The sequence below is a fragment of the Globicephala melas genome, unplaced genomic scaffold (genome assembly GCF_963455315.2).
Source record: "Globicephala melas unplaced genomic scaffold, mGloMel1.2 SCAFFOLD_75, whole genome shotgun sequence".
NCBI lineage: Eukaryota > Metazoa > Chordata > Mammalia > Artiodactyla > Delphinidae > Globicephala > Globicephala melas.
Genome location: NW_027207251.1, coordinates 160,401 through 232,489, shown reverse-complemented (window position 1 = coordinate 232,489; position 72,089 = coordinate 160,401). Strand labels below are relative to the sequence as shown.

General features: G+C 41.8%; 1 pseudogene; it reads left to right on the top strand.

Moving 5' to 3' along the window:
• Positions 1–31,471: 31,471 nt before the first annotated feature.
• On the top strand, positions 31,472–54,634 carry LOC132595323 (NOP protein chaperone 1 pseudogene; annotated as a pseudogene).
• Positions 54,635–72,089: the final 17,455 nt, after the last annotated feature.

The following is a 72,089-nucleotide window of genomic DNA, read 5'->3' as shown; positions in this document are numbered from 1 at the left end:
AGTTACCCAGCACCACCGGAAACCTCAAAGACCAGGACAGTCAATGTGCCCATGAGCAATGGTGGCCGGTGCTCAGTCATTGGCAGCAGAGGGTCTACGGGTCTCAGTGGGGTTTCCTGATGCCCACACCCTGCTGATGAGGGATGATTTCTCTCCACGACGATTCTCATCCCCCATCAGTAACCCAGCCAGGTTCCCTCATCCTTGAAGCCACAAACCCTCCAAGAGCAGCCCTCTGTCCACCCTATTTTCCTCTCTCAGCCAGAATGAATCTTGTCTCCTCTCCTGAGACAGGGTGTTCTGTGTCATTCTCTTCCTCTTTCCTCCTATTGCTGGGCAGGTTATCACTGTGCTGCTCTTCTATCAGAGTGTCCTCATTCTTATTTTCTAGGGCCTTGTCTTCATTCAGTGAATTTACCTCTTCCAAATGAAAGGGATTACTTTTCAAAACAACTATTTCCAGTCTGGACTTAAATAGCTTACTTTGAAAATAGAAAAGCGGAACATCGGACCATTCTTTCTCTTTGCATTCTTGTGATAAAAACCTAATCGTTTTTGAGGCAACATAGGTACCTCTTACTAACTAAAGAGAGGGTTATATTGAAGAAAATAATAAAAGGAAAAATAGAGAAAATTATTTCATGATATCTCTCTATGTCTGTTTAAAATCCAATATACAAAAAGTCAAAGGAGTCCCCACAAAGGGTAATCTACAAATGCAGCATTTTACTTTGGGAGAATAGGATCAAACGCTCTAGGAAGTTTCCAGTGTGCAGCTCTTTGTAACTCATGCATTAAGCCAACAATGCAGGCAAACATGGTAATTCAGAAATGAGTAATGACTAAAGCTTGCTCAGATACTGTCAGCAAGGCTGACTTTTTGTATCGTGTGATGTTTGACTGAGTTCCTATAATCCTAAGTGTTATGGAGCTAGACACTATCAACCTTCCATTTTTCCTGGACGTAATACTGAAACCATGTCCCTTTCTGGGTTAACAGAAAGTAGTGACTAAGAGAAATCCTTGAGCTTGTGTTACAGAGCAACAGATAAGGGAATAGCGTGTTGAAGAACTGCCTCAGCTTATTGAACTCACTTTAGTTATTTTTTTCCCTGTCTTTCTTTAATTCCATACACTCCAAGCTTCACGTAACCTAGGTAATATACAACAAAACACTTTAACCACCGCTGTAGATAACGTCTCCAACTATGGGTCATTATAGTAACTGGGAGGTTTAAGTTGTTTTCCAGGAATTTCGAGTTGGTTCCTGTTCAGTGCAATCCAAAATAGATTGGTTGGGACCCACCATCCCTAAAACTGGGTCTGCTCAGGGGTCTGATGAGTGACCATTTGATGTCAGAGGCCCTAACCTTGCAATCTCAGATTATGCTGACTGCCTCCGTTTATGAACATGCATCTCATAGAAGCCTGGGATCCAGGTATACCTGGGGAGAACACTGATGACCTCACGTTTTCCCCACCGCCAATCACCTTTCCTCATGCCTAAAGTCGCCCTGCTTCTTTATCCTGTAAATATCCTGAGCCCTCACCTTCGGGGAGGTGGATCTGAGATTTGTTCTATCTCCTCACTTGGCTGCTTCATGAATAAACCCTTCCCTGCTGCAAACTTGGCGTCTCAGTGTTTGGCTTGCTGTGCATCAGGCAAGTGAACCTGGTTCGGCAACAATACCTGTTTTAAAATTTCAGATTTAGGGCTTGCCTTATGGCGCAATGGTTGAGAGTCCGCCTGCCGATGCAGGGGACGCGGACTCGTGCTCTGGTCCGGGAAGATCCCACATGCCGCGGAGCGGCTGGGCCCGTGAGCCATGGCCGCTGAGCCTGCGCGTCCGGAGCCTGTACTCCGCAATGGGAGAGGTCACAGCAGTGAGAGACCCGTGTACCGCAAAAAAATAAATAAATAAAATAAAATAAAATAAAATTCAGATTTATTGAGGTAGAATTGACATAAAATTGTAAGATATTCAAACTGCAAGATATTCAAACTGTAAGATATTCAAACTGTACTTTAGTTAAACTGTATTTATCTAAAATATGTATAAATGTGAAAAGATGTCCGCCCCCCCACCCCCCCGCCTAGTGAATTAACACATCCGTCTCCTCACATATTTATTTTTGTGTGTGTGTCAGAGAACATTTAGGTTTCAACCTCTTGAAATTTCACTTCCAAAAACAGTGTTATTGACCATAGTCACCGTGGTTTACATTAGATCCTCAGACCTTAGCCATCTTATGGTTGAATGCTTGTTCCCTTTTACCACTCCCTCCCTCTTTACCCTAACCTGGAAACCACCATTCTTTTCTCTATTTCTATGAGTTTGGCGTCTCATGGCTGTAATATCTGAGGGATGTAAGCAAATACAAAGTTGCTTTCACAAGGTCATCCCTTCAATTGTGCGTTATCTTCCATGTTATGTAAAAACACCCTCAACCAACAATGGATCAGGTCATGTCCCGAGAGCACTTACAGAGTGGAAAGCATTACTTTGGGAATTGATCAAGGGATTAATCAGTTTCACAACTTAGAGCAACCTAATTTGACATCACACAAAAATGGATTTATTTATTGTTAGAAGGTTGATCTTAAACCAAACCGATACAACTGGTGTATAAACCTAGTCACCAAGGGAAATCAGATATTTACAGGTACAGATGGGATACAACTTTTCAGGATAACATGGGTGTCTTTTGAGACTGTGATCAAAAAGACTAGCCTCCAGCCATGACCCTTCTGGTATAAACAGCCAAAGCAGCCCATCACCATGGTAATAAACATTCCAAATACGGCAACTATAGATGAAAGAAAGCTCTGGTGACAAGATTTATTTTTAAGTATAGAACTACAAGAACAGTGATGCCAGAGCTGTGGTTTTATTTCACTGTGTTTGTTTTCAGTTATGTGGCTGAGATATAATGAGAAAACTTGTATAGAATCAATCTTTAATAAATCAGGCAGACTTGTTTAATCTTCTCATCTCTTGATCATTAGGACAAGACCAAAGTGAAAATCCTGCACATGGTGAAGTATATGGAACACTTAATAATCAATTCATCACAGAAGAAAACATTTTAAAACAGGAAGCACAAATGTGCAAGATCAACAATAGTAAGCAGATTTAGCTAAGGATGAGACTACCAAGGATTCACCATCAGTAAGTGGATGAGCTTTTTATTCTGATCTGTCTGGTGAGAATATGGATTCCTCCTGCAAATGTCTGGCTGTTGTGCAAGAGGTGGGCTCAACGTAGGCATATCACTCACGCTGCTAAATGGGTAGAGATCACCAATTTCAGAGAGCTTATGGATGGAAGCAGGGACACTTCACTGCAATGAGAAGAGAGAGAGAGAGAGTATGTGTATCAATTATGTGACTTATAGGTCAACCAGGAAGAGATTTTTTATCTCCCAGAAATGGAAGCTTGAACCATCCAATTAAGAATCTCCTGATCAGCACTGGTTAGGTCATCTGCTCACAAGGCCCCTCCCATCCACTACAGGAAAGGAACCTTGCAATTAGGAACCACCTAGCTGCCTAGTGTAACTTTCTTGTCTCTGCTCCCTTCCACCTGTAAAACCTCTTGTCTTCTTTAGCTCTTGGAACTCCTTTATGTCTGCTAGACCGGATGGTGCCAGATTCAAGAATCACTGAATAAAGACAATAGAATGTTTAACATTTGCTCAGTTGAATTTTGTTTTTTAACCCTTTGAAAAATTGTCAACTGATTTGTCAAGATATAGAGCATCAAATTACATAAGTATAAATATGTGTAAGAAAAGATCTGTAAAATAGCTACATGTTAAGGGTAAATTGATCCGCTGAAGCACGTTTTCATCAATGAAGGGTCAGCAGAGGTCCTGGGAAGAAACGGAGTGTGAAATTTGGCCTCGTGGGGAATGATGACAAAGACACAGGAAGCAGAGAGAAAAGCAACCATGTGTTGACCGCAAACGCCCAGAACAGAGTCCTGCTTGAAACAAAGAGGCTTCTATTTGGGGTTTGTTAGGACTGCAGCCCAGAAGACACACATCCAAGGAGCACTTGAACTGTGTTCCCACAGACTACAGAATGGAGAAAGTGTATAAATCCAAAATCCTGCAAGGTTACATAAATTGTTTGACAAGAAGTAGGATTGAAGTTGGTAGGAAGTAAAAGGCTTGTTAAGCAAGGATTGGTTTGGGTTCAAAATAAATATATAGTTTTGAAGGAGGGTGATTTTGAAATTCCAGGGTTGCAACTGGCAGCTGCTGGCAGACATTGTTTGGAAAATGGATAGTGGTGGCCTTGAGTTTGATACACCTCCAAAAATTCAAGTTCTCAGTGATGCAGGGATGTATGTAAAGCCACATCGACAATGGCCACTCAACTCTATATGGATGCCTGAAGCATAGTTACTCTATTCTGATTTTTAAATGGTCTTAGGCATGTCATCAACCACAAGTAAGCACTGAAACCTCCCTGTTTACAAGACAGCTAGCATGCATCTGTGTTCATCTTCGTCAGGTGTTCCCCTGGTGGATGACTGCCATTTCACTCTGGCCACAACTGGAGACAAAACTCAACAATGGAGAGAGAACAACATTGACAACGTCTGAAAGAGGGAAGGAGAGGGGAACTAGGCAGGACCAAGAGTGCAGGCCAAGATGGAGAAAAATGAAGACCCAGTGAAGCTAACTGTTGTAGGTATTCTTCCCGTGAGGTAAAGAAAATCCATCTCTGTACCCAGTCTAGTCATCAGGATGCCCTTTGTAAAGTGTCTCTAATTTCACACTGGAAATATAAAATCCATAATAAGATGACACTGTAAGCCTACCATGACCAAGACACTGTGGACTTTTACAGGCAATTTCTTATTTAATCATCAAGACAATATTATCATGTCCATTTTATACATAAGGGCACTGAGGCATGAGTGTGTGTGTGTGTGAGGGACATGCCCTGAGTCACAGCTCCCACGAGGCAGAGCTGAGAGACACCCCAGGTCTGTCTGTAATTCTAAGATGAGTTATCAGGTGGAGCACGAGTTCAGTCAAAACTTAGGTCTTTATACAAAAAAAGTCAAAAACCAAAGTAAAAGTAAGTATTTATGTGAGATTTTTGAAGCAATGGCATTAGTTGAGGATTTCATTCACCAGGGCTGTAGTATTACTAAGTCATATGCTGTCCTGCTGCACAAGTGCTTTCCCCTTCGTGACTGGCGGGCGGCAGGCAGGCTGAGGCTGCAGCGTCCCCTGCGGGACCCTGGCCTGACGTCTGCTGTCCGAGGGCCCCTCTCCCGTCCTCTCCACTTCTCGCCTCTTCTACTGTGACTCCTTCAACCACCCCACCCCCAGGTGGTCTGTACTCCACCCCTTCTGCCTGTTGCTTCTCTTTCTTCACTTGCTTTCCTCTTGTGGTGCCATCGCTGCCTTTGGTCCCCACTCGAGACCCAGTTTTCAAATTTTCTTTCCATCTGTGCTGAAGGCTGTTCTTCTCCTGAGGTCTGGTCTTCTCTTGGCATCCTGGGCCTCTAAGGAACCAATTCTCACTAAGGGAACACAGCAGGAGGCTGTGACCTGATATTCATTTCCCAGACCCTTCGTCATGGTGGAAATCAGAAGTAGCCATTACTAGACTTTGTTTAGCAGCAGCTCTAAACCTATTACAACAGCTTCCTACCAGGCTAAGATGAAGTCAGAAGTAATTGATTCCATCACGCCTTTGCACTCATTTGTTCATTATTCAATATTTACTGAGGACTGACCATTCTTATCACTAAGAATACCAAACCAAACAAAATCAACCAACAAACAAACACCCCTCCATCCCAAATTTTCTCTGTAAGAAATTCATCCTTTCTTGGTGTGATAGAAAGTAAAGGACCATCACAATGCAGTGGAGGTCCTTGCTTTGTGTAGGAGTCACAAGGACATTCCAGTTTTTTCCTGAAAAACAGGAAGTTTCCCCATCAGGTAGGGGATGGGGTAACCTGAAGGGCAGAGCTTGTGAAAATGAACCAGGATTCTGGCATCCTCTCCTCCTCATGCACATGCACATGCTCTGACCACACTGGTCGCCGCACCATCTTAGAAACCTCTGAGCACCCTCTGTCACAGAGAATTTTCCATTTTCTTCTGTGGCTTGATGAAACTTGCTACTACTCCAGCAATAAATGGCTCTTTCCTTCTCTGTCTTCATAGCCTTTACTCAAATGTCCCCTCCTTAGAGAAAGATTCCACACCACCCATGGAAAATATCAGTCCCGGTCTCTCTGTCCCCTTGTCCTGTTCTACCTTTTCTTGTAGCTTCTACAGCCTCCGGAGATGGGATCTTAATCCCAAGTGCGGGCTGTGGGTGAAGGGAGATGGGAAGAGAGGGTGCGGTGGCATCTTCTCCCCACAGGCTTCGCTGCAGGATGAGCTACTTTCCTTCAGAAACAATGCAGACATATCAACTCCAGGTAAATTGAAATTCAAAGTGAAAGACAAAAACCAAAATCTTTAGGCACCTACATAAGTAATGTTCTTATGATATCAGGGAAATTAAGAACTTCTTAAAAATTCACACAAAGGGGAAGACATTAAAGAAGAAGATTGATAAATACTATCATGTTATGATTAAGAACTGATCATTAAAATGCAACATAAAAAGAAGGAAGACATGAATTAAGTGATAGGTGCAATCATTATAAACAACTTTCAGAAATCAACAACAAATGATGTCAAAAAGACATTGACAGGAATTTCAGAGAAGGTAAAATATGGATGTCCAGTGAAGATTTTCAGAGATGGTCACTCTCATTGGTAATAAATTAAATGCATATTAAAATCACAGTTAAACACTTTTCCACATTCCACAGTTGGGCAAAGGTTTATAAATGGCAATAACAACATTGTCTCACATGTGGCATAACAGGAAGTGTCATTCTAGTTTAATAGGAATATCAGCTGTGATTATATTGTACAGATAGTTGAGTACATTTCTGAAGTCTTATCAATTGTTACCCAAGACACACAGCAGACACATGTGAACCAGTTCCATAATAGTAATATTAGGAAATATTCAAATATTCATTCCAAATAGATTAGATAGATTTTGGTATATTTAAAGTATAAACTATTAAATAACAGAAATAAATCACGTGCATGCAGCAACATGAATAAATCTCAGAAAACAATACTGGAAACAAAATAAAAATTACTTCCCAAACAGATAATCACTATATGATTTACTTATATAAAGGACCAAAAGAGGAAAACCAAAGAGTTGTTTAGGAATTCATATGCATGTGAGTCTCTCTAATGAAAGCCAGGGAATGTCAGAGAGTTGAGAGGCACAGAAGAAATAGAATGTTTTATTTCTAAGTGGGTGGGGAGAATATGAGTACTTTTTACTATACATTTATATTACCTATGCAGTTTCTTTACATATGTCTCAATAAATAATATATCACATGACAAAATAAATTACAAGTGGCATTTATATACAAAATTTGATATAGTAAACTTCAAGAAGAAAATAAAAATATTTCTATGATCTTGAGGCAAGGAAGACATTTATAAACTGTTATGAACTGAATTGTGTCCCCCAAATTCATAGGTTGAAGCTCTAACCCCCAGTATGTCAGAATGTGGATGGATTTGCAGATGGGCCTTTAAAGAGGTGAACCAATTAAAATAAGGCTGTTAGGGTGACCCTAATCCAATCTGTCTCCGTCCCTGGTCCCTGTAAGAAGAGGAAATTCGTCCCAACAAAGGACACAGGGCTGTGTGCACCACAGGAAAACAATGTGAGGACACACTGCGGAGGCCGCCATCTGCAAAGCCAGGGGAGAGGACTCAGGAGAAACCACAATGCATGACATTTTGACCTTGGACATCCAGCCTCCAGAACTTTGAGGAAATATATTTCTGTTGTTTAAGGGCCCCCACCCCCAGCAGGCTGTGGTACCTGATATGGCAGCTGCAAGAAAATTATACATAAGCATTATCCTGATTGCCAAACTACATAGAAACACCTTAAAGGGTTTTACTGCACAACACTGTTCAAGTCTTATAGGTCAAGAAATAAGAGGAGAACTACAAAGTCAAAATGTTATTTATAACATGGTTCATGGATGTCTGATAGTCCTGATAAATAATTCCTACAAATATATAATAGTATAAACATTGTAGGAGAAAAATTGGCAAGATACATAAGTGGGAAAATTCAAATGAAGAAATACAAAAGGTTACTAGAAAACAGGAAAGGAAAACAACCTATCTGTATAAATTTAGACTGAAATATTTTCCTTTCTCTGAAGAGAAAAGAATTTTTTTATATAATATTTTACCCGCTAACAAAGATTCTAGCTTTCATCCATTACGATCTGCATCTCTTCGATTTTTTTCTGCTTGGCCCTTTTGCAGTATATGCAAATCAAAAGCCTTTAAAATGGTTTCTGTTTGACATAGAAATTTCTGTTGTCATTTCTGGGAAATTATAACAAACACATAATTAGGTATAATATTTTAACTGTCAGAACGCTTACTCTAAAATGAGAAATAATCTTAAATGCTGAACAATAAGAATTTTCGTGAAGCAAGTCTAGTAACTTCTATATCAGGCAAATATTTAAAATGGAAAGGAAATGGAAAAAGAGAGATCCTCTCTTACAGGTAGATTTTTTGGGTTGTGAGTTACAGGTGAATTTAAATATCTCGTTTCGTGATTCTCAATATTTTTAAAGGTTGCTACAATAAATACAAAGTATTTTGGTAATAAGAGAAATCTGTTACCAGAATTTGAAAACTACTTCAAAAGAAACACCAGTAAAATCACTGAGCTCTGAGTAGCACAGGAGGTGAACTTCCTGTGGTTGTGAGGGCCCAGGAATTACACTTGCCTGGAGTTAAATCTTGGTTACTCACTCATTCACTCTGTGATCCTCGCCAAGTTAGTAAAGCACCAAATTTCAGTTCTGTGTTCTCGAATAACAGGAGAATATTTGTGTTGCCTCTGTGATTTGTTACAGGGATTAAATAAGATCCTGAAATTAAGAGTTCAGGTAGGCACAGAAGAAGGGTGCGTCCTGCCCACCCTCCAACCACATACAAGGGAAAGTGGAGTTTCAGCTGGAAGTCATTATGTCCGTGTGGATCAAGGGAGATGGAGAAGTAGAAACAAGTCAGGAGCAAGGAGAAGGGTCCAAAGCAGTGCCAGAATCCAACGCTAAGACTGACCACCTGTGGCCCATTTAGACAAGTAACATATTTATCTCAAATCATTCATAGGGCTTATCGGGGATTGCTACAAGCCCTGAGATATGTGCTAATACACACATTACTTCATGTAATTCTCCACACAGCTATATGACGTGATAGTATTGTCATCACTGCTTTAGAAGTAAGGACAGTAAGTCATCGTCCCTGCTTCCATCTGGACGACCGATGCTCAGCTGCTGGTTAGGTGCAGATGCAGAGACCTCAGGAAATCCTCTCCGCATCTCCCTGTCCCACTCAGAGGCCCTCAGACCTCCTCAGTCAGGTGCTGGGCACACAGCTGCTCCCCTTGGTGCCCTGAGGCTCCCCTGGCCATGATCCGCTCTTTTCTCGCAGGAGAGGGGCTTCTGAAATGATTTTCTTGAGGACACATTATCAGTGTAACCCCTCCTCATTCAAACTGGCAATACAAGGAAATTTCACTAACCAGTGTTATAATAACCTGCTTAAAAAAAAAAAAGATACACTTCCCTACCTGTATTTGTTTCTTATTGCTGATATAACAAATTACACAAGTACCTTCTCTTACAGTCCTGGAATCAGATGTCCAAAATGGGTGTCACTGTGCGGACATCAGGTGTGAACGGCGCTGTGTTCCTTCTGGAGGATCTGTGGGAAGGTCTGTTCCTTCACCAGCTTCTAGAAACCGCCACACTCCATGCTTGTGGCCCCAGCACCCACTTCACTCCCGCCTCGGTCACGTCCTCCCATCTCCTGCACCTGTGACACTCTTAACTCTCTCTTTCACTTGCGGGGACCTATGTCATCACAGTGCACCCACACAAATAACCCAGCAGTGTCTCCGCAGCTCAAGATGCTTAACTTAACCACCCTACACAAGTCCCTTTGGCCAGGTGACTTTACATCTTCATAATGGGGATTAGGGCCTGGACAAGTTGAGAGGTCATGTTTCTGTTGGCCACACTACCTTTCTTCGTCACTTGAAAGGACATTATTTTACATAATTGAAAATTTTCTTCACAATACTTTAGAATATAACTAAGTATTAAAATATGAGTTACAGATAATCAAACAATGGGGGTAATCAGACTGGGTCATAATAGATGGATACAGAATAATGCTTTGTTAGTTTATCACCAGCAAGAAGCAAGGCGTGCACACTATATGGTGGCAGCCTGTCAGGGCAGCTTCGTGGAGGACGAGGTGGTGGAGGCCAGGTGGGGTGTGCACAGCCAGGGATGAGCCAGGATTGGACCCCGGGAAACACAGGTACAGAATCCAATGCACAGCTAGGCCTGCTGGGGAGTTTAGGCAGGAGGAGCCCAAGACATTGGGGTGGCGGCTGGGTGGGTAGGGTGCAGCTGTGGGTGTGGGTGCCCCTGAGATGCTGACGCTGCTCACTTCAGTTATTTGCGCAAGTAACCCGCTCTCTTTAAAACCTAGTCTCACCCTGGTGTCCCGATGTAGAGTCCATTCAACACAAAACACAACACAGCAGAGTGTTTGGACCACAGAGTGACTTCCCGACCATTGAGGTCAAGGAGAAGTACAGGAAAAAACAAAGGTCTTGAGTGAAGAACGGTGAACCCCACTTTGATTTGAGGGCACACAGGGTGGAACAAGGGCAGAGAGCAAGGACGCGCTCCTGGCAGGTGCCCATGGCCTGGAGCATATGACCCCAGGTGGCCTCCACTTCTCAGACCAGAACTCACCCAGACCCTCCCTCCGGAGCTCACGTCTCTGCCCCAGCGGGTGGCGGAGAGCGCGGGGTGCCTCCTTCCAAAAGCATCTCAGGACCCGAGCACGGGGTCGGCTGGGGTACCTGGAACGGGAGTCCGTGCCCCCCGAGTTTGGGGAAGGAAGGAAGGACGAGAGGGAGGGCTCCACGCTCTGGGGCCACGGAGCGGGCAGTTTGACTGCTTCTCGGGCGGAGAAACAGACGGTGTCACGCGGGGTCCCTTCAACACCCCAGCAGCTCCGACCCAGAGGGGTCGGTGCCAGGCTGCGCTGTTCCCACATGTCCAGGCGCGGGGGCGTCTGGGGACCCTGGGGCGGAGCCGCGAGTCTGGAAGCCCCGGGACCTGCCCTTCGCAGACTCCGCGGACACCTGACACCGGGCGCCCTGGAGCTGCCTCCCCGGGTCCCCTGCGCGGAGGACAGCGAGGCCAGCGAATCACATCCGAGGCCCCGAACCCACGGTAGGTCCCCGTCCCGGGAAGGCGCAGCCTCAGCCGGGTCAGGAAGAGCTGCTTCCCGAGCTCTTTCCGCGCTCCTTCCATGACCTGCCTGCCCAGCGACGGCATGAGCCTTTGATCCCGGCCTCCCGTATAAGTCTGGGGGCGCAGGGACGCTACCACTTCCCGCTCCACCTGCCTGCGGACCTGTCGCCCAGGGAGCAGGAGGATGGGACGCTCCGGTCCCTCCGCTGTCTGTGTGCTGCGCGCGGGGCCGCTGCTGGGACACCAAGTCCACGCCGCATCCCGCGTGTCCCTTCTCTGACCTTTGTCTCTGGTGTGAACGGGCCCAGGTTTCCATCCTGGTAATAATGGTTCTATAAAATTATTTTGTAGAAGGCGTTCGGTCCCCTGCCAAAACAAGGCAGTTCATGAATCGAAATGCCAGTCATCCTTACGCTTTGGCTGTGAGTCTCAAGGGCTGGTCACAGCCTCAGACACATTTGGGTGCAGAGAGCACAAAACAGCTGCCACGCTCCACTGGCCATTAGCCGTCAGAGAAGCAGGACTCAGTGGCCGGACTCCACGTCCAGGGGTGGGGCTGGAAAGGCAGCTTTATGTCCCTCTGGGAGACACTGTAGGTACTGGTGACTTGACGGATGAGGAACTGTACCCAGCAAGTAGCTGCTGCTCGGAACTATTGGGGGCTGTGCACGCGGCAGGCCATGGGGCACAGGGACAGGAGAGTTTCACTCACTGCCTGTGGCTGGGTATGCCGAGATGAGGAGGCCGTGCATAGGGGGCTGGGGCATCTTGAGGGAGGACTTGATGGGGAGCCTTTGGTAATTTGGTATTTGTTTTGTTTTAATATTTTTTGGCCTGTGTCAAATTCAATCAGTTTATTTTGGAATGCTGACCTCTAAAAAGTGTCAGTTCCACCGTGGCTCTATAGATCAGGTCATGGCATCCTGCATCCCGTTCACCAAATTCTGCCCAAGCCTGTGCTGATAGGACTTGAAAGTTAAGAAAGGTTTTTATAACTTAAATGTTAAGATATTAAAACAAAAAATTGTGAGACGTGAGAATTATATGACCGTCAAATTTCAGTTTCTATAAATAAATAAATTTTATTGGAGCACAGCCACGCTCACTCATTTACCTTATATCTGTGACTGCTTTCCTGCTGCAATAACAGAATTGAGTAGATGCAACACAGGTCATGTGACAAAGCCTAAAAGATTTACTATCTGCCCTTTAGAACATTGTGCCAGACCTGGGTTAGGAAAGTAGTATTTTTAACACTACATGTTGGAGTTTTACCTAAAGAGCCCATAAACGTAGGAAATTTTGCCATGTGAAATAAACCTTTTTTTGGGTAAATATAAAACTGGTTATATTACTCTCAGTAATCTTGGTTAGAATAAACACTAAGACACAAAAGGTACAATTTTTACTGCTCTGTGGAGGGAATCCACTTGCTGCTTTCCCTGATCCAAGAAAAAAATCACAAACCCCTTTTACTGAAATAGAGCTCCCATCTGGATGAGCTTCAACTATAAAAACTACCAGGTATTTTCTGAGTATCAAAAACGGGGCGTCAAAACCCACAAATCTATTTAGTTTGAACTTTAGTTTGGAGACATCTCTTTGGACTGTGGCAGTGTTTGCCAGAGTTCATTGAATATGTACCTATTTTAAAAGAATAAGGGGGAGGATTCAAGATGGCAGTGTGGGAAGATGCAGAGTTAGCGTCTCCCCACAACTAGGGTGACTTCCAGCCGCTGGTGGGGAGCTCAGACCCCCAAGGAGACGGGAGGAACCCCAGAGTGAACTGGTAGGACATACAGGAACTTAAGGGGGAGGAGAAGTGTAAGCCAGATAAGATCGGTGCCCCTGAGGATGGGGAGATCAGGAGAGGCAGGTGGGAGGGACTCTCCGGGAAGAGCAGGAGAGGAGTGGAGGGCGATCGCCTGACCCACTTGGGCAAGAGAGCTTGCTGAGCTCCTAAGCCTGTTCCCCCCCTTCCAAAGACCCATCCAGGCCGTATGGGTCCTGGGGGCATAGGAGGGAGGCCAGGGGTATCAGGAGAGGTAGGCCGTAGGTGCCCTCCAAGGACGGAGGAGGAGAGGCGAGGAGAGGAGGGCGTTTGCCCTACCCAATCGATCACTGGAAGCCTGATGGACCCCCAGGTGAGGTCCCCTGACCTCTGAGAGTAGGGATGGGAAGCACGCGTGGGTCCCTTCCATTCCTTCAGTGTAAGCCCCAGCCCCAGAGCCCTCAGAGTCCTTTCCAGCCCTGTGGGTCCTGAGCATTGGCCCTACCCACCTCCAACCTCACCATTGCTTATGTCTCGCTCTCCACAGCCAAGTCCTCCTCCTCCACTCCACCCTTTTTTTTTTCTTTTTCTCACTCTTCTTTCTTACTATTTTGGTACTGTTGTACCTTTGAGTTGTTGATTCATCTATATATTTATTTTTACATTCTTTCTAACATACCTGTTATTTTCCTAGTCTAATTTTATTTTTTACTTTATTATAGTACTTTTCTCATTTTTTTTTCTTTTTGGCTGCCCTACGTGGCTTGCAGGATCTTCTTCTCTAGCCTGGGGTTGGGCAGAAACTCCTGCAGTGGGAGAACCAAGTCCGAACTGCTGGACTAACAGAGAACCTCAGGGCCCAGAGAGTATTCATCAGAGTGAGGTTTCATAGAGTTCCTCATCTCAGCAGCAAGACCCAGCTCTAGCCAAGAGGCTACAGATTCCAGGGTTGGAAGGCTCAGGCCAAACAACCAGTATAACAGGAACACAATCCCAATCATAAAAAAGAAAAAAAAAAGACACAGCAAAAAACTATGTCACAGTTTAAGGAGGACAGTAAAAATCTACAAGACCAAATAAATGAAGAAGAAATAGGCAACTTACCTGAAAAATAATTTAGAGTAATGATAGTAAAGACGATTCAGAATCTTGGAAACAGAATGGAAGCACAGATTGAGAAAATACAAAAAAATGTTTAAGAAAGATCTAGGAGAACTAAAGAACAAACAAACAGAGATGAGCAACACAATAACTGAAATGAAAAATACACTAGAAAGAATCAATAACAGAATAAAAGAGACAGAAGAAAGAATAAGTGAGGTGGAAGAAAAAATGTTGGAAATAACTGCTGAGGAGCAGAATAAAGAAAAAAGTTTGAAAACACTTGAAGACAATCTGGGAGAACTCTGGGCCATCACTAATGCACAAACATTCAATTAATAGAGGTCCCAAAACAAGAAGAGAAAAAGAAAGTGTATGAGAAAATATTTGAAGAGATTACCATGGAAAACTTCCCTAACATGGCAAAGGAAATAATCACCCAAGTGCAGGAAGCACAGACAGTTTCACATAGGATAAACCCAAGGAAAAACACACCAAGACACATATTAATCAAACTAACAAAAATTAAATTCAAAGAAAAATATTAAAAGCAGCAAGGGAAAAACAAAAGTAACATATAAAGTAATCCCCATAAAGTTATCAGCTGATTTTTCAGTGGAAACATGGCAGGCCAGAAGGGAGTGGCAGGTTATACTTAAAGTGATGAAAGAGAACAACCTACAATCAAGATTACTCTACCCAGCAAGGATCTCATTCAGATTCGATGGAGAAGTCAAAAACTTTTCAGACAAATAAAAGCTAACGGAATTCAGCACCACCAAAGCAGCTTTACAACAAATGCTAAAGAAACTTCTCTAAGCGGGAAACACAACAGAAGAAAAAGACCCACAAAAACAAACCCAAAACACTTAAGAAAATGGTAATAGGAACATGCATATCAATAATAACCTTGAATGTAAATGGATTAAATGCCCCAACTAGAAGACATAGACTGGCTGAATGGATACAAAAACAAGACCTATATATATGCTGTTTACAAGAGATCCACTTCAGACCTAGGGACACATACAGAGTGAAAGTGAAGGGATGGAATAAGGTGTTCCATGCAAATAGAAATCAAAAGAGACCTGGAGTGGCAATACTTGTATCAGATAAAGTAGACTTTAAAATAAAGACTATTACAAGAGATAAGAAGGGACACCATATAATGAACAAAGGATCAATCCAAGAAGAAGATATAACAATTATAAATGTTTATGCACCCAACATAGGAGCACCTCCATACATAAAGCAAATGCTAACAACCATGAAAGTAGAAATCAACAATAACACAATAATAGCAGGGACTGTGACACCCCACTTACACCAATGTACAGATCATCCAAACAGAAAATAAATAAGGAAACACAAGCTTTAAATGACTCAATAGAGCAGATAGACCTAATTGATATTTGTAGAACATGCCACCCCAAAATGGCAGAATACACTTTCTTCTCAAGTGCACACAGAACATTCTCCAGGATTCATCATATCTTGGGTCGCAAATCAAACCTCGGAAAATTTACAAAAATTGAAATCATATCAAGCATCTTCTCTGACCACAATGCTATGAGATTGGAATTCAATTACAAGAATAAAACTGTAAGAAATACACATACATGGAGGCTAAACAGTGCACTACTAAATAACTAAGGTATCACTGAAGAAATCAAACAAGAAATTAAAAAACATAGAAAAAATGACAATGAAATCACCCTGACCCAAAACCTATGGGACGCAGCAAAACCAGTGCTAAGAGGGAAATTTATACCCATTCAATCTCACCTCAAGACACAAGAAAAATCTCCAATAAACAAGCTAACCCTACACATAAAACAACTAGAGAAAAAGTACTAAGAAAACACCAAAGTCAGTAGAAGGAAAGAAATCATAAATATCAGAGCAGAAATAAATGAAATAGAAATGAAGAAAACAAAGCAAAGATCAATAAAACTAATAGCTGGTTCTTTGAGAAGATAAACAAAATTGATAAACCCTTAGGCAGACTCATCAAAAAAAAAGGGAGAGGACACAAATCAATAAAATTAGAAAAGAAAAGTAGAAATCACAACTGACACTGCAGAAATACAAAGGATTATAAGAGATTACTACAAACAACTGTATGCTGATAACATGGACAGCCATGAAGAAATGGACAAATTCCTGGAAAGGTACAATTTTCCAAGACTGAACCAGGAAGAATTAGAAAATATAAAGAGATGTATCACAAGTAATGAAATTGAAACGGTAATTAAAAATCTTCCAACAAGCAGGGCTTCCCTGGTGGTGCAGTGCTTAAGAATCCGCCTGTCAATGCAGGGGACATGAGTTCAAGCCCTGGTCCGGGAGGATCCCACATACCGTGGAGCAACTATGCCCGTGCGTCAAAACTACTGAGCCTGTGCTCTACAGCCTACGAGCCACAACTACTGAAGCCCGTGTGCCACAACTGCTGAAGCCCACATGCCTAGAGCCTGTGCTCCACAACAAGAGAAGCCACCGCAATGAGAAGACTGTGCACCACAACAAAGAGTAGCCCCTGCTCACCACAACTAGAGAAAGCCCGTGTGCAGCAGTGAAGACCCAATACAGCCAAAAATTAAATAAATGAATGAATAAATAAATTTATATTAAAAAAATCTTCCAACAAGCAAAAGTCAAGGACCAGCTGGCTTCACAGACAAATTCTATCAAATTCTATTCTATTGAATTCTATCGAATACTATTTAGAGGAGAGCTAACACCGATCTTTCTCAAACTCTTCCAAAAAATTGCAGAGGGAGAAAGACTCCCAAATTCACTGTATGAAGCCACCATCACCCTGATACCAAACAAAACCAGAAAAGATATCACAAAGAAAGAAAACTACAGGGCAATATCACTGATGAACATAGATGTAAAAATCCTCAACAAAATACTAGCATACAGAATCCAACAGCACGTTAAAAGGATCAGACACCATGATCAAGTGGGATTGGTCCCAGGGATTCTTCAATATACGCAAATAAAACAATCTGATACACCACATTAAGAAATTAAGGAATAAAAACCATACAATCATCTCAATCGATGCAGGAAAAGCTTTTGAAAAAATTCAACACTGATTTATGATAAAAACTCTCCAGGAAATGAGCATACAGGGAAGCTACCTCACCATAATAAAGGCCATATATGACAAACCCACCACAAGCCTCATACTCAATGGTGAAAAACTGAAAGCATTTCCACCAGGATCAGGAACAAGACAAGGATGTCCACTCTCACCACTCTTATTCAACATAGTTTTGGGAGTCCTAACTATGGCAATGAGAGAAGAAAAATAAATAAAATGAATCCAAATTGGAAAAGAAGAAGTAAAATTTTCACTATTTGCTTATAACATGATACTACACATAGAAAATCCTAAAGATGTCACCAGAAAACTACTAGAACTAATCATTGTATTTGGTATGGTTGCAGGATACAAAATTAATGCACAGAAATCTCTGGCAATCCTATACAACAACAACAACAAATCAGAAAGAAAAATTCAGGAAACACTCCTATTTACCATTACAACAAAAAGAATAAAATACCTAGGAATAAACCTGCCTAAGAAGGTGAAAAACTTGTACCCAGAAAACTATAAAACACTGATGAAAGAAATCAAAGGTGACGTAAACAGATGGAGAAATATACCATATTCTTGGATTGGAAGAATCAATATTGTGAAAATGACTATACTACCCAAAGCAATGTACAGATTCAATGCGATCCCTATCAAAGTACCAATCGCATTCTTCACAGAATTAGAACAAAAAAAATTGCAATTCGTATAGAAAGAAAAAAGACCCCGAATAGCCAAAGCAATCTTGAGAAAGAAAAACAGAGCTGGAGGAATCATGCTCCCTGACCTCAAACTGTACCACAAAGCTACAATAATCAAAACAGTATGGTATTTGCACAAAAACAGAAATATAGATCCATGGTACAGGATGGTACAGATACCCACAAACTTATGGGCACCTAATTTATGACAAAGGAGGCAAGAACATACAATGGGGAAAAGACAACCTCTTCAATAATTGGTGCTGGGAAAACTAGATAGGCAAATGTAACAGAATGAAATTAGAATACTCCCTAACAACATACACAAAAATAAACTCCAAATGGTTTAAAGACTTAAAAATGTAAGACCAGACACTATAAAACACTTAGAGGAAAATATAGGAAAAACACTCTTTGACATAAACCACAGCAACATCTTTTTTGACCCACCTACTAGAGTTACAGAAATAAAAACAAAAATAAACAAATCGGATTTAATTAAACTTAAAACTTTTGCACAGCAAACGAAACCATAAACAAGACAAAAGGACAATCCGCAGAATGGGAGAAAATATTTGCAAATGAAGCAACAGACAAAGGGTTAGCCTCCAAAATATACAAACAGCTCATGGAGCTCAATATCAAAAAAGCAAACAATGCAATTAAAAAATGGGCAGAAGACCTAAATAGACATTTCACCAAGGAAGACATACAGATGGCCAAGAGGCAAATGAAAAGATGTTCAACATCACGAATTATTAGAGAAATGCAAATCAAAACTACAATGAGGTATCACCTCATGCCAATCAGAATGGCCATTATCAAAAAAGCTAGAAACAATAAATTCTGGAAAGGGTGTGGTGAAAAGGGAACCCTCCCACACTGTTGGTGGGAATGTAAATTGATACAACCACTATGGAAAACAGTATGGAGGTCCCTTAAAAAAATAAAAAGAAAACTACCATATGACCCAGCAATCCCACTACTGGACATATACCCTGAGAAAACCATAATTCAAAAAGAGACATGCACCACAATGTTAATTGCAGCAATATTTACAATAGCCAGGACATGGAAGCAATCTAAATGTCCATCGACAGATGAATGGATAAGGAAGATGTGGCACATATATACAATGGAATATTACTCAGCCATAAAAAGAAACGAAATTGAGTTATTTGTAGTGAGGTGGATGGACATAGTCTGTCATACAGACTGAAGTAAGTCAGAGAGAGGAAAAAAAAATACCGTATGCTAACGCATATATATGGAATCTAAGAAAAACAAAAAAGGTACTGATGAACATAGTTCCAGGGCAGGAATAAATAGGTAGATATAGAGAATGGACTTGATGACACAGCGTGGGGGGCAAAGTGAACGTAGTATCGACGTATTTACACTACCGAATGTAAAACAGTTGGCTGGTGGGATGCAGCAGCATAGCACACGGAGGTCGGCTAGATGCTTTGTGATGACCTAGAGGGGTGGGATAGGGAGGATGGGAGGGAACCTCAAGAGGGAGGGGAAATGGCGATATATGTATGCATATGTCTGACTCGCTTTGTTGTGCAACAGAAACTAGCACAGTATTGCGAAGTAAGTATACTCTAATAAAGATGTATGTTTTTAAAAAAGATATGACTTTAAGAGTGATCACAGATTTAATTTTCCAGGTATACTGAAAAAAACCAGAGTGGTGAAATTGCACTAAAGATGACAATAGCAACCAACTTCATTTTTATTTTATCTGCACATTGCACAAGAACTTTTAACCCTGTACATCACTGCTTTTTAGAAGAGAAATTTCTTTCATTATAGGATCCCTTTTTTTAATAAATAAATTTATGTATTTTATTTATATTTTTTAGAAAAGAATAATTTATTGATAGAAAACTATCAGGAGTTAATGAGTTCTAATTTACACTTGGGAGTAAAGCAAACTCTAAAAATGGTCACATTGATGAAATAATGAATACATAATTTAATATGCTACTGAAAACTTAAGAAAAATAACCAAAGTCTAGAACTACATAATTTTCGGTTATTAAATACAAAAGCATTTTCATGCAACTTCCAGAGATTCTTGCATGTCGTATAACATTTCTTTCTTAAAAGTGCATTCTTGCATAATAGTAACAGAAACAAAATACATTTTTTATTATGTATTTATCAATACATTTCATTTCAAATTTATCAATAATGTATATAGCTTATAGCACATTTCAGGAAATGTCTATATGACAATACTGTGTTATTTGGGGTGTTTTGGATTTTCTAAAATTAAGCTAAGAGAAAATTAGGAGCTCAAAATAATGATTTAAATAGAGATCCTCTTGTACAGTATTCTTGAAAATGGTGCCCCATGGATGTTCAAATAAAATGGCAGATAAATGGAATTCTAAGGCACATGTGCAGCAGATTTTCTATTCTAATAGAAGCCATTATTGATTTTCAAAACTTTATTTTCGAATCCAAACAATTAATTTTAAAAAATACTTATTTCATGATAGAGTAAACAGGAAACCTGGCTCTTAGGAAAAGAAATCTAGCTTTACTCTTTCTAAATCTTGCAGTGCAACTTTACAGAAGTCCAGAATTTTAGACAGTATTTTTAATAACCCAGCCTTTCTGAAAATATACAGCCTAATCAAGGATCCAGAACTGACAATATTTTAAATGTCAACTTTACTTTGTAAAGTGCCAACTTTTCTTTGTAAACTAGTAGCAAAATTTTGGAATTATACAATGGGTAAACTCTTATTTACATTTAATTTTTAATATCAGTAGTTTTATTTTGCAGGGTAATTTAATTTACTGTATTAAGAAGAAGAAGTCTATGAAAGTAAGGCCATAGTATTATTTACCTTTCAATCCTCATAACAGTTCAAATTCTGAAATATTGGAGGGTCTCAGAAAATAGTTGTTAATAAATGAAAATTTGATTAAGGAATGAATAAGGTGATTTAGATGATCTTTCTCCTGAATGACACATTTATGTGGTTGATTCCAGAGTCATATTTTCCCGTAGGATCAGATGGATGCTATAGTCTCTCCTGTGTGTTTGTGTGTGTATGCTTTAATTTTTATTTTTAGCACCAGTGGAAATCCTACAACTTGCTATTTCCATTGAACAGTCCATCATCAACATCTTTCCAAGTCAACATCTTTACACCTATAGATTTACTTCATGTAAAAATATCAAAAACTACATACAAATTAATAATATTGCATTGTGTAGACATACTAGAATTTCCTTACCTGATCCCTCTTAATGGCTATGTTTACTGAATGTTCCGTTTTTATATTAAATATTTCTGATATCAGTAATCTTATTACACATGTATTTGCACAAAAGTTGGTCACACACCGGTTTCTTATCATTGGACTTTGCTTGTGGAATATGTAAAGATGAATTTGTGGTCAAGTTTATCATTCATTTCTTGGATGATTTTTGCACTTCTAAAAAACATGCAAAAAAAAATGCTTTACAAGGACTCCATTTTGAAACCACAGAATAAAAATCATTCATACATGTTTTCTACGTGTACTTTCATGGTTTCAGTTTTAGAGTCCACGCAGCCCAAGTCCCCGCAAAATCCCTACGTGCTCCCAGGAGCAGGGACCCGCCCTAGCGCTCTGGGTCGCTAGTACGCCCTCCCGGCCGGGAATCGCGTGGGGAGCGCTTCTCCGCGGCAGCCTCCCGGCGACCTCTTCCCAGTCCCCCGTCCTCTTCTTCTGTGGCCGGGGTCGCTTCCCGCGGTACTGATACAGGATCTAGCGCCGAGACGGACGCCCCGGGACGAACTCGTGCATTTGGGAGGCCTGCGCTGTACCCTCGCCGGCCGGCAATCGGGATCCATGCCTCAGACTTTCCCGCCGCTTGTCGGGCGCCAAGTGGCGGCCGCTTTGAGACCGTCCCTTCCATCCGGAGCTTCAGTGCCCATTGCGAGGGCTGGGACTCAGCCGCCGTGCCCGAGTCAGAGTTCCGGGAGGCCGGCGACGCTGGCGGCGACTGTTTCGGTGGCGCCGGGAGGTGGGCAGTTCATGTTGTCGCCGGAGATTGGTCGAGCAGGTGTATACCTTCTGAGGCTGGCGCTGAGCTGTAGGGAGGTTTGGGTATACTGGATGGGTCGACCAGCACGCCGTGGTTCCCCTCGGGTAACGGGGACCACGGGCCTGTTTTGTGTGACCAGGAGAGTGTGTCCGTGCCTGGCGTCCTCCTCCGTGTGTCCCGTTGGTCGTACATTCTCATATTTTCCAACTCGCCTGGAGGTTGGGAGCAACACGGATGTACGAAGACATCACCAACCCTAACCTTAACCCTAACCCTAACCCTCCCTTTTTGACCTTCAATGAGCCTTTCTGCATGTATGTATTTGGGAAGGTTTCCTTGACTTCGAGAATGAGGAATATGTGCTCTTTTATCTCTTATCTGGGCAGGGCCCAGCCTCCTCTCTCACTCCTGATATTTTGGAGTATCTGTCCACAGGGGAGAAACTCCAGCTGTTCACCCTGGGACCCATCTATCCCCTGCCTCATAGGGATAGTGCAGGTGTTTAGACCACAGACTTCAATCCTGAAATCTGTTACATTGGAAGTGGCAGTTCCAGGACTCTGAAGAGCTACTCTGCTGGACCTCCAATGGCAGACCCTGGCCACTTTCATACAGTGCTTCACCACCCAGGCCCTCTCCTGGGCCATCATGCCCAGATCTCCGAGGCAGGTGGTGATGACGCACTTGGCCACACTGTTGAACTGGGTGACAGTGGCATGGATGGTTTGTGCCATGTGCTCATTTCCAAATGTGTTTTCTGGGACCAGATGGAGCCCAGGCACTGAGCGGGAACCACCTTCTTGAACACGTCCTGGGGAGCAGGGGGAACGTCACATGGGTCTGACACACCCTGTCTTTGCATGCCCAGCAGGGTCATCACTGACAGTGGGAGCTCAGAAGTGGAGGATATAGCCAAGCCTGCCCATCTCCACTAACTGCCAGCTCCACAAGGCAGCTCAATTCTGCTCAACCCAAGGGAGCATCTTCAACCCACCACGGTCACCCTTCTGCTCTAATTCCTTGTTCAAATGCACATTGCTCTGTGCAGCTACAACCAGGGGCTTTGTCTGTTTCTGTCCCTTGAGGTTAAGGGCACTTCAGATGTGTAATAGGTGCTGAGGCTGCTGAGTCTCTGGGCAGATTGTGGGGTGACCCGGGTACCTGGCTGCACACAGTGAGCTCTCCTCCCCCAGGCAATGGACCAGGCTCTGCCTGATGTTCCCTCTGTTCTACCTCTTTTAATCTGCACAGCCACTGTGTGGGAAGTCCTCTCATTGTCCATCTCTACTGATCTCAGGTGGACAGTGAACTTGCCCAGGTTACGTGGTTGATAAGTGGTGGAGCTGGGGATCTGCACCCTGATCATAGGAGTCCAGGCCATGGAAAAGAAGGTGTGGGACCCCAGGCCCACCATGAGCGCCCACCTACTCCACATGCCCATCGGAGCCAATGGTCTTGGTGCAGCTGTCTCTAGCACTGTGTTGACCCTTCTTCTGACCCTTCAGCAAGAACCTTGGAGCTGACACTAGAGCAGGATAAAGAGAAAGGTTCACCCACGTAACTGACTTTCCCTGTGCCTTTCCCCAAACAGAAACATCTACTGTCTTTAAAAGGAATACCCAGCCCCTAAACCCTAATGCAGAGAATCTTCCCTGCCCACAGTCCCTCTTACCCTCTGGCTTTGCCTCAGTGGACTCTAAAATCTCCTTCTGGATCAGGAAAATGGGGCATGGTGTTTCATGTCTGAGGCAGGCAAACTGATCTGCATGTAGGCCAACTTTAGCCTAAAAAAGGGACAGAGCAGGGGCTGCCAGGTAAGCTGCAGGTACTAACACAACCAGGTGCCTAGGATGAGAGACAGAGCGTGGGGAAAGTCACGTGTGGAGCAGAGCCGGATGCCTGGCCTCACTCAATGCTGTGCATCCGAAGCACCCTCCTTTGGCTCTTGGACCCAGATGATGGCCTCAGCCCACTTCCAACCCCACTGTGGTTATCCTTGTACTGGAAGGCCTGAGCCCGACAGAGATTGTGTGAGTCTGGTCTTCTTACTGACACTCTTCTCTCCAAGGTCATGGGCACAGCATACTCCATCCTCCATGCACATGAGCATCAGAACTGAGCTTGAGACAGCTTTGTGAACATGTTGCTCACCTCACCTCCTCTTCTGGTCCCCAGTTATGGGTGCCAGAGAAGGTTGATGTAGGGAGGGCAGGTGGAGTGAGATGGGGCTATGGAGGGGATGAGTCTCTCAGGGACTAACCCAACCCCTCTGATTCCAGGGAGGCTGGGACCCTATCCACAGCTTTCTGACTCATTTGCTTCTTCAGGGGAAGCCCCCAGACATAAGCATTCTTATGGGAACTGAAAGGTGTGTGAGCTCCAGTGTTCTGCCTGTCCTTGCCCAGCACAGCCTCCAGACTCCCACTCTGTGCTGAGGCCTAGCACAGTGATATTTGGGTCGACAGAGGAGCCTGTGAGCCCAAGACCACTCAGAGTTTTAGTTGGTCCTGTGGTTCATATTTGTGTTGTAATATGGGAGGAGCACCCATATCCAGAGGCAGCCATGGGGGCATCACTTCTCATGCACTCTGGACATGACTACTTAAGATGTCTAGAGAGATGATCTGAAACTCAGTTTATAATTTAGCCCCAGGGATTGTGTCTGTTTTATTCTTTAAATTTAGTGTCTAGGAAAATGCCTGCATGTACTGGGTACTTAATCTGTATTGCTGAATGAGTGAATGCCAACCAGAACCATCCCAGGTATCTGGGTGGGCCTGGAGTTCCTCTGCCTGCTCCCAGAAATTCCTAATCTGTCCATACCAAGGACTAGGTCCAGAACAAGATGGATGCAAACACAAAGCTTCTTTGCAAATAGGAAATCAGGGTGATTTTCATGTGCTTTTCCAAACTCACAAAGACCACAGGCCGGTGCTGGATGAGGCAGAGAGTTTCTTCACTGGGGAGAGAGAAATATATATGTGAAGACACACAGCATGGCCAGCAGCCTTCTCTTCAGAGCCAGCCACCAGGCAAGCATCTACCATGACTTGCTACAGTAACACTAGGAGGTTCATACTTTTATCCACCTACTTGTGAGAAGAGCAAAGTGAAGCTCAGAGAGGTGCGGTGACATTCCAAAGACACACAGATAAAGGTGTGGCACTCCCCACCATGCTGTGGCTGGCGCAGCCCTTGCCTATGAAACTGATCATGCAGGACCTGCTGGGCAGTAGTGAAGGCCTGATTGGAGCAGAGGAACAGCGTGGTGTAGGTGATGTTTCTACCTGGGAAAGCTGGTACCAAGGACTCTCCGTGATTCTTCCTTGTGCCTGTTTTGAGGGGCAGCATTATTCAGGCATCATCTGGGGACAGGGTTGTCTCTTTTCACACCATGTAGACAAGGAAGGACATATACACAATGGCAACACCATAAATCACCAGTAGGATCAGGATGTGGAATTCAGACCAGAAACCAGTAGCATAGCAGGAACTGGTGCAAGAGGAGGACCTGAGTGCCCACCCCGAAAAAGGTTCTATGTTTAAAAGTACAATTTAAGTGGAAGGGGGTAATAGACCGTTGACCCCTTCAAGACATTCTCTTATCTGAGGAACACCAGCACCTCCCGGTTTTAAGTGCATCATCCCAGTTAGACATCAGTAAACACCACTGTAGACATGAGAAAATAGAGGGTTAGGAATTACAAACAAGTACTCAAGATCATGCAGGTCAACAACAGGGAACTGCCCAAAGCACGGGCTGCATGACATTCCCTCTAAGCTGCCTGAGGCTTGGTCTGCTCTTCATGTGGAGCAGAAGGCCCTGGAAAACCACATTCCTCAGAGGACCCCAGGCACTTACCAGATTCATGTTTGGGTTCTAGGCCAACCCTGATCACCTGTAAGTCTTGGGGTTTGAGACTCCTCTGCACCTGTTCTCACTGAAGACCAGAATTTGATGTTGTTGGTGGCCTGCCCCTTGCCTAGAAACGTGGAAGAGTTGAACCCATTGACCAGCTCCTCAAAGATCTCTGGGTGGAACTCTGCAAAGACACTGTCTGGTAGCTGGGCCAGGAGTGATCAGGAGCCTATCTGAACATCGCCACAGGGAGAGTCCCAATGAGAATTTCTATTCCTCAGTTCAGGAACAGAGAGGCATCTGTCAAATCCCCCAGCCAGGGGTGAAAGCAGATGAAAGCTCTAGGGATCAGGTTTAACATGTGCGCAGATGACCTGGGTCTCAAGCGCTCACCTCTCATCCTGCCAGCCACGAACTGGGTTTGGGCATGAGAGACCCCCCACCCCCAGGCTGCCGACACTTGACAACCTGCTCCTGCCCTGGAAGGCCGTACCCCTCCTTCCCTGGCCCCGCCACCCCCTTCACACACAAACAATGCTGGGCTGCCCTCTTTTACCTTTCAGTACCTCCTGCCAAATGGCCAGAGGTATCGGTGATGAGGGATGAGCAATGTCCACAGCGACAGAAAAGTCCCTCAGCCCAGAGCCTCTGAAAAGTGGGGAACAACAGAATAGATTGTTCTCTTGAGAGTCTCCAGTCGAGTGAGTTCTTGGGGGCTCTTCCTATAATGTGGGTGTCTCGTTACCAGTGTTTAAGTTCTGTTGGGGACTCTCACCAAGGAAGTGAGGTCACTTATTCAAGATTTTATTATCTGGGATCCTCCCTTCCATCAAATCTACACAAATCCGCTTCTAGGCTGTTAACTGCCCCTCCCACACAATGTCATCCTCTTTTTTTGTACACGATGAGAGGACACAGCCCTGGCCACAGCTGTCTGGAAATGTAGCTAGGGTCCTAAATTTCAGAAGATAGAACTGAAATCAGTCCCTTTTCTCACCAGTTCTGTGTCCTGGAAAACACCCTGCTCCTCTCAGCTGTTCCTCAGTCTTCCAACCTGCACAGTGGAGATCGGGCTAGAATGTCCTTTCTCGGAGCATCACCATGTGCATTGAGATAATATCTATAACAGCTGTAGCTAGTGTCACGTGTGTCTAAGGCACAAAGGAGAGACTGGAAAATTACAAGAAGGGGTGGGACACAGCATAAAATAACTCAAAAGATGTCTGAGTTTCAGGAAGGTGATATTGGAACTGTCACTTCCCCTCTTAGCCTCACTTTTAGGTCAGCAGCATGAGGGGGTTGAAATTAATGGAAATTCACACATTGTTACCCTTTGGAGTAAAACTGTTCAGTTGTTTCCTGTTATAATTTGAATGAGACTCAAGTGACTCAAATTGGCCTGTGTGGTGGGCAGCCTCCACATGGCATCCAGTGACACCACCTTTCCTATACATACCTCTGTGTAACTAAGTGGTTAGCAAATACCCCAATCAGTAGATTTTAGCCGAAGTGATGGAATGTGATGCGTACGCTTTAATTTCAAAAATCGCTCACCTTCCTTTTATTCCCTCTCTAATTTTCCACTTCTCTCTCTCTTAGCCCTGAATTGAGGAATCAAGCACAGATGTTTTGAGCTGTCATATAAAGAGCCCCACAAAGGAGAGAATCGAGGCATTGCCCAAGTCAACACACAGAAAGAAACTCAAACTCCAAATCCAACCTGCATCCTGAACACTGTGAGTAAAGTTGGGACCAAATCCTCTGTCACTTGAGTCTCAGTTGAGGCTGCAGCCCCAGCCTGTGAGACACGTTGATGCAGAGGAGTCCATTATGCTGTGCCCGTATTTCTTACCCACAAAAATTGCGAACTATTAAATGTATGTAATTTTAAGATGCAAGGTTTGGGGTAAATGTTGTTAGAAAGAAACAGATACCTAACAGTCTAGCAGACCCCAGGATATGGCCCTGACTTCCTGACTCCCCCTAACCCCCGCAGTTTTTTCTCCAGTTCTACTCATCACTTTCTAGCATCTCTGGTCTACTCACCTCTGCCCACAGGTGTCTGCAGCAGTGGTGACTTCTCCCTGACATGCTGCTCCCAGATATGTGAGGGTTGGTTCGCTGTTGTCATTCTGGTCCCCGTAACTGTCACTCCAGTGAGGCCTCTGAGACCCTCCTACCCAGGGACTCCCCAAACCTCCCTCAGAGCACAGTCTTTATTTCCAGTCTCACACTTGCTCTTTTCTTTCATATGTCTTGCTCCTGTACTTTTGGCCATCTCTGCTCCAGGCTGTGAGCTCCTGGAAACTAGGGAACTCTTGGTCATTTTGTGCCCCACACAAGGGCACCTGGCAGAGAAGGAGTGCATGGTGCATAGTTGCTGAAGGAATATGTGTGACTATCTTGGCGCCCTCCTCCTTTTTAAGCAGTTGGACTGTGGAGGTGAATGCTACTGACAAGAGTTTAAAGTTGTATGTGTAACAGGGGGGACCACAAAGCCCTCTACGTGGCCCTCAGTGGGCATCAGTGATGCAAAAGCCCGTCTGCTCCTAGGTGACCAGCACTACAACTGTGGTCCTGGGCCTGCACACCCCTCAAAAACTGGTACCTTTATTTGGGTGTCCTCAACACAGAAGCTCTTCAGAGTCACAGGGGCATAGAGTAGAACATACAGGCTCCAGGGCAGTGCAGTGAAAGTGGCCCCAGAAGCTTCCTTTTCCCCACCGTTTTGTCCATCACTGTGGTGTCTCTTTGCTCGTCAGGGATGACCTCAGCCAAAACAATGATATCCCCACATTCAAATGAGGACCACGAGGCACGAACTAAGACTGGTCTTCTTCCTAGAACCCTGGCTCCGGGTCTGAGGCTCTGCCCACTTGTGCTCACAAGGCCTCGTTTCCCCAGCTAATCCCTCCTCTGAGGGACCTCCGTGAAGTGGAAAGCATTTTGCCAAACTCTCAGAACACAGCGGTCAGTGGTGGAGAACCAAGTTTCTCAGCAGTCTTTCCAAGCATGCAGAACACTTGCAATCCGCCACGGCAAGCACACAATTTGTAGAGAAAGAAAGCCCTTCTCCTCTGCAGCACTGTCTACACTGGGGAATGGGGTGTGTGCTCAGCCTGGGTCTAGAAGATCAGAATGGTGGACTGTAAGACCCCAGGCCCTGTCCGCTGGAGAACACGAGGGAGATGGCCCACGCCCAGGCAGGACTATGGGAACTTGGAGAATCCCCCTCATTCTTTCGACCTCTGGACACACTGCCAGAGGGGTGGACGCCCCTGTTCCATGGCAGAGCTCTCTCCAACATCTTCTTGCTCTCCTCAACACTTACATATTGTTTTCTCTTCCTTAACCACCCTCGCATCATCCCCAGATGTTAACCCTATTTCTATTTGTACATACATGTGTCTGCATGGAGATGCGGAGAGAGTAATGGCCCAAACTGAGCCGAGTTGGCAGGAATTCACCAGGATCTTAAGGGCTCTTATTTCAAAACCAAACATGATGAGAGGGACTGAGTACTGGCTTAGGGAGCTGGATTCCTCACTTTTATTCCGGCCTCTGCTCACATATGGTGTCCTAGACAAGTCCCTGCCTCTTTCTGGGCTTCAGTTTTCAAATTATATAAAGAGGGTTTCGATGCAGAGTTACATAGGCACGTGCACAGCCAGAAAGTTTCTCAGGCTCCAGCAACAGTAGATGGGTGGTTGACGTGAGTGAGCTCAGGCAGGCACAGGTACACAGGCTTCCTAACACGGGCAGATGTAGGCGGACATGTAGCAGGAGTGACCAAGATACCTGTCGATGTCCTAGCACAAGCAAGAGACAGGGCGCCTGTACCCCACCTCCCTGCACCAGCATGAACACTGGAAGAAGGGCTCTCCTCAAAGGTGAGCTCTGTCTGATGCCCCCACCTGCTGTGTCTAAAAGGTCCACATTCTCTGGAGCCCTAAGGACGAAGATCATTCACAGTGGAGTGGTTCCCAGCAAGTAAATTGGGGATGGAAGTGATATTTTCTTTGTAGAGGCTCAGGCCCTGGAGACACGCTCCCTGATTTGCCATACATTTTCCCTTTACAACTGAGTGGAATAAACCCAAGGAACATACCCGTAGTTGAAAGCACATGTTGTTGTTGGACAATCCACAAATCGAAGGTTGCTGGGTCCCTGAATCTCTTATTGGAAGAAAATCAACAAGCAGAATCATTTGCTATTTCAAAGCCTTTGTTGAGCTGTTATATGATGTGAGTGTAAGTTTATGAAAGGTTCAAACAACTGATATTTTCATGTATATCTGTTAAGCAGCTAATTTTAAAGTCTGTAACAAAAGTATGTTCTGAAGAAATTTTTTCAAGAAAAATTACTTTCCAAAGTCTGAAAACAGAAAATCCCACATGAAGTTCTGAAAGGATAAGTTTTAAAATGTAATTCATGAGTTTGTTTAAGAAACTGATTATGAATTTTGTAAATAATTTTGGATATTAGAAATATGTATCTTAAATACATTATCATTTTGTTTTCTGATATTTTATATTTAACGTATTTTACATTACTTTCTTGTGCATAAAATATAATTGAATAAAGGTGGTCATAAGCAGAATGTTTTTTCTTGTTTCCTTAATTTTTGAGAGGATTTGCTAAATGAGGGAAAACACAGTTTGAGTCCCTCCCTGACAAGCTCCAAGGTATGCCAGCTGTATTCCACTGCCTCAGATAGCTAACGGTTTCTTGGAATTAACTGTGGACTCCTATTCTCAAATGAGGAAAAGTCCATAGATTTTCTACTCCCATCTTCTGTTTCAGTTATTTGTGTTTGTGATCAACTCTGTATATTACTATAGAGAATTTTATTCCAAGCAGAGGAGCTGTCCTCTGTGTCTAACAGGTTGAAGATCCAGTGGAGAATCTGATGATGGAAATTGGTTGCTCTTTTCTAGGGACCTGAAATTGATGCTGTCATTGTAGCATAGAATAGAGATTATTATCATTTTTGGGGGGATGACCTAAAAACCAGATAACATGGCTCCAAAGAGTGGGGCACATCCCAGGTAAGAGAGCCGGCATGGCTTGAACAGAGCATCACCAGTGCCATCAGCAGAGAGTCTGAGGCACTGAGATTTTGAGTAACTTATGTTCTCCAGTGAGTTCGAGCATCCTACACTTCCCCCAAGGGCCTGCAGGGGGGACACGAAGCCACTATGTCACAGGCGATGGGGCGCATGCGCAACTGCACCCGCACTTGCTGGGCGGTCTTCCCTGAGGACGGAGTGGAGGTGCCATGGCGGTTGCGGGCCCGCGTGTGGGGCTGGCTGGTCTGCGGGAGGACGATGTTCCCCACCCGCGCCCCGACCGGTGCAAAGGGGCTGTGCCCGTTCCTCGACGCTCCGCGTCTTCCTTTCCGGCCGCCCCGCGCGGTGTATCCCCACCTTCTCAGGTAACGTTCGATGTCGCTTGTTGTCCCTCGGATCCGGTCTCCGAGGGGCCGGCGGCGTGGAGGCTGTTCCCGGCGGGGCGTCTATTCCGGACGCGGGGCGGTTGGCGGGAGGAGCTCCGCCCAAGGCGGAGCGCGGGAAGCGCGTGCCCTCGTGGGCGGCGCGGCTGGGCCCCGGACCCTCGGGCCGCGGGGAAGGAGCTGGGGCGCGGGCGACCGGGAGAGTTCACCGTCGCGGACTGACTCTGCTGCGTTTCCTCAGACGCCCCCGGAAGGTTGTAAAAATGTCCCCTTTTTTTAGCGGCCAAGAGAAATGTTTCCGCCCCTTGTCCTCAACCGCACGGAATTATCCACTTATTCCTTTGTTCAAAGACCTTAACTAACAGACTATACACGGATGATGTGCAGGTAACGTGGATCTAGTTTAAAACGTATTGAAAGAGTAAAAAAACAGGGCTTCCCTGGTGGCGCGGTGGTTGAGAGTCCGCCTGCCGACGCAGGGGACACGGGTTCGTGCCCTGGTCCGGGAAGATCCCACATGCCGCGGAGCGGCTGGGCCCGTGAGCCATGGCCCTGAGCCTGCGCGTCCGGAACCTGTGCTCCGCAACGGGAGAGGCCACAACAGTAAGAGACCCGCGTACCGCAAAATAAAAATTAAAAAAAGAGTAAAAAAAACAGTGTAGTAAAACACACTATGTTAAGTTTTATACTTTAAACATGTCAGAATCAGAATTTATTGTATTTTACTTTTCCATCTTAAAGGAATAAAATTATTTGGAGCGTATTGTCAGCTATGGATCGGCACTTGCCTTCTACCTCGACAAGGATTAAATCAGGTGCTGGTGCAGCTGCTGCAGCCGCTGACCTTCAACACCCCCTGAAAGGAGTTCATGGTGGAGAGCGGAAATAACGTGCTCTGTGCTCCGGGAAAGCTGGCAGGACAGCTCTTCAGAGAGTTAGATACTTTCAGGAGCTGATTTTATGAGCCCAGTTCTTGTATCTCCTCGTGTCTAGAGAAGCACTGAAATCCTTCATGGTGACGTCACTAGCCGGAGCCTGCATGAGACGAGCAGAAACCTTCTGCAAAAATTATATGTGCTCGATTGCGTGTACTCCCCCTTCACCAAAATTACATATATACTGGCCTTCCCCCTGCCTCTTTGGAACAGTTTCTTGGAGCCATCTGAGATTCTGTCTCCCAGGATATAGTCTTTATTTTGCCCCCAATAAAACTTAACTCACAACTTTCATGTTGTGCTATTTTCTTTACGTCACCAATATTTATTATTTATTTATTTTTACAAATAATTCTTTTTAAAATTTATTTAATTTATTTTATTTTTGACTGCATTGGGTCTTCGTTGTTGCATGGGCTTTCTCTAGTTGTGGCAAGCGGGGGCTACTCTGTTGTGGCGCACGGCTTCTCATTGCGGTGGCTTCTCTTGTTGCAGAGCACGGACTCTAGGTGCGTGGGCTTCAATAGTTGTGGCTTGCAGGCTCTAGAGCGCAGGCTCAGTAGTTGTGGCTCACAGGCATAGTTGTTCCCCTGTATGTGTGATCTACCCAGACCCGGGCTCAAACCCGTGTCCTCTGCATTGGGGGGTGGGTTCTTAACCACTGCACCACCAGGGAAGCCCAACAATGAGCAATATTTAAGATGTAGTTCTTAGCTTTTTTCTCATTTTCAAGTCAAAATATTGCTGTGTTTGAAATTTTCTCATAATACAGTGACAGTCTTAAATATTTATACACATAAGCTCATTGAAAAATCTTCTGCAATATTCCAATGTGACTAGTATTATTAAAAATCATAATATTCATGTCAATACCAAATTTTTATAAGAATGTAATTTAAAAAATCGTGAATCACTTTTAGAAGTTCCAGGCACAGTGACGATTTTTAAAATACCAACCATTGCATACTTCATAAGACCATTTAAGATGAAATATATTAAAACTTAAAACTTCAACAGAATACTTAAAAGGTAAGACAGGGGCTGCTTTTTGTAAATTAAATACATTCATAGCAAATAAATTTTCTGCTAATAGAGAATATGAAGGTTTTTAGCTTAATGTTGTATAGCTCCATTCAAAAGATGAAATTAGGATATCTATAATCTTATTTATTTTCAGCCTCTTTCCCATAAGAATTTATATTTCTATCTGTAGAATCTTCGTAGCTTATTCATTTACTTTTTATTTTGGTTTATTTTCTACAACAGAAAGAGTATTCCTATGTCTTGTTAAAGTTTTTATTCTCCTAACCTAGTTCAAGGTTACTTTCTGACATTGGTTGTAAACAAGGGGAGAGGCCTTATAATAAGCATGCGATTTTTCCTATAGTCAAGATGTTTTTCTTGGACGACTTTCTTTACAATTTCCACTTTGCTCACAATATTATCCCATTGTGAAAACTGCATAAAAATTTGTAATCTACTTATACCTAGATGCTTCTTATTTCACCACAGTGCATTTGTTAATATGATTTTACATTAAATATTAATATAACATAGTTGATTTTATTCATATATGCTAACATGTTTTATATAGGTACACACATATATGAATATTTGCTACATGCCATTCATTTGCATAGAATGATAGCTGATTGTATCTGATCTTTCTGACTGACAGTTGGATAGACTTATGTGTGTTTAAAGTACTACTTAGAACAGACATTAAAATATCACATCGTCTCATTATACAGTATTTTAAAGATCATATTTTAAATTGTGGGAGCAGAAATTTTGTCCATTAAGGTTAAGAAATGATCAGGTCACAATTTTGGCATCGTCACCCTCAGTGGAGGAACATGGCTTCTATGTCTTCGTACATGTGCCACAGTTACACCTGTATAATATCTGTGAGCATGAGCATTTTTATGTCAACATTATCTTTTCCCAATATACTCGTAATTAGCTGAGGTATATCATATCTAGTTTTTCCTTTTACTTCAGTACAATCAATAAAGCTTTCTTTTGCAGTGATGGCATTTTTTCTTTTTTAACATGAAGGTACATTGTCATCTGACATATTTGTACATGGTGGGCTACTGCTCTTGTACAAAGCAAAGTACTTTCATTTCATATTTTCATCTGTATTCCAGATCTAACCTGATTTCTTAGGAGCATTAGATACTTTTTTAAACTGTATTAAACACATAAGAACAGATCACTTTTTATCTTTACCTACCTCATGAGCTAAATGGATATAGACATTACAATAACATGTAAGTCTGACAAAATTGGGAAGCATTCCAGGGTTTGAGCTTCAAGTAATTTTATGTAATCTTCTAAGAGGCAATTTATTTCTGGCACATTATATGGCAACATCTATAATCACTTGCAAGTTTGTGTGCCATTTGGGCTTTCTGATATTGTCACTTTCAGCTATCCCCTAGGAACGGAGTTTGAATTTTTTTTTTTCTTTTTGCGGTACGTGGGCCTCCCACTGCTGTGGCCTCTCCCGTTGCGGAGCACAGCCTCCGGAAGAGCATGCTCAGCGGCCATGGCTCTCGGGTCCAGCCGCTCCGTGGCATGTAGGATCCTCGCGGACCGGGGCACGAACACGTGTCTCCTGCACCGGCAGGCAGACTCCCAATCACTGCGCCACAAGGGAAGCCCTGAATATTTTAAAAAACACTTCTGATTAGAAAATATCAGGATGAAACATTGAATTTTTGTGGTCACAACTCAGTTCTCATTATTCTAATGTAATATTTGAGTTGGCACATAATTTGATTTTGTTCCATTAGTATGAAATGTAAGCATGGAAACAAAATTTTTTAAAAGCATTCTTGGAATAAATGAACCAGTCACAATGAATTATTAGTTATTTTATTTTTATTTTATAAATGGACTGTTTGAATATGTTCAGCCATGAAGTGACATGTAGACTCACTTCTGAGTCCTGACAGACATCTCTGGTGAGTGACTTCTTAGAAAGTGACTCAGGATACAGCCATACCAGTAAAATGACTGCAGCCAAAAGAAAAAAAACAAAAACTCCCAAATAACATAATATATAATAAATGATTATACACATGTGCATTCTTAATTTAACATAAAATATGTAAAATTGGTGTTATTGGAAAATTTCTACTATCATGGGTAATTTACTTCTCTCTGTTATAAATTCTATTTAACAAGATGAAACAGTACAACTAGGTGACAAGGGAAATTAATAGTAATTACTGGTAGGACAGTTTAAAAATAATATGTGTTAGAAAAAAATAAAAATTTGTTTAATACATTTTCATTTTAAAATTGTTTCAGATTTATAGAAAATTTGCAAGAATAGTGCAGGATTTCACAAGTAGCCCAGACTCAGTTTCCTCTCTTATTACACTTTCATGTCATTAGGGTACATTTTTACAGTTAATGAACTAGTGTTGACACCTGATTATTAACTACAACCCACACTTTCTTCAAATTTTCGTAGACTTACCTTTTTCTCTTCTAGGATTGCATTCAGGATATCTCACCCTCATTCCATTTAGCTGCCATTTCTCTTTAGGACACTGTTAGTTGTTATAGTTTCTGAGACATTTCTTGCTTTTGATGACCTTGACAGTCTCGAATTGGGATTTACCTGCTGTTTCCCTCGTGATTAGCCTGGGGTTATGTGTTTCACTTCGTATCAAGGGCACATGCTCTGCAGATGACTTACTACTGTTGATGTTGCCCTTGATCACCTGGCTGAGGTGGAGTTTGTCAAGTTCCTCACTGTAACATCAAACTTTTCTCCCTTCCATTCAGTGTGTACCGTTTGGAAGGATGTCACTCCGTGCAGGACACATTTAGGGAGTTGGGAAGTTATGCTCCACCTTTCTGATAGTTAAACATCTGTATCTATTATTTGGGATTTTGCCTGAGCGATTCCTACACTCCCATATTTATGTATCTGTTTTTTCCAGAAATAATAGCCAGTAAGTTTATGAAATGATGCTCCATCTCAGAAGGATCAGAGAGATGCTGGGTCCAAACCTCTGTGCCTTGAATACTGTCCAGCACATAGTCTTGCTCAGTAAATACCTGTGAATAAGACTTAAAAGATATGAGGGAGGGCATACATAGTGTGCATAGGTGGCAAAAGCAGATTCCAGGCAGAGGGGAGAGCAAGGTAAAATGCTGTAAAGAAGGAACATGGCTGGCTTGTTTGAGGAAAGTTGGGAATGCTGGGTGGTTGAAGTTAAGTGAGCAAGGGATAGAGCCCTTGGTGTTGTCAACAGATTGTCGGCCATTTAAAGGACATTGGCTTTTACTCTGTGTGAAATAAAGGACCAGTGAATAGTTGTAAGCAGAGGAGGGCTATCATCTGACTTCCTCTGGCTGCTGTCCTACCAACTGACTGAAGGGGCAAAAGCAGAATTGGGGCGCCAATTAGGAGACTGCTGTAGTAACCAAGGTGGGAGCTCAGGCACGTTGTTAGCCCTGGTGATGGGGACCAGTGGTCAGATTTTCGTTGTGGTTTTGCAGGTAGACCTGGGGCCAGCCACATGGATATGACGCAAGGTTCTTCACTCAGAAACGCCCGTGCTTTGTTTCATGCTCTTGTGTCCATCTTGAAATTCTTACTTTTTTTTCTCCTCTAGACTTATTGAGACATAATTGATATACAGCACTGTGTAAGTTTAAGATGTACATTGTGGTGATTTGATACATATATATAATGTGAAATGATTACCGCAATAAGGATTCTTCCATAAACTCACATCATTAACTTTTTTGTGTGGTAAAATTTTTGAGATCTACTCCCTTAGCAACTTTCAAATATATAATACAGCGTTGTTAGCTATGGCCACCATAATGTATGTTAAAGTTCCCAGAACTTACTCACCTTAAAAGTGGAAGTTTATACTCTTTGATGCAACGTATGATTTGCAGATATTCTCTCCTAATCTGTATGTAGACTTTATATATATATATATATATATATATATATATATATATATATATATAAAGCTTTTTAGTTTGATATAATCCCATCTGTTGGTTTTTACTTTTCTGGCTTATGCTTTTGGGATCATATGCCCAAACCAGTGTTAAGTAGATTCTTCTTTATGTTTTCTTTTGGAGTTTTATAGTATCTGGTCTTATGTTTCAGTCTTCAAATTAATATTTGTGAGTGGTATAAGATAGGTGTCCAGTTTCATTTTTCTGTATGTGGTTTTCCAGTTTTCCCAACAGAATTTGGTGAAGACACTATCCTTTCCCCATTCAAAATTGCATTAAAACGAATAAATATTTAGAAATAAACTTAACGAAGGAAATGAAAAATTTGTCCTTTGAAAACTACAAGACTTTGATCAAAAAAATTGAAGAAGACAAAACAAGTGGGAAGATATACAGTACTGTGTTCTGTGATCAGAAGAATTATTGTTGTTAAAATGTCCATACTACCCAAAGACATCTATAGGTTCAATGCAATCTCTATCAGAATTCCAACAGCATCGTTTACAGATATAGAGAAATCAATTTTAAAATTTTGTACGTGACCACAGGAGACCGCAAATAACCAGAGCAATCCTGAGAAAGAAAAAATTGGGAGTCATCACACTTCCTGATTTAAAATTATATTACAGGGGCTTCCCTGGTGCTGCAGTGGTTAGGAATCCGCTTGCCAATACAGGGGACACAATTTCAAGCCCTGGTCTGGGAGGATCCCACATACCACGGAGCAACTAAGCCAGTGCACCACAATTACTGAGACTGTGCTCTAGACACCATGAACCACAACTACTTAACCCATGTGCCACAACTACTGAAGCCCGCGTGCCTAGACCCCATGCTCTGCAACAAGAGAAGTCACCACAGTGAGAAGCCCATACACCACACTGAAGAGTAGTCCCCACTCGCTGAAACTAGAGAAAGCCCGCGCGCAACAGCAAAGACCCAGCACAACCAAAAATAAGTGAATAAATAAGTAAATTTATTTTAAACAAAAAGAAACAATATTAAAATCCTGTAGTTACACGACACTATGATATTGGCACTAAAATACACACATAGACTAAAGGAACAAAATAGAGAGCCCAGAAGTAAACCCCAGTGTATAAGTAACTAATATTTGAGATGGGAATAAAGCACACCCACTGGGCAGGATAGTCTCTTCAACAAATGGTACTGGAACAACTGGATACTACTTATAATTTTGGGGGGAACCTCCATACTGTTTTTCATAGTGGCTGTATTAATTTACATCTCTACGAACAATGCACAAGGATTTTCTTTTCTCCATGTTCTTTCAAACACTTGTAATCTCTTGTGTTTTGGCTGTAGCCATTCTAAAAGGAGTGAGATGATCTCGTGATTTTGATTTTCATTTCCCTGATGATTAAAGACATTGAACACTTTTTCATATATCTGTTGGACATTTGTATGTCTTCTTTGGAAAATATATCTATTCAGATCCTTTCTCCATTTTTAACCAGTTGTTTTTTGTTTTGTTTTGCTTTTGTGTGTGGTTTTATTTTTTTCTGAACAGAAGGTTTTTTAGGTTTTCTTAGTCCCATTTTATTTTTGCTTTTGCTTTGTTGCCTGTCCTTTGGGGTCATAACCAGAAAATCACTATTCCCAAGACCAAGGTCAAGGAGATTTTCCCCCAGGAATTTTTTAGGTGTTTTATGGTTTCAAGTCATACATGTTTGTCTTTAATCTCTTTTGAGTTAATTTTTGTGAGTAGTGTGAGATAGGGGTCCAATTGAATTCTTTTACATTCATTAGACTGTACCAGTTTACATTTCCACCAAATATGCACACAAGTTGCCTTTTCTTCACATTCTCACAAACATTTGTTTTTTCTTCTCATTTTTAGAATAGCCATTCTAACAGGTGTGAGCTGATGTATCATTGTGGTTTTGATGATTATTGATGTTGAGCATCTGTTCATGTACCTGTTGGCCATCTGTATGTCTTTTTTGGGGAAAAATGTCTTTTCAAGTCCTTTAGCCCATTTTTTATTTAATTTTTGACTGCTATTATTTTATGTTACTTCTTATATATTTTGAATATTAGCCCCTTATCAAAAAAATGGTTTGCACATATGTTCTCCAGTTTTGTAGATGCTTTTTAGTTTGCTGATTGTTCATTTTGCTATGCAAAGTTTTTCGTTTGTTTGTTTGCTGTTCCACTTTTTTTTTTTTTTTTTTTTTGCTTTTGTGGCTCCCACATTTGGTATTATATCCGAAAAATATTTGCCAAAACTATATTGAGGAACTTGTTCTTTATGCTTTCTTCAAGTAGTTTTACAGCTTTAGGTCTTATATTTAAGCCTTCAGTCCACTTTGAGTTAATTTTTGTGAGTGGTACAAGAAAGGGGTCCAATTGTATTCTTCTGTAGGTTGTTATCCAGTTTTTTTTCAGCACCATTTATCGAAGAGACTGTATTTCCCCTACTGCAGCTCCTTGGCTCCCTTGTCAAATATTTGTTAACAGTAAATGACTGGTTTTATTTCAGTGCTCTTGATTCTGTTTCATTGGATTTAGTCTCTATTTTTTGCCAGAATCTATTGTTTTGATTACTATAGCTTTGTAATAAAGTTTGAAGTTAGGAATTGTGATGCCATTAGATTTGTGCTTCTTTGACCATGTTGATTTGGCTATTAGTGGTGTTTTGTAGTTCCATACAAATTTTAGGGTTGTTTTCTCTTTCTGTGAAAAAATCATTGGAATATTGATAGAGATTGCACTGAATTTATAGACAGCTTTGGGTAGTATAGATATTTTTACAATATTCTTCTGTTTCATAACCATGGAAATGTTCTTCATTTATTTGTATCTTCAGTTTTTTCACCAGTGTTTTGTCATTTTCAGTGTATGGATATTTTACCTACTTGGTTTAATTTATTCCTAAATGTTTTATTTATTTCTGATGCCATTTTAAATATGATTGCTTTTTACATTTCTTTTTCAAATTGTTGTTAGTATATAGAAGTACAATTGCTCTTCACATGTTGATTTTGTATCTTGCAACTTGACTGAATTTGTCTATAATTAGTAATAAATTTTTTTGGAATCTTTGGGATTTTCTCCATATAAGATTATATTAAATGCAAACAGAAATAGCTTTACTTCATCCTTTTCAATTTGTATTTCTTTTATTTATTTTTCTTGCCTAACCGCTCTGGCTATGACTTCCAGTATTATGCTGAAAAGGAGTGGTGAGAGTGCACAAAACTTATTTTGTTTATATTTTTAGCAGAAAACCTTTCAAGCTTTCACCATTGATTTTAATGTCTGCTGTGAATTTGTTCAATATGACTTTTATTGTGTTGAGGTACATTCTACGTATAGCAATTTGTTAAGTATTTTTTATCATGGAAGGTTCTTTAATTATTTCACATTCTCTTTCTGTATCTATTGAGATAACCATATGATTTTCATATTTCATTCTCTTAATGTGGTGCATCACATGTTTGAATTACATAGGTTGAATTACCCTTGCATTCTAGGGATAAATTCCACTTGATCATGGTGTATGATCCTTTCAATATACTGTTGAATTTTGTTTGCTAGTATTTCACTGAGAATTTTTGCATCTATATTAGTAATACTTGACAGTTGTTTTTTTTTTTTCTTGTAATGTTCTTATCTAGCTTTGGTATCAAGATAATGCTGGACTCATCAAATGAGTTTGGGAATGTACCTCAAAGTTTTTTTAGAAAACTTTGACATGGAGTTGTTTTAATTCTATTTAAATATTTGGTTGAATTTCCCAATGGAAATTGGAAAATTTCCATCTGGTCCTAGCCTGTTGTTTTTTGTTTGTTTGTTTGTTTTTTGTAAATCTTTTATTACTGATACAATCTTTTCACTCATCATTGGTCTGTTTGGTTTGTCTATTTCCTCATGATTCAGTTTTGGTATTTTTTATGTTGCTAGGAATTCATTTCTTCTAGGGTATCAAACTTGATGGTATATATGTGTTGATGGTCACCTCTCATGAGCTGTTGTATTTTTGTTGCATCAGTTGTAATGTCTCCTTTTTCATTTCTGATTTTATTTGAGTATTCTCTTTTATTCTTCATTAGTATAGCTAAAAGGTTAATTTTGTTTTCATTTCAAAAACCACCTCTTGCATTGATGTTTTCTATTGTTTGCATGGTCTCTGTTTTATTTCTGTTCTCTTATCTCTTATTTCATTGCTCTGCTACTTGTGAGCTTAGTGGTTTTTCCTTTGTTTGCTAGTCCCGTGAGAAGTAAGATTGTTTACTTGTGATCTTTCTTTTTTCTTATTGTAGGCATTTGTTTCAATAAACTCTCTTATTACTGTTTTTCTTGCAGCCCATAAGTTTTAGCAAGTTGTGTTTCAATTTCCTTTTAAGATTGTTTTTAAATTTCAAAGACATTATTGTAAAGGTGTTGTAATTTTCCCCCCAGTTTTATTGAGATATAATTGAACACAGTACTATTTAAGTTGAAAATGCACATTATAATGATTTCACTTCCATATATTGTGAAATTGTTATTGCAGTAAGATTAGTTAACATACATCGTCTTATATAGATGCAAGAAAAGAAAAATAAGGAAAATATATTTTCCTGTGATGAGAACTCTTAAGATCTACTTGCTTAACAGCTTTCAAATATACCATATGGCAGTGTTAACTCTATTCATCATGTTGTATATAATATTCTCAATACTTATTTATCCTATAGCTGCAAGTTGGTACTTTTGGACTTCATCAAATTCTGCCTCTTCTCACCTCCCTCCTCTGGTAACCAAAAATCTGACCTTTTTCTATGAGTTGTGTTTGTGTGTGTGTGTGTGTGTGTGTTTCACATATAAGCTTGGTCTGACTTCTCTCACTTAGTATAACGCCCTCAAGGTCCATCCATATTGTCACCAATGGCAAGATTTCCTTCTTTCTTATGGCTGAATGTTACTCCATTTTCTAAATATACCACAAGGTTTATATCCACTCATCTGTTGATAGACACACGTTTTTTTCCATGTTTTGGCTATTGTAAACACTTTTGCTATGAACATGGAAGTGCAGATATCTCTTCAACATAGTGTTTTTAATTCTTTCAATATATTTCTATAGATGAAAATGCTGGACCATATGGTAGTCATATTAAATTTTGAGGGCCTTCTCTAGTGTTTTCCATAGAGGCTGAACCAATTCATAAGACAAGCAAAAGCACAAAAATCATCCCTTTTCTCCACATCTTTGCTAGCATTTGCTAGCAGATCTCTTGTCTCTTTGATGAATTCCATTCTAACAATCCTGAGGTGATATCTCATTGTGGTTTAGATTTAATTTCCCTGATGTGTATTGACGTTGAACACATTTTCATGTATTTGTTGTACATTCACATATCTTCTTTGAAAAAATGTCCGTTGGAGTCTTTGCAACAGGTTTTAATTGACTTAATTTATTTTGTGTTACTGAGTTCTATGATGTATTTTGGATATCAACCCCTTATTTTGTGTAAGGTTTGCAAATATTATTTTTGATTACATAGGCTCTTTTCGTTATTTATTTATTTTATCTTGTTGTGTAGCAGATTTTTAGTTTGATATTGTTCCACGTGTTAGTTTTTTTAATTGTTGCTTGTGCTTAAGGTATCGTCAAAAATAATATTAAAGACCTGTGTTAAAAAGATTTTTACTGTTTTCCTCCAGGAAGAAAAGCCTCCCATCTTACAGTTGTCTTTACCTTATCTTATTTCTATTTAATTGTCATGAGTGGTGTTAGACAGGAGTCTAGTTTTATTCTTTTGCATATAACTATGCAGTTTTCCAAGCACTGTTTAATGAAGAGATTATCTCTCCACCGAATGTTCCTGACTGTCTTATCAAATATTAGTTGACCTTATATGCATGGGTTTATATCTGGATTCTCAGTTCTATTCCATTGTTGTGTATGCCTTTCTACATGACAGTACCATACTACTTACATTACTATAGCTTTATAATACAGTTTGATATCATGGAATGTGATACCTCCAGGTTTGCTGTTCTTTCTCATAGTCACATTGCATATACAAGTTCTTTTGTGATTCCTCATACATTTCTCTGTTGTTTTTTTCTACTTTAAAAAACGCCATTGGATTTTGATAGGAATTGCATTATATCCATAGATGGCTTTGGGTGGTGTGGACATTTTAAAAATATTAATTCTTCCAATCATGAACAAGGGATAACTTTACGTTTATTTCTGTCTTTTCCAAATTTTTTCATCAGTGTATTGTAGCTTGTATTGTAGATATCTTTCATCTCCTTAGATAAATTTATTCCTTATTATTTTATTAGTTTGGATGCTCTTATAAATAGAATGGTTTTCTTTTTTCAGATCATTGTTAGTATATAGAAATATGACTGATTTTTGCATTTTAAGTTTTTATTCTGCAACTTTACTCATTATGTTGATTAGTTTTAACAGGTTTTTGGTGAAGTTTTTCAGAGTTTCTATATATAAAATCATGTTATCTTAATATAGACACATTTTTACCTCTTAATTTCCAGTTCTGATGCCTTTTATTTCTCTTCCTTGACTGATTGCCCTGGCTAGGACTTCCATTTCTATGCTGAATGAGTGGTGAGAGTGGACTCCCTTGTCTTGTTTCTGATATTAGAGAAAAAGTTTCACACTTTCATTCTTGAGTGTGCTTTGAACTGTGACCTTGTCATATTTGGCCTTTTAAAAAAATTATTTACTTTTGGCTGCATTGGGTCTTTGTTGCTGCATGCGGGCTTTCTCTAGTTGCAGTAGGTGGTGGCTACTCTTCGTTGTGGTGCGTGGGCTTCTCATTGCAGTGGCTTCTCTTGTTGCAGAGCATGCACTCTAGGCATGTGGGCTTCAGTAGTTGTGGCACACAGGCTCAGTATTTGTGGCTCACGGGCTCTAGAGCGCAGGCTTAGTAGTTGTGGTGCACGGGCTTAGTTGCTCCTTGGCATGTGGAATCTCCCCGGACCAGGGCTTGAACCCATGTCCCCTGCATTTCCTGGCAGATTCCTAACCACTGCGCCACCAGGGAAGTCCCGATATTTAGCCTTTATTATGTTGAGTTACATTCATTTTATACCTAACTTATTAAATGCTTTTTCTGTGCCTATTGATATTATATTTTCCTTTTGTTCTATTAATATGATGCATCCCATTTATTTGATATGCTAGTATTTATTCAGAATTTTTAAACCTATATTCATCAGTGTTATTGGCCTGTAATTGGCAGTGTCCATTTCAGATTATTATATCAAAGTAATGCTGGCCTTGTAAAATGAGTTTGGGAGCTATTCCTCCTCATTCATTTTTTTCTCTTTCTCTTTTGAAGACTTTTAGGATTGGCATTAATGCATTAAATATTTGGTAAAATTTACCAATGAAGCCATTTGATCTTGAGTTTTTCTTCATTTGAAGAGTTTTGATTACTGATTTAATTTCCATACTACTAATTGCTTCATTTAGATTTTCTCTTTCTTCCTAATTCACTTTTAGTGGGTTGTATGTTTCTAAGAATTTTTTCATTTATCTAGGTTGCCCAGCTTGTTAGCATGTAGTTGTTCAAAGTAACATGTTATCCTTCTTATCGCTGGAGTAGAGTTGTAATGTTTTCTCTTTTATTTATAATTTTGTTGATTTGGGTCTTCTCTCCTTTTCCTTGGTTAGTCTAGCAAAAGGTTCGAAATTTTATCTTTTAATGAACCAACTCTTAGTATCACTAATCTTTTCTGTTGTTTTCCTCTATCTCTATGACATTGATTTCTGCTGTAATCTTTATAATTTTCTTGCTTCGCTAATTTTGGGCTCAGTTTGTTCTTTTTCCAGGCCCTTGAACTAAAGAGTTAGGTTTTTTATTCGAGATATTTCTTAACTCGTAAGGTAGGCATTTGTTGCAATAAACCTCTCTCTTAACGCTCCTTTTGCTGCATCCCATAGCCTTTAGTATACTGTGTTTCCATTTCACTTTGTCTCAAAATACTGTCTTATTTCTTCTTAAATTTATTCTTTGATAAATTAGTTGGTCAGGAGAGTGTTGATCAATTTTTTGTATTCATTAGTGTTCCAGTTTTCATCGTGTTATTGATTTCTAGTTTAATAATATGCTCAGACAATATACTTGGTATAATTTAAGTCTTCCTGAGATCACTAAGATTTGATATGTGGTTTATCATGTGGTCTTTTCTAGAAAATATTTTTTCTGCACTTGAGAAGACTGTGTATTCAGCATATGTTGGATAGAATGCTCTGTATATGACTCTTAGGATCATTTGGCCTTTAATGTTGTTCACATCAACTGATTTTTTTTAATTGAAATATAGTTGAGTTACAATGTTGTATTAATTTTTGCTGTATAGCAAAGTGTCTCAGTTATACACATATATACATCTGTTTTATATTCTTTTCCATTATGGTTTATCTCAGGATATTGAATATCCTGTTCCCTGTGCTATACAGTAAGACATTGTTTTTTATCCATTATATATGCAATAGTTTGCAGCTACTATCCCCAAACTCTCAGTCCATCGTTCCCCAACCCCCTCCCACTTGGTAACCACAAGTCTGTTCTCTATGTCTGTGAGTCTGTTTTGTTTCGTAGATAGGTTCATTTGTGTCATATTTTAGATTTCACATATAAGTAATACCATATAGCATTTGTATTTATCTTTATGGCTTACTTCACTTAGTATGCTAATCTCTAGTTGCATCCATGTTGCTGCAAATGGCATTATTTCATTCTTTTTATGGCTGAGTAATATTCCATTGTATATATGTACCACATCTTCTGTATCCATTCATCTGTTGATGGACATTTAAGTTGCTTTTATGTCTTAGCTATTATAAATAGTGCTACTACAAACATTGGGGTGCATGTATCTATTTGAATTATCGTTCTCTCTGGATATATGCCCAGGAGTGGGATTGCAGGATCATATGGCAACTCTATTTTTAGTAACCTCCATACTGTTCTCCATAGTGGCTGTGTCAATTTATATTCCCACCAAGAGTGTAGCAGGGTTCCCTTTTCTCCACACCCCCTCCTGCATTTGTTATTTGCAGACTTTTGATGCTGGCCATTCTCACTGGTGTGAGGTTGTAGCTCATTGTAGTTTTAGTTTGCATTTCTCTAATAATTAGTGATGATGGGCAACCTTTCGTGTGCCTATTGGCCATCTGTATGTCTTCTTGGGAGAAATGTTTCAGTCTTCTGCCCATTTTTTGATTGGTTTGTTCGGTTTTTTGTTATTGAGTTGTATGAGCTGTTTGTATATTTTGGAAATTAAGCCCTTGTTGGTTGCATCATTTGGAAATATTTTCTCCTAGTCGGTATGTTGTCTTTTCATTTTGTTTATGGTTTCTTTTGCTGTGAGTAAAATTATAAGTTTGAGTGGGTCCCGTTTGTTTATTTTTGCTTTTATTCCTATTGCCTTGGGAGACTGACCTAAGAAAACACTGGTACACTTTATATCAGAGAATGTTTTGCCTATGTTCCCTTTCACGTGTTTTATGGTGTTATGTGTTATATTTAAGCCTTTAAGCCATTTTGAGTTTGTTTTTTTTTTTTGTATGGTGGGAGAGTGTTCTAACTTTATTGATTTGCATGAACCAACTTTTCCAACACCTCTTGCTGAAGAGACTGTCTTTTCCCCCATTGTCTATTCTTCATCAGAGATGAATTGACCATGGGTCTGTGGGTTTATTTCTGGGCTCTCTATTCTGTTCCATTGACCCATATGTCTGTTTTTGTTCCAATACCAGGCTGTTTTGATTAGCATTGTAGCATTGTCTGAAGACTGGGAGGGTTATGCCTCCTGCTTTGTTCTTTTTCCTCAGGATTGCTTTGGCAATTCTGGGTCTTTTATGGTTCCATATACATTTTAGGGTTATTTCTTCTACTTCTGTGAAAAAGTGTCATGTGTAATTTGCTAGTGATCATATTAAACCTGTAGACTGCTTTGGGTAGTACGGACACTGTCATTTTAAACAGCTGCAGCCTGTTCTCACTGTCAGTGGAAGCAACTCCCCTCTGGATGCAGGTGTCCATGCAGGGCTCTTAGAAATAAGACAGACAACATCACCCACGTGGACTCTTCATACACACCTCTGACCACTGCGCCTTTGCTTTCTAGAAGTAACCTCCTTATTCAAGTGGGTGGCATCTGGGGATGTAGCAGCCAACACCCTCCAGTAAGAGTCGGTGCCCCTCCTACCACTGGGGAATGAGTGGTCCTGTGCCTCATTCCCACCAAGGGTTCCAGTTTCAGGAGTTTGGGGAGCTTTTGTTTTGCTGCTTTAGTGGATGAGAAATGACATGTAACCCATTGTCTCCTTTTCACTTATCTTCTGATGAGTGAGGCTGGACTTTCATCACTTTCAGTTATTTCCAGAATGCAGCCACTTTTCCCAGTTCTGGGGGAGACCACTGAACATGCCTTCCTGGGTGTTCCCAGCCACAGACTGTGATCCACATGCAGCGAGGAAACTCCACTCTTTGTGCAAGTACTAAGTAGCTAGCGACTGGCTTCTGACCAACAGAATATAGCAAATCAGGGGAGGTCAGTGTTAAGATTCATTGACAGAACCTCTGTCACTTACATCTCACTTGCTGCATCCTGTGTTCTCTCTCTGTTTCTGTCTGTCTCTCTCTTTTATCCCTGGACCTGGGGAAGCCTGCATGGGTGTTACTAGGTGCCATATGGAGAGGCCCACATAGGAGAGAACACAGGGAAGTCCCAGGCCTCCAGGCAGAGGCACTAGGCTCTCAGCTCAGACTGCATCCTGCCAGTACCCATCTCAGTGACTCTGGGAACAAATCCTCCCCTGTGGAGCGACAGCTGAGACCTCAGCCCCAGCTTCATAGAGACCTTGAGTCGAGGGCACCCAGCTAAGTGCTGTGGAATCTCAGGAGTAGCTAGGTGTATGTATTTTGTATGTTGGGAAACCCTCCATAATGATCTGCAGTAAATCAGACAATCTTTAGCATAGAGCAGGTCTACTCAATGTTATGTAGAAACAACCACAAAGATAATGCATATTAATAAAGGTAATAAAATGGACTAAAAACAATAATAGTGAGAATTATGATGATATTACCATTACTACTGTTAAAGAGAAAAATAAACATAGAAAGATTGCAGATTTGCGTACAGACTCCTCTAAGTAAATTTCAGGGTACCTATATCAGATGTCCTCTGGGATATTGTAGAGTCAGAATGCTAGGTTTGCACAAAGAAATTTGTTCTGAGAGGAGAAAACAGGCAGGTGATCCTGGGTCAGCAGGGAGGATGATATGTTGGCACAAACAGTGCAGGGGCTCCCTGGGGGACTTAGAAAAAGAAATGATTACTTGAGCAGGCACGTCACCATCTCTATGTCTGCCAGTGCTGCACCAGCTTTTCCTGGACCCCTGAGTGAATTTAGAACATGTCCCCAGGTTCAGGCATGCCAAGGATACTCCCCTTACTTCTCACTTGTCACAATGTCAGCTCCTGGTCTGACTTTACTAATTCAGAAGACTGGACTCCAGGAGCGACACCTTCTCCAGCCTTCCCAGGAGACATGATATTAGTTCCTGGCACAGAGTTGAGGTGGAAAATCCTGTGCGGAGTCTGGCAGGACAAGGGTGTCTTCCAGGGCTCTTGCACTGGCACCACTTTCTGGTCACTTAAGAGGACTTAAACATTGTTCTAGAGGCTCAAGAAAGTCAAGAGCGTCCTCCCTGGGGCTCACAGTAACAACTGTCCCTTCCTCCACTGGGTAAGTCTGAGTATCTCAGGAGGCTCTCTGACCCACAAGTACCCATAAGTACAGCAGGAACCAGGAAGCACCATGTGTATGTAAGTCTGTTGAAAACCCTCCACAATACTCTTCAGTAAATTAGATACATTCATGAGCAGAGAAACTTAATAAGAAATGCAATAACAACAATAGTGATAAATAATAATATCAATAGTGATTACAATCATAAAGATATTAATTGTACTACTACCAATCATAATACTAATAAACTTAAGGACTGAGGGATTATAGACTTCCCTAATTGAATGACAAGTTTCCTGGGGTATTTTGGAGTCAGAGTCTTAGGTTAGCAGCCAAAATTGTAGGTTTGCATAGTGAAGGTATAAATAGAGCAAAACTAAACAGCAGCAGGTAAAAGAAATCCATGGGAGGGCGTGGGCTGACTTAAGTCTCATATTCCAAGCCCAGAGGAGAGAACTATGTAGAAGAGAAATGTTGATCCTGGGCTCTCCTGACACATGGAGCCAGCAAATCTCATGAGTTCTGACGACTGGTGTCTGCAGCTCTAACCCGGGAAAGAAAAGCAGGACTCCAGGTACACGTTCAATACGTGAAAAAAACACGTAAAATTTACATGGAGCTTCAGCTCTATCTCTATCCCCACTGCCTGTCAATTGAAAAAGTGACAGATCAGGGCTATTGATTGCCTTTTGATGCACCTACAGACTTACCTGGAATTGGGAGGAGAATATTACTTATGAATTTGCATGTAAAATTTTTATAATAACCCATCTGGAAGTTGAATTACCACTTTCTTGGGAAATTGATAGGTTATTTTACACAACACCTCATATGCTTCCTTTAGTAACGTTTTTTCACAATATATATATTTCTGAATATGTATGAAAGGCACATGCCATATCAGCCCAGAGAAGCCATTGACGGGGCTTTAGAGATCACTGACCTTTGAGAACGTGTTTGTAGAACTCATTCATAAAGAGTAGGAACTGCTGGACATATTGCAGAGAAAGATGTACACAGATGTGATGCTGGAGGACGCCCGTTGTCTCATCTTTTGAGTGCGTCTCTCAATATTTATTTACTTCCTTATGCATGTCTTATTGAGATAGGCTCTGCAGCTTCCACATATGCTGCTGCACTCTTGTCCCTGACTCATGCTTCTGTAGCACTTAGAGCAACCTGGAATGAATGTGTTCCTTTACTAATCACAGCACATGTGCCCCTTCATGGAGATACAGTCTCCATTACCACAATCGCATGTATTCCTTACTAGTCTGCCACCAACACGCAGAATAATGCTGGACACAGATATGGGCTATTTTATCTAACAGACAAGTGACTTTATGTTGCTAAGTAATTCTTCTGCTCGGGGAACTACCATGAGGTTTGAACACAGCAAAAAACACATAACAGCTTGTATCCCCCTTTCTACATGAACTCCAAGTAATAATCTCATGGGTCTTATGTTTATTGGATTCTGTTAGAAAACAGTGTTAACCACATTATGAAAACGTTGCTTCCTTCCTGGCTGAGACGTCTAGGCAGCCTGCAGCCTGTATTTCTTCTTGGGCAAGAACAGCAGCAACCAGAGAGTTTTACTGTCTTTGAGTGAAGTGTCGGGTGACAACCTTCAGTGTTTCCCCCCTTCAGGGTGCTCGAACTTGGGCTGCCATTGATACCCCCACACTTGAGCCTTGGCATGTTGTCCTGTGCTTGCATTGCATGCACTGTTCTCAGCACAGAACTTTAAATCCATCTAGCATTTCCCACACGTACCAGGGCATCCGCTCTGCAAAACAGATATAATTTCCCAGTTGGAGCAAGAAGAGTAGGTGTGGAGGGAAGAGGAGGGTTTCCCCAGGCTGGGGTCCAAGTCAGCTCCAGACACATGTGCTCTGTGTGGGGAGGGAGCAGGACACTTGGAATGTCAACTGGAGGTGGCTCGACTAAAGGATATTTTTAGAAATGTATGTGAAGCCATTGAGTCAAATTATCCAGATTCTGTCATTATGCATCACACATCAATTTCTCTTCACGTTTCCCCCTGTACTTTTCACCTCAGAGAAGCAAAATTCCTGTCCACGTGGGAGTTAAAATTTCATGTTTTTCTCTTTGCCACGGTCTCTTTAATAATGTTTCCTCTCATATTCCCTGTAGCGTCTGAATTTATTTTACTTTTCTTTTACCTAAACACTGAACATCTTATTAACATTTTTCTAAACCATGTTTCTATTCACTAGTGTATTCCTCAAATTCATGTTCTTTCCCCATGTAATGTACTTTTCAACAATTTAATCCCCAAATGTCACATGTGTCGTTTCTTATTTATTTATTTAATTTAATTATTATTTTTGTCTTATTTCAAGCAAAAACTGTGACATTAAAAGCAAGAAATGATATCCAGGCAAGTTATTTTCCTGGTGGAACAATGTAGCTGTAAGAAAATAATAAATTTCTTCAGGTGTGAACCCTGGTCATCCACATGTGAAACCTGGGAATGAGGTAAGTTAGGAATTCAGCAGACTCATAGAACTCAGTTACAGTGCAGTGTAAACACCAGACCAGCATAAAGTGTTCACTTTATGGACTAAATTAGACTGAATTTTGATGATAGCTAGTAGAAATGCTACAAAGGGGGGATGTCCATTGCAGAAGATTTACATACTATGTGTATGTAACTGACATGGAGATCATTTTAACTGGAGAATATCATTGAATAGACTTACATACACATGAGTTTTCACAGCATAGAAAACACTTTTACTATAATGAATGAAGGAGAGCCCTGAGGGATTTTTAATTCCTTAGTCAACATTGAATCCTCACACTGGATCTATCAATGCTAAAATCAAACTGAAAAGCTGGAGTTCATATCAAAATTCTCAGACATGGAAAAACGCTTATCAAGAATGTTTTACCACACATTTCAGCAATGAATTCATAATTTTGGCTAATAACCTCTTATTCTATAAATAAGTAGAATAAAAATATAGATTTGTTAAGTAATCTTAGAATGATAAATACAAAATTTTGAAACAATAAGTACTTTTGTAAATAGGTTAGCATTAAGAAATATATATAAACAAAGTTATATGTGACAATTATTATGATCCACTTAATTGTGATTGTCAGTAAGATTATCAGTTGCTTTCTCATCAGAAATTTTGCAGGCCAGAAGAGAGTGAAATGATATGCTTAAAGTATGGCGGAAACTACCTGCCAACAATTCTATATCTTACAATATTATCCTTCAAAAATGAGGAATATGAGAGACAGTCTCAGACAAAAGCTGAAGGAGTTCAGTACCATAATATCTATCCTTCAAGAAATGCTAAAGGGAGTACTTCAAGTTCAAATGAAAGGACACCAGTAACTTGAGGCCATATGAAAATATATATGTCTCTGATAAAGATAAATAAATGGACAAATAGAGAAAACACTATAATTTTGACTTGTAACTATACTTTTTATTATTCTAGGATATTTTTTAAACCAAAATATTAAAATAATTATCAATTTATTGCTATTGCATGATTGTTTCCCCAAAAATTCATATGTTAAAAATACAACCTCCAAATGTGTTGGTATTAGGATGTAGGGCCTTTGGGGGGTGCTTAGGTTATGAAGACAGAGCCACCATGAATATAATGTGTGTGCTTTTATTTATTTTAAAATATGTATTTATTTATTTATTTGGCTACATTCGCTCTTAGTTGCAGCACGTGGGATCTTTGTTGTGACGCACAGGCTTCATATCTAGCTGTGATATGGGGGCTTGTAGTTGCAGCACACAGGCTCTCTAGTTGTGGCAGACAGGCTGTAGAGCCAGCATACAGGCTCAATAGTTGTGGTGCATGGGCTTAGTTGCCCTTTGGCATGTGTGATCTTAGTTCTCTGACCAAAGATTGAACTCATGTCCCCTGCATTGGAAGACAGATTCTTAACCACTGGCCTACCAGGGAAGTCTCTTGTGTGCTTTTAAAAGAGACCCCAGAGAGCTCTCTAGCCCCTTCCTCCAGGTGATGATATAATGAAAAGTCCATGACTCAGAAAAGACCTTTACCTAACCACCTTGATCTCACACTTCAGCCTCCAGAACCATGAGAAATAAACTTCTGTTTATAAGCTACCCAAGCTGTGGCATTTTGTTATAGCATCCCCAAATAACTAATTCATAATCTACATAAACAGAAAACAATGTATCATATGTGACTTGTGACATTACTAACATGTAATTAATGTGTAAATATGTGATTTGTGACATTAATAACATGTAATTAATGTGTAATGTAATTGGAGAAGTAATAGAGATTTTGCGTGTGATTAAAATTATGTTGATATCAGTTTAAGCTAGTTTGATAGGATTTTATATGTAACCTCCATGGTATCCACAAATTGATTATCTATAGAATATACGCAGAAGGAAATTAAAAGTAAGTCAAGTCAGTGGACTTCCCTGGTGGTCCAGTGGCGAAGACTCCACGCTCTCAATGCAGAGGGCCTGGGCTCAATCCCTGGTCAGGGAACTAGATCCCACAGGCCACAACTAAGAGTTCACATACTGCAAAGAAGATCAAAGGTCCCCCATGCCACAACTAAGACCTGGCAGAACCAAAGAAATTAATTTTGAAAATGAGTACAAAAAGTAAGAACAAAGGATGTCAGTATGTGAGAAAATGTGGGACAGAAAAGCTATATGACATTACAGAAAACAAATTGGCAATTAAATGTCATTCCATATCAGTAATTTATATATATATATATATATATCTATATATATATATATCTATATGGCTTAAACTCATCAGTTAAAAAACAAAGATGTCCCCAGCCTTTTTCCAGCATCTGGGCCTGGAGGGGCTGCTCTGAAGACGGGCGAGCAGCAGGGAGGCCCACGGCAAATCCCAGCCCGATGCGAGCTGTTTGTAATTTTCCCAGGTCAGCTCCAGGGTCTTGGTGTCCAGAGAGCTGCTGTTGGAGGGCAGCGGCGGCCACGGAGGTATATGGGACAGGTTGCTCATCAACTCCAAGCGTAATTCCAGAAAGAATTCCACTCTTCAAACAGGATAGAGAGGAGTCCCCTATTGGACCAAGTACAGAGCTTTCTCCCACAGATGGCTCAGGCAAACGAAAAGCTAAGGAAAGAAATGGCAGCTGCACCACCTGGTCATTTCAATATTGAAAATATTGACACTCTCGGAAAAGTTATGCAAATGGATATGACCTTGTTTGAGATGAATCAGTCTGATTCAAAGAAGATGACAGTTCACAAGAGAATTCACAAGACAGTTCAGAGGACAGTTCAGAATTTGAGGATGAAGATGATAGCACCTCTTCTGAAGGTGAAGTCACCATTGATACAATTAAGCTTCCTCATTCAGAAGATGGAAAAGACAAAATAGAGGTTCTGGGCCGTCCTGCCAGTGAAAAAAAAGAAAACAGGGACATAAACAATCTGAGAAACAGGTGATAGTTCCCGCTAATTCTGTGGAAAAGAATGTGGCTTGCTGGTTATTTTGCATTTCAGATACCTATGGTGTTTGTTTGCAAAAATGAATGTATTTTGCTTCTTGGAGAAACAGAAGCTAGCTTTTAAAGAGTTGGAAGAGATAGCATTTGGGGATCTTCTAAGAGCAGACTGTTTTTGATCTCACACTAAAGAGATTTAGTTTAGAAAGCTTAACTTTATGTATGGTGATGAGTGAATTTGTTGGCATCCTCTTTCATCAGCACAGACTTCAGAAATCTCAAACTTATTTTAAAGTAAAAATACAAGTTACCCATTTGTTTTTGTTTTAAATTGGCGTCTTGGGGCTTCCCTGGTGGTGCAGTGGTTGAGAGTCCGCCTGCCAATGCAGGGGACACAGGTTCATGCTCCGGTCCAGGAGGATCCCATATGCACAGAGCGGCTGGGCCCGTGAGCCATGGCCACTGAGCCTGCGCATCCGGAGCCTGTGATCCGCAACGGGAGAGGCCACAGCAGTGAGAGGCCCGCGTACTGAAAAAACAAAAGAAACAAAAACTTAAGTTGGGTTTTTTTTTAGGTTATTATGAAGTCATATTTATTTATTACCATCAAAATGGGTTCATTGAGGGAGAACTTTTTTTTTTTAACATCTTTATTGGAGTATATTTTCTTCACAATGTTATGTTGGTTTCTGGTCTGTAACAGAGTGAATCAGCTATATGTACACATGTGTGCCCATGTCACCTCCCTCTTGCGTCTCCCTTCCACCCTCTCCATCCCACCCCGAGGGAGAAATTTTTTACAAAGAAAAAAATTACTTATATTTAGATGCCCTCAGACATATCTACTTTAATTAAAAGAAACCAAATCCTTTCCAGTTTGAGCTGGAAAACTGGTGCTCTGTGGTTTAATCACTGTCAGTGACTCTGTAGCCTCTCAATGCATGTAAAATTTGCTTGTTGGAAAATTTTGTGTTTTTTTTTGGTTTTCTTTTTTCTTTTTCTCATAAAGGAATTTTTTGTTTCAGTTATTAAAATTATCCCTTCCAGTTGCCCACAGTTTTGAAACCTATTAATTGTAGAGAATAGGGACACCCAGGAAAATAGGTCACAGTACATAAAGAGGTAGTAACAGGTTTTCCCTTTCAAAAGGCAAAATGATCCTGCATTGGAGTTGCCTTTCTGCCACATTCTTGATCTTATTTAACTTGTTTGGGACCTCACCTGTCATGGGCCTGGCTTTGCTCAGGATATAGACCTGAGAATTTAAAGGACTTCTCCAAGTGCATTGAGCTGATGAGACTTGGTTGCCTAATATTTTAGGGGTTTGTTTTAACTATTTTTTCCTACTCCTCTCATTAGCTTATAACATTTGTAAATACTCTGAAGATAATTCTCCAAGTTCCTTCTGGTATTTTTCATTGGGAATTGGAAATCGGCTGTGCACTCAAAGTATGCAGAAGTGAACAGATCTGGAAACGAGACTTCTCAGCTGCAAAGGGTATACTTTGTAGCACCAAACACAGCTGTGATGGATTATTGGTGTGAATATTTAAGGATTGTCTTCTACCAGATAATATTCATGCCACATTGTGGGAAGAGTTGTATTTGTCTGGTTCACTCCTTAGCTTGGTGCATGGTACACAGTAGGCACCGAATGATGTCGATAAATGAATTCACAGGTATATTGAGGATGTACAGGGCATTTTAAGCCATGCTATCCATGCGGATATGAAAGTGTCACTTCACTGGAAATACAAAGCCAAGTAGAAATAGTCTGATGGTCGGTGAAAGAGACTATTCAGTCTAGAATACATACTAGTGTGTAGAATTATATTTCTCTCCTGCCATGGCCTTCTCATATAATACGACTAGGTATTCTATACAGTTAAAGAAGTCAACTAAATTCAGTTCCTGTGGACATTCTTATGACATAGGAGGAAAAGGAAAAAAAATTTTTAATATGTGATAGGGATGTCGTTTTAAGTTAAGTGTAAAATGGTTGAATTATTTAATATACAGAGTCAGGGGTGGCTGTTTTTAAACCAATTTGGATACTAAGATAAATTATGTAGGTCTTATAGATTTAAATATAAAGAAATAAAATTATGTTTCATACTAAAATATAGGTATTTAATAACATTAAAAAAAACAAAAATGGACAAGATAGACATAAAAAGGGTCCAATTATATGTTGTCTACAAGAGACTCACTTCGAAGTAAGGACACTCATATGCTGAAAGTGAAAATATTGGAAGAGATATTGCATGAGAACACTAAGCACAGAGAAGAGGAGTGGCTTTTCTGCTTCTGCAGCTGAGCCTGTGGCCCCTACATTTCAGGGAATAACCAGAGGCAGGGGGCAGGGGTAGGGGCTGGGGCACCCCTCCCACCCTGAGCCAGGGAAGTCAGAGGGACTTGGTCCCCCTCCCGAGTTCCATTCTTCCTCCAATGAGAATGGTGCTAATCAATAAGGACCAGGCTATAGAGCTGATTCACTTTGTTATAAAGCAGAAATTAACACACCAGTGTAAAGCAATTATACTCCAATAAAGTTAAAAATAAAGAAAAATAAAGACCTGGGGAAAAGAGATGGTCCCCGTGGAGAATGCCTATGTCCTAAGTTTATCTGCTGTCGGATTGGCTTGAGAGAGGGCAGGAGCTACATGATGTGTTCTCTCCCTTCAAATCCATTAACTTTTTCTTTCTTGATGTATGCACACACCCACACACACAAAACGAGTATAAAGCCCATATATATAGCATGCTAAAGGGTTGGTCTATGAGCTTGAAAAGAGGGAAATAGAACACTTGAGGCCGACTGCAGCAATGTGTTTGTGTCTGTGCATGTGCATTACTAGGTGGAGGGTCCACAGTATCCATCAGATACTTAAGGGAGAACATATCTCCCAAGTGTTCTGGATTTTGTAAATTATCATAGGACAAGCGTCTTCAAGAAAAAGCAGGTAGCTCTCTCACACACCACTCATTAAAGTAACAAATATTTATTGAGAGTCTCCAGGATTCCAGCATGTGGAATTTTCTGGAGACTAAGAGGTGAAACGTATAACATAACCACCTTCACCAAGTTTATAGCTCAGTGGAGGCAATAAGAATTAATATCTCACAGTTTTTCTATTTAAATATGACTCAGCGTTTAAGGTAATTTTTCTGCATCATGTCCACAGTGTCCCAGGACTGACGTCCTCCTCAAGCTCAGCACCTAGAACACAGATCTGATTGAGCTAAACTGGTGATGCACCTGCTTCCCAGCAAGGCTGTGGCCTCTAATGGCTGTCTCCTGTTCCTGTGTCCGTGGCCTGATCAGGATATGGGAGACACTTAGATTGACTCCTCAGTGCGTTGTGTACCTTCCAAGGCCGAGAACTTGCTGAGCAAAACATAACTTCTTCACTTTTGTGAACACCTGGCCTCCAAAAGGCAGAAATATTTAGTGACAATGTACTGAGGACATAATTCCTTAGTCATTCCCTGACCTCCACTCTGTCACAGAGACATGCAAAACCACGGAATCAGGCTTATGGGTCATGACTTGGCTGTGTCAAGAAGTTCTAGGCCATGTGGGAAGACTCCTCTCTCCTCTGAGATTTCTGCTTCAACCAACAGGGAGAGGCTTCCCTTCAGGTCTGAACTGAAACCCTATAAGTTCACATATTGAAGTCCAGACCCTTGTACCTCAGAATGTGACTGTATTTGGGAATAGGGCCTTAGGAGAGATGAAGTTAAAATGGGTCATATGGGTGAGCCCTAATCCAGAGCTGTGCCCCTATGAGAAGATTAGGACACAGCCATGCACACTCAGCTCATAGAGTTAAGTCCATCTGAGGATGCAGTAAGAATGCAGCCACCTGTGAGCAAGGGAGAGAGGCCTCAAGAAACTGAACCTGTAGACACCTTGATCTTGAACTCAAAGCCTCCAGAGCTGTGAGAAAATTAAGCCTCCCAGTCTCCACTTTTTCTGGCAACCCTAGCAAAACCCTAATACAGCTTTATTTCTCCTCTATCCTCTTTCTTGCAATAAAACTTATGAAAATAGCACCAAAAAACAAAGTGTATAAACTATTTGAAAGAAAAATGCAGAGGAGCCTCTGCAGGGGCTGATGAACTACACATCCATTGATTCCCCTGGTTTTCTTTGTCTGTTACCAAAGTAAGGGAAAAGAGTCAAAATCACCATGGAAGGCTTGAGTAGACATTTTAGAGAAGGCATAGCTCCATGGTAAAACAAACTTGACATGTACTCGGTAGAAATAGTAAATGCATTTTAATCCTTGGAGGTTTAAAAAATTCAATTTCTTGGATTTCTAGAGAGGTTGTAATCCATGTACATGGTTGAAGGTCCAGAAAATTGCATTACATTGTGCCCCGCACCGCCTCCCCCTCTTTGCCCAGGAGTCCCTGCCCTCCACAGGTAGCCATGTATCTGGTTTCCCACAGCAAACTTCCAGAGTGTCTTTATGTGCATACAGGCAAATATGAATATACATTTCTCCTTGGCACCCTAATTAAAAACACAAATAGAACACTAGGCACAGTGCTGTTATAGCTTGCTTTTATTCATTTGACAGTATTTTGCAAATTATCCTCTATCAAGACATCGTTTCCTGCATGACAGTGCACTGAATGGATGACGTACTATAATGCACTTTGCCAATCCACGTTGGGATGCACGCTGATATTCAATAATCTGTTTATATTACAAACAATGCAGCAATGCATAATTCTGCTGCTAGCAAATGTGTAGGGTATGTTTCTAAAGGATTTATAACCTAGAGTTTTTTTTTTTTTTTTTTTGCAGTATGCAGGCCTCTCACTGTTGTGGCCTCTCCCATTGCAGAGCACAGGCTCCGGACGCGCAGGCTCAGCGGCCATGGCTCACGGGCCCAGCCGCTCCGCAGCATGTGGGATCTTCCCAGACCAGGGCACGAACCCGCATCCCCTGCATCGGCAGGCGGACTCTCAACCACTGCGCCACCAGGGAAGCCCCCTGGAGTGTTTTTAACAGCATTTGATAAGATACTCTGCTGCTGAATCCTTCTGTGGAGACTAGCAATGAGCCTTTCTCTTTCTGTAAACTGCAACTTATCAGATCTATCCCCCCACATATCTTTAAGAATGCTTTCCAGCCTCTTGTACCATTCAGAACCCCTCCATAATCTTCTCAGCACCTCTCTTTATTCTCACACCCGTCACAGCCTTACCTGGCACATACCTGCTGTCTCCACCTTGACCTCTGCCCATTTAGCAGCATTTAGAAATACTGAAAACCCCTCTTTGATCATCTCCAATTAATCAGCTACTGTGTGACTCAACTTTACTCAGTTTTATCACTAATTACAAACAATGGTAATTACAATGCTGTTGAGTAACGACAATAGTAATTTTCAGTTCTGTAGATCTCAGAATTTCTCACTTCACCAGTGTCTACACTAATGGATCTCCAAACAAATTCTCGTCACTGAATTGTTTCTTGCCAGGACAACGCTGTATGGTCTAGTCTTCCTTGCAGCAGCGGACGCCAGGTAACAACCAAATGGAGGAAAAACCACCGGTATAGATCTGGATGGCACGGAAGAGAAGGTGCGCCTCCACTCCTCCAAACTCATCCCCTCTGGCCCACCATAGGTCCCATTTCTCTCTCCGGGTTGTCTCCTCATCCACACGTGCGTTCAGAGGCCATTCCAGTACGAGAGTCTCACGAGGAGCTTCTGACAACCGCGCCCACCCAGGACTGCGCATCGCCTCATGCCTCCACACGACCATCACCAGACGCCCCAGGCAGCTCCCCATTTCCCATTTGTTAGGCTTCTCCGACCACCAAGCCACAGGCGGAACCGTGGCTGCGCCTGGGGCGCCCTACCTCTCGCCCGCGACTTTCCTTGCTCTCACCTGTGGTGAGAGGACCTGGTCCACTCAAGCGCTTCGTCGACGTGGCCAACAGAAGTGGGACGCCGGTCACTCCCGCGTAGACGCAGCTCGGCCTGCAGGGGAATACCGTCTGCGCAGCCCCATGACCGCTTCTCGCGGATTTCGGAGAAAGTAGACGCAGGGGAGGAGCTCCACCACGGCGACAGGACCGGGACGCACCGTTTTCCCAAGGCGGCCAAGAAGCAGCACCGGGCGTCCTATTGGACGGGGCGTGGCGGTCCCGTGGGAAGGAGAACGTGGAGGACGTGAAGGCCGTGGTCCCACTTCCAGTGCCTCCTCGTTATGCCATTCGGGCCCTACCCACTGCGGAGAAAAACATATTTGGGAAGAAGGGCAAACGGGATCAAGAGAGAAGGCCGGCGGAAACTTGTCGGCGTCCACGTCCGTAGGAGACTTTGAACCACTCCCAGGCGACACTTGTAAAGCGGAAGTACGACCACCGGGCCACACGGACGACTCCGGGGATGGATACCCTCTCTTGACCACGTGCTTCAAAGTGGGCGTTTCACGCGCAAGGGACACAAGGGAGTGGTGGTCGAACCGAGCAGACCCACCACTCAACGACTTCTAGGGAGCGCAGCGCCGGCCTCATACTGCACATGTCTGCCCGTCCAAATCCCGCGAGAGCAGCAAGCGCCCATGCCCCGGAGACAGGGACCCAAGCGCGCCAGTAAACAAGCACATCGGGCCCTCCAACGGCCTCAACGCCCGTGCCTGGTGCGTTCACCACGTCCGGAGTGGGACGCTGGTGGACCGAAGTGGCAGAAAATGAACGCACCTAAAGTGACTCAGAAGGACGGACCATCAAGCCTCAAGCGCTCCGGAGGGCTCGCAAGAACCCCTCCCTACATAACGCGGCGGGTGGCCCAGGTAGGGTCGAGTCCGCTCAGTTCCCGTGGCTGGAGGGCACGGGCGGTTGCTGGTCGACCAAGCCAGGCAACCCTCACAACTCACTAAGGAGCGCGGCAACGATCACAGCCTCGTAAACCTACACACCCAATCTCCAGCGACCGCAGGAGGAGCCCATGCCCCGCGACCACCGGGACAATCGCCACACGGATAGCCGGCGTCCCGGAACGCTGCCTCGCGCCCGGCGTCCGAATGTCAGCCCTCGTGAAGATCGCCGAAGCTCCGGAGACAAGGGACGATATAAAAGCGGCCGCCAGGTGGCGCCCGACCACCGGCTCGAACGTCCCCGGGCCGGATCCCGATCGCCGAACGGCGAGGGTGCAGTGCCGGCCGCCCAAACGCCCGAGCTCGTCTCGGGGAGTCCGTCTCGGAGCTAGCGCCCGGCTCGGCACGACACGGCGCGACCCCGGCAGCAGACGGGAGACGAGGAGCTGGGAGGATGGTGCCGGGAGGCTGCCGCGAAGGAGACGCGCTCTTCACGCTATTCCTGGGCCGCCGGCCGCTGTAAACAAGGAAAATTCTGCAGGGGGATGGACTGCGTGAACTGTAAGCTGAAACCATGAACGTACCAATAGAAAACACGGACGACATTTTATTCTGTAATTGCAGAGTGGAGATGTTACTAAAACATAAAAACCAGAGCCCAGAAGCCATAGAGGAAATGATTGATAACTTGACCACCTAATTGATCTTTACATATTCCACAAGAAAAGTCAAATGACAAGAAGTGGGTAGGTGGGAATATTTGTGCAAATACATGTGTACTAAGAATATTGATATCAGTATTACTTAAGAACAGAACATTTAGAAAACAGCCATTGAGAGGGACCAGGTAAGTAAATTTCAAGTACATTCAGACAATACAGTATTATCACTTTGTGGTTTGGTTTATTGATATATTTTTTTTAATGAGCTAGATGTATAGCTATTGACTTGGAAAAAATGTTGATGACAAGCTGTTTAATGAAAATAGCAAGTTTATATATATCTTTTGAAAAGAGTAAATGGAAAAGTAGAGGATTGGAATAGGTAAAGCGACTTTGCAAAACAAGAGTAAATTCCTCCTTACAGCCTGGAGTCAAGAACCAGAACGATGAGTGTGTCAGAAACAAACATGAGCCACACTTCCTGCTTTTCTGCCCCCTCCTTCCGCAGTCCTGGGACAGGCGGCTGGCATCTCAGCCCCTCAATGTCTCTCCTCCACCCACACCCAGAGCTACCTACAGGCAAGAAGAACTTTCACTCTGCAGGCCTGGCCTTCCTATGTCCTCAGCCTGTTTCCTCATATCAGGAACCCTTAGCAATTCACTTGGTTTGCCCAGTCGTCCATGCCGAGGGTTGCTGGCCCCAACCTACACCTGTGCAGCCTTTCTCTCCAAAAGCTTTGAGCTGATTTCCCAAGGGAAGAACATTCCCCTGACATAGCAGGTATGAGCCAAGAGGAAAACTGGAAGTTCGCGCCTGGATCCATCATACAAATTTTGTGTGCACTCAACTCCCAAAGACACAAGAGCGACGGAGGGTCCACTGTATTGTTAGCGCAACATGGCCATTCTTTTCTTAAAACACGCAGGCTCAATCAGCAAGTCCAGCTGTGGCACGAAGAAAAAAGAAACACACACGCACACACACATATCGGCAGGTAATCCGTACTCCTGCCAGGTCTGAGGGTGGTGGGAGCAGAAAAGAGATCATTGTTGCCACTTCTTGGGTCCCCTGTGCTGACAAACCCTGGTTTTTGTATTGATGTCACTGGCGGGGAGTGAGGGCTTCGAGCTCCCTAATGTGTCATTTCCTGTCCAGTGCCCTACATTTCATTCTGTCTATCATACACTTTCTCCTCAATACACAGTTACAATTAAGAAAATAATAATCTGCATATGTTACATTCAATTTTCAAGTTTGAACAAAGGTGAAGAACACATAGGGAGTGACTTCCCTGGTGGCGCAGTGGTTGAGAGTCCACCTGCCAATGCAGGAAACATGGGTTTCATCTCTGGTCTGGGAGGATCCCACGTGCCGCGGAACGGCCAAGCCCGTGAGCCACAACTACTGAGCATGCGCGCCTGGAGCCCGTGCTCAGCAATAAGAGAAGACATGGCAATGAGGAATCCGTGCCCCTCAACGAAGAGTAGCCCCTACTCGCAGCAAGTAGAGAAAGCCCGTGCTCAGCAACAAAGACCCAACACAGCCAAAAATAAATAAATAGGAAACTCTTTAAAAAGAAAAGTACACATAGGATAATTGAGTTATTGTGAAGGAAGGAAATTTTATTTGTCTTCTTTTGTAGACTTAAAAATGTTCAAATATAGTCTATAAAAAGTTCAATATTTTAAAAATTAGAAATAGTAAACAATTCCTCATTACTCTTTATTGTCCAGCATCCACCTCCACCCCAGCACCTCTCATATCTGCTCCACCCCCCACCCCACCCCCACCCCAGGTCTGCAAACTTGTTTCTCTCATTACTATCACCTGTGTTCACCACACACCTATGGCTGTTGTAGTCATTCACATGGTAATTAGGGAATTTTTCTTTACTGAGGCTAAGGGCTGTATTTATTGTTTTTAGTGAAAATCTCTCCCATGTCTTCTGTGAAGTCACAGCATTAATGGAGTCTGGAACAAGTGGGTGTGAATGACGGAAGGAGATTATTTCCACATCAATCTCCCTAACAGGGTGGTGAACATAACTGGCATTAGTATTTCATGGATGTACTTAGAAGATCCAAGCCAAAAGGAGAAACCTGACCATTTGGCAAAAGACGGACCAATTCAAGAATAAAAATAAGTCTCTTGTCACATGTTGTTTCATTGTAAGGAACTCAGCCAACACTTGTCCGCCTCTGCATACTTATGCAGGGTCAGATGAAAAACTGAGCAGGTAAAGATGAGGAAAGGGAAAGCAACCAAGAGAATCCTGGCATTTAAAGCATTGTTAGGCATTCCAGGCATGAATCCCCAGCCACTCACCTGGGAATGAGCTCTACCACCTAACCCCCAGGCATGTGTAGATATGGTGAACCCCCTCTCTCCAGCGTCAACAATAAGGCAGTGTAGGCTACTGCACATAATCAAGACAGTAATATTTTCATTTACACATAAAACATGAAAATCCTTGGGTGTTGTACTTTTATTAGAGCTACTTTTTCAGAGTTATTTCATTAATGTTCAGTTCCTAGGAGTTACACCAAACTGCAGGAAACCCGCACAATGATCAGTTGGGGAATGTTGACTCCACAGAAAGAACACCACTCTCAAATGTTTCATGAAATAATTCTTGATCAAACGCACCAGGATTTTTTCTCCAACACCCGCCCCAGTGCTTCAGAGGCCCCACCCTCCCTGCTGTGCCCTCTCCCCACACCCCGGATGACCTTGCCCTCAGTCACCTTGGTTCCTCCCCATGTGGGAATCAAGCAACATGAGGGCCTCAACCCTATTGCTGCCCTCCATGGCCTTGGACCATGTGGCCAGGCCACTTTGGATCTACTTCATGGTGGGGAAAACAATCCAGGGACTCATGTCTTGTTGGAAGGTCTTGTCACACAAATCAGGACTAAAAACCCCTTGCACAGGAAAGCAGCAGGAGTACGCACATCATAAGCCCACTGTTGGGTACCACAATCCACACAGAGCAGACACGCTCATCAAATATAGAGTGAAGTTTAATTTGGGGTGAAATTTAGTCGACACCTTCAGATACATTAGCGAAAGAGTAGGTGGAGTTCTGTCCTACTAAATGTCATGGGGAGAAACATTCTTCACTTCATAATTTTTCTATAGGAAAGTATGTGTCAACTGTCAAGTGCTACCCAAGTCAATGTTAATCATTAACTACTGCATAGACAAATACTGGTAATGTGTCATGAAGAGGGGTGGATCACAGCCCTTTGATCCTGAGATTCTGAAAAGAGAAAACATTCCTTTTGAGACCCTGTGATTGAGATTTACCTACGTTTGCTTATTTATCTTTAGTACAACCCTGTTACTTATAGATTAGTTACCTTTTAACAAGTAACATAAGCTAGGTTCTGAAATTTTGCTTATGTGAGAAGATCATGCAGCTAGAAAATGACAGAGCTAGAATTCAAACGTAGCTCAGGCTGTTTCTGAATCTCAAATTCCTAAATATGCTGGTGTTGAGGTGTGGATCCCAGATTCAAGTTTCACCTGGATATGTCGCCTATCAAATCAGTGGCTGGAATCCTCCCTGTTATCATAACACTTCCCCTCCAGTCTGTTCACACAATGACTACCGTGCTTAGGTTCTCCCAACACAGGAATCCTCCAGTGCATTGACCCAGCCTCCCGATCATTCCCATGTCTCCTGAGTTTTATGGAACAATTCTCAGGTCCCTCTGACCTCTCAGCACAACTGATGATCAAGACCCCAATCAGAGATGACAAAAAGACTCCACTTCCTATGGCTGCATCTATCATACGTATCTCCCAATGAGTTTTATAAATATCTGCATCCTACCAGGACGTGATCATAAACCATTCTCCCATGCTTTGCACACACTTTGAATGTTCCCCTTGTTTCTTTGAATCCCTGAAATTCTCACCTTCCCTCACTTTCAACAGTGTGTTCACCTCCTACCATGCAGATGAAGTAGAATATTCGAAGAAATGTGTCAGCTCACTGTCATGAAGTCAACACCTATTCCTGAATCTTCACCCATTGGCGATGCCGCTCCTGTTTAAACTGAAAGTCATTTCTACGCCTGGATAAGCCCATTTTTCTCAAATGAATCCCCTTCCCTCCTGTTCTCTGGAGGTTGTTTTATTATTAATTGTAAACTGAAGCTCTTCTACCAGCGAACACCCCTCTCTTCCCAGTCCATTCCCTTTCATCTTTTTCAGTTTCTTCATTCTTGAAACAAAATCTCTGAACCAATTTTTCTCTAGTTCCTGCCCAATGAATTTCCTCTTTCCAAAGTAAACTGAAAGAGCAGTGCAGGATTAGTGACAATCTCTGGGCGCCCCTCCCACAGTTTGATTTACTAGGGTTGATCTCCCTGTTACTGTTGACTTGCGTATACATAAACCTTTATAACATTATAGTTATCTCTCCGTGATTAAATCCAATGAATGCTTCTCAGTATTTTACTTGAACCCAAGCAGAATTGGACTATGACCTCCGTCAGGAAATTTATATTTCCAAGGTCCTCTGACATCACAAACTCCCCACTGCCTTTAAACTAGTCAGTTCCTGCCAGTGTACTGTGCGCAGTTCTCCTCAAACAATACTATTTCAACATCTCAAGACTCCATTCTAGCCCTCTTCTCTCTTTTTACTATATACACCATCTTCGAAAACTGTTATAATTATTCAGTCTTCTCCTGTTACCACTATGATAATAATGCGTAAAAACGAATGCTAGATTTCATTTCTGACGTCTCATCCATAATTGCATGGGAAGCGGACACCTACAATGAAATGTATATCAGACAGAAACCAGGAACTTCCTCCCCAAATAAAAACTACTACTCCTCTCATCGGCAGTTTCAGATAGCAGCTCCACTAATTATTTGGGGCTCAGTCATTGACATAACGTCCCAGAACCACACAAACAGAACCAAGCATCGATTTTATCTCTACAATGAGCGCTCTCGTCTCTGTTCATCTCCTCCCTGATATACACATACATAGTTCCAGCTACACTTATACTGCTTCACTTTCAGGTTAAATGTCAGTGCCTCAGAGATTCCTTCTTTAAATTACTAGCTAAGTAACTCTCCTCTCTCTGTTGTCTTGAATAGAACCTACAGGCAACACCCGTAATATTTCATGATATCTCTACTCATCATTTTTTTTTCTTTTCTTTTTTTCCTGTTTTCCTCTCTGGACAAATTGCAGAAAAGTAAACCGTAGAGTCATAAAGCAAGTTTCTCTTGACTATTACATAAGGATTGTAAATGCACAGAGAGTCCATGTACACAGTAACCTAATCTACTCTCAGATGGCCTGTGACCAATGTTCTTTAATCAAATTAAATAACTATCTTTAAGTTAATAATTCTTTGAATAATAAATGACTTTGATTCCTCCTGGGGAAAATTTTATTTAGTCATCACCAGAAACAAAATGTGTGGAAAAACTGTGTTTGTGTCTTTACTTAAGTATGCAGCTACCACACTCCTGAGTTCAAAGTTTTAGTCTTTTTCTATAGAATCAGGCATAGAATTGTCTGTGGGCTCCTGTTAATAGATCTGATAACCTCATATATTTTATAATCATAAAGAAAGGATTCCTTTAATCTGGATGCCAATCAGGATAAATCTAATCAAGGAAAAACTTCCCTAACACAAACTTTTCCTTCTCAACACATTAACCACTTAGATACATGTAAGGAAAGTATAAGAGATTCCTTTAATTTGCTAATATTCTAAAAACCTCCAAAAGCAGTCTTGATGCCTTGGCCGGAGGTCTCACTGTTTTGTGAATTGTGGCCAGTTCTGGGAAGAGAATTGCAGCTGAAGGATTAGTCTTTATATAAATATGTTTAACCTACAAACAGCCCATCAGGCTGTGGGTTTTGTGTGGCTTTATATAAGGACTGGTGTTGTTTGATTTTATGAAACATTCAAGGAAGATATTTTTAGGGTTTTATAGCATCTGTATTTTAATACCAAGGTAAATAATAATTAAATTATAATCAATTACATGAAGTTTCCAGGGAGGCAGGAGAGAAAAGAATACAATTGGAGAAATTGGGTTGGCCAAGGAAGAGATGATTCTTCAATTCTTACTATGGGCTTGGGAATAAACCGTGAGGAATATTTGTAGATTTTGTGACAGTGAGCTGAAGAATTTACTCAAATTATCTGATTAATGTGTCTAGTAGAAGGTGGTCCCTTTTGTGGAAAGTGGTGAAAATACTGAGAATGATTAAAAATCAAAAGATATGGAGAAGGTCTGAAATATTTGTGAGGCATAGAATAAGACTGAATCATCTAGATATAGTACAATGTCCAGGGATATTTGAAAGATGTTGGGAGATTTGTGAACCCCACCAGATTTAATATCCTAGTTAGATTCAGTCATGGAAGAAGCAGGTACTTGGAGCCCTCCAAGATTGGAATCTTGACCAGCAAATGTGATGAATTTGGAAGGAATATGGAAAGAGGAATATGGAAATTGTTGGTCTTCATAACTATATGTTGAAATTACTTGATTTGATTAATTTGGAATAAAAATGAAGACGGTTGGCACACATGTTAGGAGACTGGGGTCAGTGCACTGGAGGTTCTCCTAGCATTTGGGGCGAGGGAGGAAACTGACTAATAACTTGGAATATCATGGGTTAATTACCTTTAAAAACTCTTTGATTTTTATTTCCTAATAAATAAATTTAGGAAACTAATATTTCCCTTATGAGAAGCAGTAGCCAAAACCTTCTTAGTTTCACCGTGGGAAACAAGATTACTCCTCTTTTCTCATAGACCAATTCACCTTTGCAGCTGGGGTGGTTGTTCACTCCCAGGTAAAGATTTATGGGTTCATGAGTCTTAGGTCTGAAAACTCTAGATAGGGTTCAAGTCTCATGGCTTTCTTCCCTTTCCTTGGATTTGCCTGCTCAGAGTAAACAGTGTCTCTGAGAGAGAATACTAGCAGCTGAGTTCTTGGCAATGTGTCCCCAGGTGAGTGGGGACTTGCTCTTTCTCCTGGTATGGTAACTTTGTTTCCGGTGGATAGAAAGGTGTCACCACTTGGACTGAGTGCTCTAAGTGTATCCTGGTGGAAGTGAAGGCTCTGAGCACTAGTCCTGTCGTCTGGCAACTCTGTGAGTATCGTGGAGTAGGGCAAGAGCTAATACAGCAACCGTCTCTTTTCCAACATTTACACCGAGGTGCTCCAGACTCCATGAAGGCTGTGATGGTAAAGAGGGCACATGAGAGGTTGTATTTCTCTCCCCTCAGCCATGGGCTTGACGGGGGTGTGACTCACTCCATAAGCGAGTCTGCGGTGCAGTGAACTCTGTCCTGTGATGGGCACAAGTGGAGGGTTGAGCAAGAACAGAAGTTCAACGTCTGGCAGAGGAGGAGGTGTGTGGACGGGTGAGTTCAATACGTCTAGGGTCAGAGATGCTGGCTAGAGGGCTGTGCAGAGCTGACGGGGTAGGAGAAAGAGAAGAAGCCCTTCAGCAGGACTGGCCCAGAGGGGAGGGTGGGGCCAATTTGCTTTTTTTTTTCTTTGTTTCTCCAATTTTTAATCTGTTTTCTCAGAAAACAATTGACTATTTTGAAAACTCTAAAAAGTCACAACAAAATATGCCCTTTCATTCTTGTTCCAAACCAGCCATTTTCCCCCTGTTTAGGTAACCTTTGTTCAGAAACTGGAAGCACTTTACAGAAAGCATTTTTTCCTTAATTGGTGCATTGAGTAGGATATAGTAGGTAGAGGAACACTTAGGAAATCGTGACGATATGTGAAGCCCTGGAGAGCCCTGGACCATCGAGAGTCTCCGATTAGTCTCTGAGCAGGGAAGACAGGAGGAATCTACAGGAGAGACAATGATAGTCAAAGCGATGAGGTCCCAGGAAACGAGGAGGGAAAGAGGGACCTCAACCCACAGGAAAGGTCAGTTGGGGATCATCTTACAGTTTGGCAGCCCCGGGACCGCTGGCTTGTGAAGCTGAGCCCATCTGTCCTCCTATCTGGTGATGAATGCATGGTCTGTGTCGAGGTTAGGTAGGCAGCAACTGCGGACCCCAAGTTGTATACACAGTCTGTTCACTCACACAAAATGGTGGACATGGCATCAAGGCTCTCTGACTTTTTAATGACTAATTCACCTGTAGCTTTTATTTATTGAGTTTTGTTATGTTCAAACATGTCATGTCAGCTCATTTAATCACTCAACTCTCTTGAGAGGTTATTAAGGTATTTTCCAAATGAGAACAGTGAGGTTTGTATTGGGGAATACTTTGCCTGTAGTCACTGCTGATAAGTGGCGGAACATGTATATTGCCTGTCTTGTGCTAAGTCTGTAGATTTAACTGAAAGTAGTGGGGAACAGGGATATTTATGAATTCCCAGGTACACATTTTTTAATTGCCAGTCAGCTCAGAATTAACATTCTGTTGTGGACTGTGCAGGTTATTTCACACCACCCCTCATGTGATGATCCTTTGCCATGAAAGTCACTCTGTATTCAGAGTGTGCCCATCTCTGTGATGCACCTGAAAGGCATACGCCAAGTCAGCCCAGAGGAACATTGGACTTGACGTCAAACAGGTTTGGGCTTTTGATACACACAACTGCCTTTTCTCATTACTGTCACCCTCGACCATCACCTCTGGACATTTGGGTAAATGGGGCAGCCTGAACCAGAATGTCCTGCATGATTTTAGGAATCAGTGACTTTCAAGACCTGTGACTGTGAACTTCATCCAGAACTGGGGTAATGTCAATTGCAGGTTTCTTTGAGTGAAATGTCTCTGGAATCTTGTTGAAGTCAATGTAGAAAAATCCCTCCGATAGTGTCACAATTCTGTGAACGTATCAATCTTATTAATCTAACCTTCCGTATATTCCTTGGCCTTAGAGGAAAGGATGGCTCTGTGGCTACTGGTGCTAAACGTCAACGCAGCACCCATTGTTTCAGTCCCTCCCTTCCGGTGCTTTTCCTCATCCTTATCTCACCAACATCCCAGCCATTTTATTTTTCGTTTGTTTTACCCTTCAAGATATATTCTAATTGTCAATATCCTATAATATGTTTCCAATTTCTTATATATTGCTCCATTTCATACCTTTTCTCTGTGTTAAAGATCAATTTTAAACATGTTCACAGACAGTAGCTTCAGGAAGAAGCCATTTATCTGAAGGTCAATAGTAAGTTTACAGGAATAAACCCCGCTGTCCACATAAGAGATATGATCTTAGGGTAAGAGGAATTCAGCCCAACCATCTGACTGAAAGGGGACTTAAACGCTGGCCCGGCAGAGGCTTTTGAATAGTTTTCATTTGGAACCATTTTTCCCCAAAAACAAACTGTACCTTGAGTTTCAAAAGGGCAGTTGCTTAAATGTAGTTCATGTATATAGTGTTTGAAAAATAAAGAAGGCCGAAAACTTAATCAGAAAACGATGGCAGTGAGAGGTTACAAGTTAGAAAAATCTATATGAATTCAGCAAAGTGAGACTCTATGTGAATATAAGTAACATGGTGGGGTTGGCAGTTAGTGGAGACCATCACTGAGGGAGCAGCATAGAATTCATGTGTAGAGAAGTATAGAAATGAATTTTATGTGAGCAAACTTTTAATAGTCTTTCCTTTCCTTATCAATAGTAGAGACTTCACACTGGAGAAGAGCCCACTGTATGTAACAAATATGAGGAGATTTCACATAGAACTCAACTATCACGCCACATGAGTGACCTCTCACAGGACAGAAACCCTATGCTTGCAATCAATTTGGAAGAGGCTTCAGCCTTTATTCATCTTTGAATTAACATAAGATAATTTATACTGGAGTGAAACCATGCAGGTCTCATCAATGTGAGAAGGCTTGTAGACAATGCTGTAACCTTAGATGTCATGAGAAAACTCACCCTGAAGTGAACACCTATATATGTTATAAACGTGGAAGA